We start from the raw sequence: 53,502 nt of genomic DNA on the forward strand, positions 1-53,502 counted from the left end.
CCCCCCCCCCCCCCCCAGCTGATGGATTATTGACCGCCGGGAGCTGTAATAACAGCAACCACAACAAATACCTCATAAACTAAAAAACCACAGGCACACTCCGCTTGGGATGGCCTTGAGCACTAGCAGAGAGGTTGGGTCCAGAGCTCTGGGCACCTGACACACCCTTAAAGCTGTGAAGTCCATCCTCAGGGCCCCTTGACTCAATTATGGCTCTCCCTTGAGTCCTCCAGGGCCCCCATGCTTCCTGCTCCCCTGGATGGGACCCTACTTCAGCTTGGCCACCCAAGGGGCCCGTGCGACAGACGCGTGATGGCTCATTGTAATACGTGTGGCCAGTGAGCCATTTGGGGCAGGATTCTTTGTTGTTAAACTGGCCAGTGAATCTTGGCAAAGACGTTAGGGGCTGAGAGTAACCTCGCTAGTGTCCTATTTTTGGGTCCTGTCATAGGCCAGCATGTGAGATTCTCTGGGGGCAGGAGAGGGTGGGCATTTAATGCTTACCAGATTTTGCCGAGTTAGGAGGAAGGAGAGTGTGGTGGTCGAACCATGGGCTCCAAAATCCTCCAGAACCGGATTTGAGTCCTAGCTCTATTACTCCTGCACAGATGACCTCATGTCAGCGAGACTCAGTTTCCCCACCCGGGAAACGGGGATGGACATAATGCCCACCTCATAGGGATCTTGTGAGGCTTCAGTAAAGAACACATGAAGAAGCAGCTTTCACGGTGCTTGCCTGGCACGGAGCAGGGCTCTGCAATTTCGTTCATTGTGTTCACTGTGTAATATTAATTGTCCCTGACTGCAAGGACAGAGCCCTTAATCGTAGGGTATGTGGACTGACGAGACAAAATGAGACTCCCCATCAGCTAGGCTTTGAGGCCACTGGAGAGATGGCAGAAAGAAACTTCTCGGCCAAGTTCTTTGCATTTTTGACCTCCTGGGGATCTAAGGTGTTAGGGGTGGCCTGAGTTGGGTCTTTCTGAGCTTCTACTGGTTTACTCTGGGGGGTTGAGGCGCAATGGGGAGGAAGGAAAGGCAGACCTGGAGGCAAGCTAAAGACCTTTGAAATGGAAGCATGGGAGGAGGAAAATGCACAAAGAAGGAAAAAGAAGGAAGAAGAAGAGGAGGAGGAGGAGAAGAAGCTGCAATCCAGTGCAGCTCTTGTAGCTGCCCCCTTAAGATAAGATGGGGGGGGGGAGTCTTTCCTCTTGCTCTCTTCTGGTAGTGGGACGTATCTCCACAGAAATTTTGAGCGGTCTTCCCGCTGAGACACCTGTTCTTTTGAGGCTTCCTCCAGTCTCCGGGACAAGTCTCCATGCTCCCTGGCTCACAAGCAGGGTGCTAAGAGGTCTCCCTGAAATGGGCTTCCCTATCTATGGTGGGGACGTGGGGGGTGGCAGGCTTGCATTTTTCTCTGGCCTCCTGGAGTGGGAGAAAGGCCTGGGTGACAATTTCTCTAGAACAGGTGTCTGCGACAGGAGTCCCCTAGAGCGTGCTTAGCCATCTGCTCAATGGTTGTGGTGGTCAGACACCCGTAGGTGAGGGTGTGGGGTGTAGAAAAGTGACCCTCTGTCCCTCATGTGTCTTCCTCCTGTCGCCCATGGGCACTTGGAGGCGGGGCTTTGCGGAAGTCACTGAAGATGTCACTCACCTAAGGTGCCCCCAAAGCCATGCGGCACTTTCTGCCAAGGGCTCTCCGAGCCAGGCTAAATGACCAGCAGGATTGTTTCCCTCGACCCAGGATAGCGCGAGGGGGCTCACATCTGCTCCCTGGAGCATACGCAAGCAGAAGTTCTAGAGCTAACTGGGCTGGGGGAAGGGAGCAAAGAATCCCAAGGGCTGCTTACCGAGTTCTGTGTTTCATCTTCCGTGGCTCCAAACCTACCCTGCTTCTGCATTCTTCCTCAGCTAGAGCTGGCGCCCGTAGGACTTGTATTCGTGTCCTATTGCTGTGTAACAAGTGTCTTACACAACGCAAATGTGCCACCTCGCAGTGTCCGCGAGTCCGGAGCCCCGGCACCGTGTACGTCAGGGGCTCGCGAGGCAGCACTTAGAGGATCAGCCGTGGCTGAGGACCCATCCGAGGACGGAGCTTTTCTTCCAGACGAGCTGGTGGGTGGCAGAATTCAGGCTTTCGAGGTGGTAGGGTTGAGGTCCCCACTTTCTGGCTGGCTGTCAGCCAAGGCTTGTTCTCAGCGGCCAGAGGCCACCTGCCAGGCCCTGCCACGTGGTCCTCACTCCCCACGACGTAGCGGTTTGGCCCTTCAAGCCCAACAGGAGAGTGTCTGCCGTGGCTTCGCATCTCTCTGACTTCTCTGTCTGACCTCTGGACACGCTTTTAAAAAGAGCTTGCCTGATTAGGCCAGGCCCACCCAGACTCCAGGAGAGGGGATTTACAGGGCACGCACGCTTAGAGTTCTGCCTACCACAGACTCCACGAAAAGCATTTCAGCCTGCCAGATTATTTGCTACAAAACGAGGCTAGCTGCTTTCTGTTAGCCTTCCCCACTCTGGGAAGCCGGCAAAGATGTCAAGCAGGGCCTTCTGAGTCCTTGAACCTGAACCAGGCTGTGGTTAAAAAATTGCAACAGCCTTGGAAGACAGGCCTTATTCCCTTGTCGCTTCTTTTTTTTTCCCCCCTAGAGCCCGTGTTCAGCCCTCAAGTCAGACAGGCTGAGAAGCAATAGGCAGCTGCGAGGCCTAAGCATCTAGGGTTGGCCCAGAGCAAGCAAGCGTTTAAACGATGACTGATAATGAAACTTTAGATCCCTGCTGGGCCGGGCTTCCTGATGCCCGTTATGACATGACTTTATGCTCCTTGGAAGTGGTTCTGAAGGCCTCTCATTTACTGGATAAAAGCGTACGTTCTTTCCTCTTTCCCTACTCGGCTTGCCAACTTCTTCACGGATTTTGTGCAGAGGGGATTTTTACTGAAAGTGTGTCTCATATTGTCCCCATGTGTTTAAAAAAGGGGACCACTTTCCCTACCGATTTCCTATTTGTCGCCGCAGCACCCCCTACTCCCTGCTCCTGTGTTCGTCCATCTGGAAAAACACGCAGCGAGCGCCTTCCATGCGCCTGGCCTCGTTCTAGGTGGTGGTGACATCTGGGTGGGCAAGATGTGGTCCCTGTCTTCAAGGTGATATCAACTGTGACGGAGGCAAAGGACCAAGAGCATGGGGCGCAGGTGGTGACCTTTGAGCTGGGTCTGGAGGAACGGGTAGGATTGTAAGGATGTGGGGATGAGGGAGTTGACGTTCTAGGCCAAGCAGACAGAGCACCGAACGTGAGAGCACCTGGTGCGTCTGGGGAATGACGGGTAATTCTGGGCGTGAGGGCATGAGTGGGGGGTGGACTTCTGGTACAACGGAGAGGGGCAGGGAACACCAGATTGCGGAGGGCCTCGAGAGTCAAGGACTTGGCTCTCATCCTACCGGCAGCAGGAAGTTGATGAACTAGTTGAAGCTGGGGAGGCTCACGATCAAGACCAAACATTGTGACTTTTTTGAGATACCAATGAGGTGACAGCAGTTTTTGCTAAGTATCATTCATACACAAAAGTATAGACCAGAGGACTTGGGCCAAAGGCCATTTTTAAAGAGGCCTGGTCTAACGAAGGAACCAATTCACTTTAGATTTAGATTAGCCATCATGAGAGAAGCGAAAGAAATACAACGATGCCTCTGTGAGGAGGTACTTGGGAAGCAAAGCTCTGGTTCATAAGGTCAGCCCAAGGCCAACAGGAGAGGAGTTTTGCCAGGGGTGGAGGGCTGTAAGTAGGAGAAGGCAGGGTATCTGTTCCTGAAGCTTCCTCCGTGAGGTTCCGGGCCTAGCCCAGCTGAGTGGGGCTCCACACCCAGGGTTCTCGTGGCTGGGACACCTACGAGTAGATTCTCTACACCAAGGACAGGAGGGGCCCGAGTGTGCTTGGTTCTGCATAGATGAACAGCCTAGGAGTGGGGCCCACCTCGCCAGGAGGGAAGGAAGGCCCTGCAAAGCTGGGAAAACAAGGGGGTCGCTCCCCCAGGACAAGCGCTCCTACAGCATGCCTCTACTTCTAAGAAATTTCTGACCGCAAAGATGGCTCTTACGTTACTTCCCCTTCTTTTATTGAATTTAAGCATTCGTGCACCAAACATTTATTGAGGGCCTGCTGTGTGCTAGGTACCATTCTAGGGGTTAGGAGATCCAGTGATGGACAGAATATGCAAGGCCCCTGACCTTATGGAATTTACATTCCAGTAGAGAAGACAGACAAGAAACAAGTAAATTACTGTAGAATATGATTTTAGGTAGTACTGAGTGCTGTAAGGATGTTCATAAAGGGTCATGTGATGGAGAGAGACCAGAGGCTCTAACCAGGATGGTCATGGAGGTCTTTCCTGGGAGGGAACATCTGAGCTGACTTGAAAGCTACAAAAGAGTCAACGGTGCAACTAGCTGGGGAAAGAGCCCTCCGGGCAAAGGGAACCGCAAGTGCCAAGGTCCTGAGATCAAAAGGGGCTGGGTGTGTTGGGTCATGGTGAGAAGGCCACTGAGGCTGCAGCAGAGAGAGGAAGGAGGAGGGTAACAGGATTGGCGGTCAGGGGGGCACGAGCATGGGGCCAGATCACATAAGGCTTGGGGGGTGCGTAAGGAGCTGGGACTTTGAGCGTGATGGCAAGTCACTGGGGGGTTTCGAGCAGGGGGCTGGTGGGACAGACGTGGCCACCGTGTGGAGAATAAGGAGGCAAACAAGGAAGCGAGGAGACCGGTTAGGTCATTGTAGTGATGCAGCAACAAGATAATGGTGGCTCAGACGGGGCCAGAGAGGGTTGGATTCCAGAAATACATGCAAGGAGGACTCGCAGGATTTACTGTCGGATTCGATGTGGCATACGATGGAAAGAGAGGAATCAAGAGCTCCTAAATTTCAGTCTGAGCATTTGGTTAGTGGCATTTTTTGGAGCGGGGGAGGGGGGGAACTGGGGTGGGGGAAGGAGTGGGTATGGGGGAAGCAAGAGTTCCACGCACCAGTAGTTGGAGGTGTTGGCGAGGCAGTTGGTTATAGGGCCATGGGGTACAGAGGAGACATCCAGTCTAGAGACAGACACCTTGGAGTCCAGTGTAGAGATGGTACTTCAAGTCTGAACGAGATCATTTAGGATGTGGTAGCCCCTAGCCACGTGTGCCCTTCGAGCGCTCAAAATTGTCACCTGTGTGAAATGCAAACCGAATTTCAAAGACTTAGCGTGGAAAAAAAAAAAAAAAGAACGTAAAATATTTTGGTTCTGTTGAGTTAAATAAAATATGATAATGTTTGGGCTCTCCTGAGGTCAAAGTAACCCCACCAGTTTTCTTTTGGCTTTTTTTAAATACGGCTACTAGGAATTTTGCAACAACGCACGTGGCTTGCAGTGGAGGTTCACGTTCATGTTTCTACTGAATGGCACTGATTTAGGAAACGGTCATAGATAAAGAGGGCCAAGGACAGAGACTTTAGGGGCTACAACATTTCAGATCTAGGGAGAGGAGGAAGGTCAAGCAAAGGAGCTTGAGGAAGAATCAGCCAATGAGGTTGGAGGAAAATTAGGGGAGTATGACGGTCAATAAGGCAAAGTGATAAAATTATGCAAAAAGGAGGGCGTGTCAGATGTTGCTGGGAAGTCAGGGGACTTGCAGTGTCATTTAATAAGAGCCATTTTGGTGGAGTGCTTTGGAAGGAGTTCAGGTCGGAAGCCTCAATTCAGAGAGAGAGCCCAGGAGACTAAGAAGTGAAGACATAAGGATAGTAAGTATAGATGACATAACCCTTTAAAGTTTTGGGGTGATAAGAAATGGGGTGATAACGGGAAGAGAATTTCAAATCAAGGGGAGCCATGTGTGTTTCGCTGTGTTGGGTGGGTGGGGGGGTGGGTGGTTGGTTGGTTGGTTGGTTGAGACAGGGAGACAGCTCAGCTGATGGTGGTGCTGTCTTCAGGGTCCTTGGGATTCGCTTAGGAGGATGAGGCAAGTGTGCTAGGAAGGACCGGAGACAGTCTACACTCGAGAGTTAGTCAAATCGAGTGATTCTATTAATTGCTCTAAGGGATTCAGATGCCACCAAGGTGTCCTCTTTCATTGTTCTCCCTCTTGGCTTCTGTATTTTCCTCTTTGGTTGTTGCTTCACTGTCTTCTACCCCTGCCAGTGGTGGGTTAAGGACAATATTAGCCTACTGTGGCCTGGTATTTTGGAAAACAGGCTCCTTTTCTACGGACTTCTCCAAAGCTCAGAGAGGGAAATAAACTCTCTTAGTGTCGGGGTGGGGGTGCTGCTATGTTTATTATGCTGGCCCAGGAACTCACCCATGATGTGAATTGCTCCTAGCCCAAGGAATTCTCCTGTCCTCCCTCGGGATTTCTGAGGGACTTCTGACTTTCTCCATCCCTTTGCTCCTCCCAAATCTCCAGGTGGAACTTGTGTGTGTGTGTGTGCGCGCGTGAGAATTAGGGAGCATTGTATGGGCTTGGGATTAAGTCATCTTCAGGCAGAATTGTGATATTGGCTCATAGAGTTTGAGTGACTTGAACATAGTGTCAATACTTTTCAGCCAAGGCCAGCCAGGACACACCTGTCATCGAGCGAGTTGGGTTTATTACTCATCACAGTAAGAAAGAACTCACACCATGGGAAATCATAGGACTTCACAGTGAGAGGGTCTGAAGCCATCTCGACACCAGGGCCCTGTCAGCCCTCACTGTGGTTTGGAAGCGTTTGCTTTCCAAGGCCTCAGTCACTCTTGCTGGTGACCTCTCAAGTCCGCCTTAACCTCAGAGCCTACGGGCATCCCTCTTTACTTCCGGAGATGTATCAGGGGTGTATGGCTGGAGGGCAGGACAGGACTGGCCTGGAATCCATGCACAAAAGAGCAATGGCAGTTTGACTATGTCTGGGAGCTGAGCAGATCTGGGGTGGGAAATGGGGCTCCAGAACCTACTTAACCCCCACTTGATGGTCCTTCAACTGGTCGGATCAAGACCCTAGGGGGAGCTCTTATGAGGCCCAGCTCTGCCCGCCTCTCTACAGCTTCCCAGCTGTGTATGAATATAGCATCCTTTCTCTGGGTTAGGGTGCTGGTCGGAGCCCCCTTCCCAACCCACACAAACTCACATAAAAAATGTCAGCATTGATTTTTAAAGATCTGGCTATCCACAGACATGTTTCCCTAGACCTGTCAGCCCTAGCTTTTGCTAGAAGGCTAGACTGAATGGAAAATTTACAGTTGATGCTCAATTGATTATCTGTACTGATGGAGAAAAGCATAAGGACGGATGATTCTCCCATGACATGGAATCAGAGTCATGAGAGAATTAGCCTTTTAATTGTCACTTGGATTGCTTCCCATTTTTGGCTATTTAAAACAATGCAATGATAAACATTTTTGCATGTATATTTCTGTGTATTTACCTGTTCTAGACATTTCATATAAATGAAGTCATGAGCTTTTTCTTAAGGAAGGGTAATTCGCTCTCATGGCAATTCTCTTTGTCTGGTTTTCCTTGAATGGTTTAAGAATCTAACGGAAGGATAAAGGGTAAGGTAAAACGAGCATGTTAGGCCCTGGATATCAAATGATGATCTTTTGCTTTTTCACTCAATATTTTACTTTAGTGATCCTACTATGGCTGAATCACTAAGTGAAGTTTCTGGAAGTCTGGAAGTTCTAGACACCAGTGATGAGGGTAAGTAGCCCAGTGGAATCTTGCCATCTAGAACTAGATTCGTTTACTGTGTTTAACCCCTAGGAAAAAAAGGAAGCCACAAGCAAACGAGTTCATATCAAATTTCTAATAACACTAGACTCAGTCTGCACTTACTTTGCAGGGTTTTTTTGCCTCTTTTTTGAGGGGTCCAACTCTGATATCACAAGGTTTGTCTGAGGCCCTGCAGTCTTCTTTGGGGATGGTTACCAGTTTCTACTTACTAAGGCAGGAGAAATATTTCTGCTTAATTAGAAAAAAAAAATTTGGAGCAGACCATGACCTGAGAGGTTCAACTGAGGTTTTACTGTAGAGAGTAATCCAGATTTTTTTGTAATTTGAGGAATGAAGGGGGAATATAAACCAAAGATTCCACCACAGGCTTCTGTTAAGTGGGACTCAATTTACAAAAGTTCTTTTTGCAAAACTTACTCAGATGTGTGTCCATTCCCTAAATTGTGGGGCCACCTAGGAGCGATATGTAACCGCGAGTGAGTATCAGTTCAGGAAGGCAAAGGTCACTAGATAGTGATAAGCCTCATCGACATCCCTCCACTGCAAAGGAACCATCAGACATAAAATAAGACATTGAATTTAAAGATAGGACTAAATGCAACAGCTCACTGGGTTGTTCTCCAATTTTTGTTGAAGTAGCGTATGATGTGGAAGACTTGATCCGGAAGAACAGAATGGAACCTTCTTGTGGCTTCCTAGAGGCCCGCTTTTACTGCTGATGTGGGGCTGATGTGGGGTGGGGGATGCTGAACCTGGTGCACGGATCCTTGAAGGCAGGGCTTGGGGCTTCGTTTTGGTGTCACCATTGTTTTGTATTGGGTCTCAGAGAGAGAGTCCTTAGATCCCGCAAATATTCATTCAATGAACGGATAAAAAAATGAATGATAGGCCTCTTCACCAAGGCACCAGATTCCGTTCATTCACCCTACTAAACCAACTGACCTATCTTTTTGGATATGAGCTAGACAGATGCCTACAAAGGAAGGTGGCAATGCGGTGCATCTTGATGAAGAGTGAAGGTAAGGAAATGCCTTTTCTCTGCTCGCAAGATTTTGTTGTTTTAAAAGATCAGACGGTTGGGTACATTTTTAGAGCTAGTCGTTGCTAGCCAGAGAATAGCGTGGCTGTTTGGAGGTTGATGGAGAGAAAGGCTAGTTAGAAATGTTTTCTTTCTAAGCAGCGATGCAAGAGAACAAGGTCACTGTCATGCGATGCATTTTTAAAGCCCCATTAAGTTCAGCCCAGGTGGGCTGCCTGTGTGCACGGTGGATAAGCAAATATACAACCCAGAAGTGATGATTTCTTCATTGGAGTTAACGGTGTTTTCCTCTCTGGGGGGAAAATACTGCTTTCTGTGGGCTGTTTTCTGGCATGTGACACACGGCCCTCATTGGATGAGGATGTTGAGAGCTCCTGTCTGGGAATAAATAAATCAGTGGCTTTGTTATAGGAGAAGTCCAGAAGCTGGTGGCCGGGAGCTCACTGCCCACCACTGCGGTACCTGGCGGGGGCACTTGTTACCCAGTGTGGAGGTGACCTACATAAACATGGCTGGATACAAATGTGGGTGGCGACCTCTACCAGCTGCCTAGGTCTATCTAGCCTTTGGCACTTCAGCTTCTTTTGAAAACCAGCCTGGGCAGGGCTCAGCTGCTGGTAATTTAAAGGTACCCCTTTACAAAAGAGAGCTTGAAAGGCCATTTCATACACTTGAATATAGGGCAACTCTCTCAGATTTCAGTGGGGTTGCAGAATACATAGCTTGTGGACTGTTCCCAGACTCGTATCTATTTCTCAGGGCCTATCTCCACACATGGGGTCTGATGTGGTTGGGGCTCGGGAGGTCTCCTAAGCCAAAACAGGCCAAAGACTTGGACTCTTGCAGTTGATATTGGATATGTGGCAATGGGTTGCTCGGTAAGGCCGTGTGCCGCTTCCTAGTCACTGCCCGAGGTCAGTGAGCCACCAACCCACCATGGTGGTTACCATCTCCTGGTGCACCCCCAGCTCTACCAACAGAGCTCTACCTGCCCCCCCATGCCCACATACTCAGAGCTAGCCCACAGGGACGAATGGAAACATTATTTTCCTTCTAGTGCCCGTAGTTGAAAGAGACACATGTTACTTAAGGTATTTTGGATCCTCATGGGAAAATAGGTTGTTGTTTTTGGCCAGCAAAAATGGAAAACTGGGGAGCGGGGGCACAGAAATTGAAATACATGCATCATTAAATGTTAGCCCCTGTTATGGTTCTAAAGTCTCTAGTCATTTTGCTGGTTTAGGGACATAAAAAGGTGTCAGTGCCTAATTTTGTCTGCCCATACGATGATTATGCTTGGTACATTCAGCTTTAGAGCCCGGATGTTTATTAGAAGTGTTTTTATCCAATTATTAAGTGTTTATAGATAGTGTTACAAGTGCGGCTGCTAGCCGCTGACTCTCTCATCTCTGCCTTTTTGCTGGTTTGTGAGAAGCAGGTTTGCCCTCCTCCCTTCTAGTCGGGGATTTTGAAGCAAGAGGGGCAATGATTGCTATGTTTCTAAACACTCTGAGCATAAAGTTGTTCCTCTTTTAGAAGACCAGAAGGAGACCACCCATCAAGAATCAATAAATCTGGGTGCCTGGGTGGCTCAGTTGGTTAAGCGACTGCCTTCGGCTCAGGTCATGATCCTGGAGTCCCGGGATCGAGCCCCGCATCGGGCTCCCTGCTCTGCAGGGAGTCTGCTCCTCCCTCTGACCCTCCCCCCTCTCATGTGCTCTCTCTCTCATTCTCTCTCTCTCAAATAAATAAATAAAAAAAAAAATCTTAAAAAAAAAAAAAAAGAATCAATAAATCTTATCTGTTCTGGGTGAAAACTGGCAGGGACTTTTACACCAGAGAAATAGGCAAATACTACAGATAAGGCATTTCCCCCAAGAGATCCAGTTGATAAATTTTTTCCAGCAAAGAACTGATCATAGCAATTAGTATAGTAGAGTAATGCTCGATCATTTTCAAGCCACCCCCAAGCATCGTTCTAAATAATTTATCATTATAGAAATTAGTTGAACTTTTCCTGAGAAAAAATTATGGAAGGAAACTTGAAAAAAATATGTTTCCTGCTGTATCTTCGTGTTTTATTCTTTCTATCCGTAGGTAGAATCGCCAAGTTGGTCCCCATCATGACCCTATTTAGGTACATCCTAGTAGATGAGAAATGGCCCAAGCCATCCCAAACAGGAATTACTTAAGCAGTGATTATCAAGCATACAGTCCTCTGTCTTCTTGCATTGCCCCACCCCACGCTGGCTTCTGCTTCTAATCATTATACTGTACAGATCACTATTGATTGATAGATATGGGGCTGCTTCCCCTTATCTATAGATAAATAGAACTGATAGACCAATTCTACAGATAGAATTGAATCTGGTCTTAATAAACAAGTAATTATTGGGGCACCTGGCTGACTCCGTGGGTAGAGCCTGCAACTCATTGATCTCAGGGTCGTGAGTTCAAGCCTCACGTTGGGTGTAGAGTTTATTTAAAAACATTTTTTTAAAAAAGGAAACAAGTAATTATTGATTCCCTAGTACTAGCTCACAGTTATTAGCACTTGCACCATGCCAGACCCTATGCTAAGCTCTTTACTTACACTTTTTACAACTTATATCAACCCTGACAAGGGCCAGTGTTTAAATTATAGGATGCTTAAGGATAATTCTGCTTGGTGACCTTAATTTAAGGGAAGTGACAGCTGTGTTGGTATTCTGCATCCCTCAATGGACTCAGTTGTCCCTTGGGAGCTACTGCATGCCTTTCACAGCGTCGGTTGCTGTAGGGGATGCAAAAGAGGGCCTGCCTACAGCCTTGATGTGGGGGACAGTAGCTAAGACACAGAACTGTATCTTACTCCTTTCTCGTTGATACCCAAAACATGGTAAGTGCTTGGTCTTAAATATTTGTTGGTTGGATGGATGGATGGATGGATGGATGGATGGATGGATGGATAGATGGATGGATAGGCAGACTAGAGGGCATTCGGGTGTAAAACTTGGAAGGCCAACAGTCAAGTTTTAGGCATACAGAGAGAAGGGTTGATTGTGACTGGTGGGACACTGGACTGAATGCCAGTGTCCCTTCAATTCTTGAAGTTTAGAAACCTTTCTCATAGGCCATAGGATTCCAGAGCTAGAAGGAACCCTAGTTCAGCATTTCCCATAGTGTGTTTTGCCAGACATTCTGCTTACATGCATTTGGGAGACAACATTGCTGCCCAGTATCTTAAAGCTTCACTGTTCACATAGGCATGTTGAAGTTCCAGAAAAGTCTTGTTGGAAAGCAGATCCCTAAACTTTGCCTAATCCAGTGTTTCTCAGAATGACTGGCCCGCAGACCCCTTTCTCATGCAATAGACCAATGGTAGCCCTCTGAACACACTTTGGGAGATGCTGACTGGTGTGATCCCTTCATTTTCCTGCTGAGTTCCAGAGAGGTTGAGTGACTTACCCAAAGTCACAGAGCTAATTGATAGCAGCGCCAAGTCGAGGATTCCAGACTCTTCTGACTCTTGGGTGGTACTCTCCGTTACACCACTAAGCCTTTCTAATGGCAGCCCCATTGGCAACTCCCTTGCCTGGGCCCTTCCCTGCCAGGGCAACATTGCTATGCTGGCAAGAGGCCTTCCAGAGACCAGACTGTTGGGAATTTGGATGAGACACCTATGCTGGTAAATTATGGCGTGTGAAAGCAGTAAGAGCTGATTCTCTGAAGAATGCAGCACGCACTCCCCTCTCCTCGCCCCTCTTCTGCTGAGCCCCAGTAAAGATACATGTGCTTGCTAGGAAACTAAAAAAAGCCCTAACAAAGCCTTAGGAGCATTTAAAGCTCCAATGCCTTGCTTCTGCCCTGGTGGTTAATGTAGATAGCGCAAACTTGCAATTATGTGCAGGTGCAGCGGGCAGTAGCCCCCTAGATAATCCAAACCAACCGGCAAAAATGGAAGAACACACAGTGCACATAGTGCACGCCCGCACTCAAGCACGCACACACGCACTCACGCACGCAGACACACGTACGCACGCACTCAAGCACGCACACACGCACTCACGCACGCAGACACACGTACGCACGCACTCAAGCACGCACACACGCACTCACGCACGCAGACACGTACGCACGCACTCAAGCACGCACACATGCATGCACTCACGCGCGCACACACATCCACGCACACACTCACACGCGCACACCCAGGTGCACGCACACACACATGCACACACGCACACACACACGCACACACGCACTCCTTGCAAAACCCTTTGGTATCTGATTCTGTCATGCCTTTTGCCCAGGCAGCTTCTTTGCCTGGTGGCCCTTTCTTCCCAATTCCCAGCCCTCTCCCTCGCTCCTAAATTCCCTCCTCGAGGACAGCTTCCCTGACTGCACCACCCCGATAGCACTCGCCCCGCGGGTCGGCATCCTTTCAGCACACAAGCTGGCCAGTCCCAGCTCCCACCTGCAACTCCAGGGGTCCTGAGGGGCTTTCTCACATGTGGAAGCTCGCCTCCCCACCTGGGTGGCGGTGACCCCAGACACCAGTGTGAAGTCAGGGGGGCACCCTGTGCTTACGTGGGCTCAATAATTGCTGCAGACGAATGAACTTCTTGGGTCAGGACCGAGGTGTGTGTTCATGGTTGCAGTGGCCAGGCAAGTGGATGCCTGGTGAGGTGGGCCTGAAGAGAGGCCTGCCCGAAGACCACAAGCTGGAGCCCGAGCTTCTGCTCTCCCCAGAACTCGGACACTTTGTCCTACGGAGTTATGAAGAAGGGAGCAGGCCACATGCATGGTGGTGTGGTGTCGTGGGCCCCGGGGTGGGGGTGGGGGGGTGGCGAGGGCCAAGTCTGCAGGGCACCTGGGATCACAGTCCTTGTTCCTGTCACAGAGGCCCCGTTTCCTCCCCATCTCCCCTTCCACTGTCACACTCTGCCTCGCTCTCCTTCCTTAACTTCCAGGAAGGAAGAAATCCAAATTCAAAGCCTTCAAGAACTTTTTTGGCAAGAGGAAGAAAAAAGAGCCGGAAGATGCCCAGGGAGCGAGGAGGCTAAAGCCAAGCTTGTCCAGCGACAGTATTAACATCCCTTCTCTGAAGCCAGTTCGGGAAGGTCAGCATACTAAGGCCAGGTAAGGCCCGGTGGGCGGCCGTGGCCGGCGGGCCCTTCTCCGCGCTCACCCCGATGCTTATTGTTGGGGTGCGGAGCTCGGTAGGTTGGCCGCTGCACGTCCCTGACCCCGAGAGCACTGGGTACAGACAGACCAGGGCGGCCCTCCCCTGTCACAGCTGTGTGACCCATGCGGCCCACCCCTAGTGAGGCGCTGGAGGCCTCTGTTCCATAGCATAAAGACAGCCTGCCTCATGCGGGCAGCCGGGCCTGGTTAGCCTGCCCGGCCCTCAGACTATAGACCTGTGCTTACCCAGCGGGGGAGGCTCCATCTCCTAATGTGTGATTAAAATCTCAGACGCCGAAGCCAGGTTGAGCTGGGTGGAGGCCACGGCGCGAAATCACTTGTGTTAATGTAAAAACAAACAAAGAAAAGGAGCTGGCAACATCCCAGGAGACGGGGCAGGGAGGGGGGCGGAGGGAGATGCTGTAACTGGTCCCAGAATGGGGTAGACTGGTTCTCAGCCACCCCGTTCCAGTTTTCATCTGTGACGCCCCCACTTCCATATCTGACCATCCAGTACCCCCGGCTGTTCCCTGGCTCCGTCAGCTCCCCCTCTACGCAGTTCCACTTGGGCCTGTTCCCCTGGCCCGAACATTCCAGACTTATCTGCACCGCCCACAGAGCTCATCTGTGCCGCGACCCCCTCCCTCGAGGCTTGGCTTGCTGAAAATGGGACAGTCAGCAAACACGACAGTTAGCACCTCGGTCTCCTTCAGGAGGCCCTTCATGAGTGCGTTGAGTGTGAGGAATTTCAGATAGCTTTGCTGGGGGTTGCGGGGGATGGTTTTGGACAGAGGGGTTTGTTTCATACCTCACAAATCACGCCATGATATAGACCACAGCCCAATAGCTCCCAGTAGCCTACGCTAGCCCTGCTATAAACCAGAGGGGGGGGAGGGGAGAGGGGAGTTTGGGTCTACTCTGCCTCGTCTCTACAAATCAGCGAGAGCCATCTCTCCTAAAGTTCTGCATTTCCCCCTTCCGACTTGTCCGTCCGCCTCCAAGATGGTCCACTGGTTCTGATGTGTTCTGCACACCAAGAAGGCAAGTGCGCACAGGGCTTGCGGGGTGGGGGGAGGACAGGAGGGAGTGGGGGCAGAAGAAGAAGTGGGTGGTACGAAGGCATCTGCCTCCTCTCCTCTTGCTGGCCCACAGGCTACCTTGGTGTGGGTGCCATTTCAATCCCCATAACACCCGATTGTCCTCGGAGCGTGTGGTTATCAGATCTATCCATGTGCATGTCCCACAGTCAGATAGGCTCACAATGATGGGGTGGGGGCTGGTCCTACAGTGCCCGAGCTGCTACTCTGGGTACCATTTAAAGATTGTTTTTTAGGGGGGGGTGCCTGGGTGCCTCAGTCGGTTGAGTGTTACACTCTTGATTTCAACTCAAGTCATGATCTCAGGGTTGTGAGATCGAGCCCCTCAATGGGCTCTGCATTGGGTGTGAAGCCTGCTTAAGATTCTCTCTCCCTCTGCTCCCCCCCTCCCCCCGTTCGCTCTCACTCTCTTTCTCAAAAAAAAAAAAAAAAGAAAGATTGTTTTTTAGGTGTGCCTGGCTGGCTCAGTAAAGCATGCAATTTTTGATCTCAGGGTCATGAGTTCAAGTGCCACATTGGGCATGGAGCCCTACTTAGGGGAAAAAAAAGTATTTTTTAAAGTGCCAACCTACATGTATTATAGTAAATGTTTTGTAATAAAGGTAATAAGTGCAAAAAAAGTACCTGAAATTTTAAACAATTATTTTATCTAATTTAAAATTTCCACCCCTCCCTAAAAGAAATTCTGTACCCATTAGCAGTCAATCCCCATTCCCTCCCCACTCTAGCCCAAAGTGATCACTTGTCTACTTTCTGTCTCTATCAATTTGCTTATTCTGGATACTTCCTATAAATGGTATCATATGGTATGTGGCCTTTTGTGACTGGCTTGTTTCCCTTAGCATGTTTTTGTTTTCCAGGGTCATCCATGTGGTAGCATGAATCCAATACTTAATTCCTTCATCCTACTGAGTAGTATTCCAGTGTATGAATACACCACATTTTATCTGTTCATCAGATGACAGATATTTGGGTGTTTCCATCTTTTGGCTATTATGGAGAATGCTGCTGCGAACAGTTGTGTACAAGTTTTTAGATGAATGTATGTTTTTATTTCTCTTGGGTATATGCCTAGGAGTATACTGGGTCATATGGTAATTTAATGTTCATGTTTTTGAGAAACCACCAGACCAGACTGTTTTCCAAAATGCCTGCCTGCACCATTTTACATTCCCACGAGCAGCGCGTGGGGGTTCCAATTTCTCCGCAATCTTGTCAACACTTGTTACTCTCTGAGTTTTTGTTTCTAGCCATTCTAGTGGGTCTGAAGTGGTATCTATCTCATTATGGTTTGGATTTATATTTCTTGACTGGCTAGTGAAAGGCTGAGCATCTTTTCATGTGCTTGTTGGCTCTCTGTATATCTTCTTTGGAGAAATATCTATTGAGATCCTTTGCCCATTTAAAAAATTGGGTTCTTTATCTTTTTATTATTAAATTGTAAGAGTTTCTCATGTATTCCAGATATGAATCCCTTATCAAATATATAATCTGCAGGGGCACCTGGGTGGCTCAGTCGGTTAAGCGTCTGCCTTTGGCTCTGGTCATGATCCCAGGGTCCTGGTATCAAGCCCCACATCAAGCTCCCTGCTCAGGGGGTCATCTGCTCCTCCCTTTCCCTTTGCCCCTCCCCCCTCCACTCGTGTTCTCTCTCGCTCGCTCTGCTCTCTTCCTCTCAAATAAATAATCTTTTTTTTTTTTAAAGATTTTATTTATTTATTTGACAGAGAGAGACACAGTGAGAGAAGGAACACAAGCAGGGGGAGTGGGAGAGGGAGAAGCAGACTCCCTGCTGAGCAGGGAGCCCGATGCGGGGCTCGATCCCAGGACCCTGGGACCATGACCTGAGCCGAAGGCAGACGCTTAATGACTGAGCCACCCAGGTGCCCTTCAAATAAATAATCTTTAAAAAAAAGACATACAATCTGCAGATATTCCCCCCCCCTTTATGTGGGTTGTCCTTTCACTTTCTTGCTAGTATCCTTCGAAGCTTAATTCTGATCAAATCCATTTATTTTTTTCTTCAGTTGCTTAAGTTTTTGGAGTCATATTCTAAGAATCCATTGCCGAATCCAGGTCATGAAAATATACCCCCCAGTGTTTTCTTCTAAGAGTTTTAGCTCTTATAGTTAGGTGTTTGATCCATTTTGAGTTCATGTTTATATATGGTATGAGATAGGGTCTAACTTCTCCCTTCTGTATGTATCTTTCCAGTTGTCTCTGCATCATTTGTTGAAAAAACTATTCTTTCCCCATTGAACGGTTTTGGCACCCTTTTTGCACATTGATTAACCATAGATGGATGAGTTGATTTCTGGACTCTCAATTCTGTTCCATTGATCTATATGTCTATCCTCATGGCAGTACTATACTGTCTTGATTACGGTAGCTTTGTAGTAAGTTTTGAAATTGGCAAGTGTGAGTTCTCCAACTTTGTTCTTCTTTTTCAAGATTGTTTTATCAGTTTGTGGCCCCTTACATTTCACGATGAATTTAAAGATTATCTTGTCCACTTCTGCTAAAGAAAAGAAAAAAGGCAACTGGAATTTCAATAGTGATCACATTAAATCTGTAGATCAATTTGCGGACTATTGCCATCTTGACAAGATTAAGGCTTCCAAGGCCTGGAGCATAGGTTGCTTTTTCATTTGCTTAGGTTTTCTTCTTTAACTTCTTTCATCAGTGTTTTAGAGTGCTCAGAGTATAATTTTTACACATTTTTCATTAAATTTATTCCTACATGCTTTATTCTTATTGATGTTATTGTAAATGTTGAAAATTGGAAGTGTTTTTGTCATTTCATTTCTGGGTTGTTCATTGCAAGTATATAGAAATACAATCAATTGTTACGTATTGGTCTTTTAACCTGTAGCCTTGCTGAACTCATGTATTAGTTCTAGTAGTTTTTATTGGATTCCTTAGGAGTTTTATACACAAGATTGTGTCATCTATGATTGGAGATAATTTCACATTTTCCTGTCCATTATGGATGCCTTTTATTTAATTTTCTTACCTAATTGCCTTGGCTAGAACCCCCAGGACAAGGTTGAATCGAAGTGGCAACAGCAGACATCCTTGTCTTGTCCCTGATCTGAGGGAGAAAACATTCAGTCTTTCATCATTAAGTGTGACATTAGCTGAGAGTTTTTCACAGGTGTCCTCTGTCAAGGTTGAGAGTATTTATCATGAGTGTATTTATTATGTATTTGGATTTTACAAATGCTTTTTCTGTATTTATTGAAATGACCCCACAGTTTTTGTTTTTATTCTGTTGATATGGCGTATTATGTTAATTGATTTTCATATATTAAGATAACCTCACATTTCTTGCAAGTTCTACTTGGTAATAGTGTGTAATTCTTTATGTCGCTGGATTCAGATTACTAGTATTTTATTGAAGATTCTTACATCTATTTCATAAGAGATATTAGTCTGTAGTCTTCTTTTCTTGTGATGTCTTTGGTTGAAATTTTTCACAGGTAAAATATATTCCCAACATTCCAAAAGGAGTCTTTTGTGCTGTTAGCCCTTCATTTGTTTCTAACTTTTCCCTGATTTGCCTTAACGCTTAATTGTTGTCAACCTGGTTTTATTCCCAATCAGAAGGTATTTCCATCTGGATTAACAAGCTGGGGGTGGGTGCATAAGATGGCTTTGAAAATCAGACAGATGTATCCCAGAGCCCTTGTGTGAAAGAGGAAAAAATCTAGTGAATGAGGGTCTCCAGTATCTGGGCAGATGTTTGGTATTTTAAATCAAAACAAAAACACTAGAGAGAAATTTGGGTGTGAAAGGTCTTTTATAACTCTTACCTTAATAATAGACTTAGGATCTTCCCTCCCATTCCACAGCATTGCTGCTATTATACACTTTAAATGAATGAATTGTATGGTATGTAAACCATATCTCAAAACTATTATATAAAATAGATATGTGTTGATAATTTAAAAAATCAAAATTATACAGAAGTACATAAAGTAGGAAATTAAGGTTCCTTCCCCCTGCCCCCAATGCCATTCCCCAGAGGGAGCTGCCACTAATTATTTGGTGGATATCCTTCTTGATTTTTTTCTATGAACATAAACTATATGTGTATGTAATATAGGTATATATAAATATATATAATTTATTTATTTAAGAGAGAGAGAGAGCACGAGTGGCGGGGGGGGGGTGCAGAAGGAGAAGCAGACACCCCACTGAGCAGGGAGCTGGATGTGGGACTCGATTTCAGGATCCGGGCATCATGACCCAAGTCGAAGGCAGACGTTTCACTGACTGAGCCACCCAGGTGCCCTTGGGCATATATATTAAATGAGACCATACTATTCTTTATTTTTTCACTTCATTTCTCATGGAAAACCTTCTCTGTCAGCACCTGTGTATCCTTGCCCCCTTTCTGAGGTGTCTGTGATATGTCATGCTATGGATATACACGTGTCTTCAGTTCCTACAGCCCTTGGGCTGCTCTTACAAGACCTTTTCCTTCCTGTTCAGGGCCAAGAGCAGCATGGGCAGCAAAGCCCTGTCCCATGACAGCATCTTCATGTTGAATCCTGAGCCTGAAATATCAGCAAGTAGAATCTGCCCCTCTCCAGAGCCCCAGAGAGGCAGACCTCTACAGGTAATAGTGAACTCAAGCATCAGTGCCTAATTAGACTCCTCCTCTTTCATTCTTCCCCCCCTCCACCCCCACCCCAATCTGCCAAAAAGCAAGGAGGGGGGAATATGGCCTTGCTCCCCAGCTGATTGTAAAGAAGGGAGAGTGTAGAAATACACGATGCGCTGACCTAGTGCCCAGCACACAGTGTTGGTTAACATTACCATATTCACTCGACACACCCCAAGAATGCGTTAAGTCTTAGGGCGGTGACATTCCACTGTTGGTTAATGTGCAGGCATTCCAACCGCCATGTTCTTTCGTTCTTCTACAGAGATCTCAAGTTTCCAGAACTCTGCCTAGATCTGGGACTAGTAATGTGCATGGAGCTGTTTCTGGACTTATGTTTGGAGCTGTGCCCCAACATGTGCCCAGAAGTGGAATGTGGACTGGGGGCTCCAAGATTACTGAGGTAATAGAGGGGAATTGGGCCAAGTATGGCAGCTGAGTCAGACAGACAGACCTATGCTTGAATTCTTGCTCTGCTACTTACTGGCTCTGTGATCTTGGGCTGATTGCTTGACCTCTCTGAGCCTTCCTTTCCTCATATACAGTGGGTATAATATTAACCTCTACCTCAAACAGTTGCTTGTGAGGATAGAATACTCAGAGAGGTTAAAGAAATTGCTCAGTCTCACCCAGATAATAAATGGTAGACCTGGAAACCTGACCCAGATGCGTTGACCTCAAAACCCATGGTCTTTCCAACATCCCAGGCTTTAAGATATTCAGTTTCTTTGTGCCTGCCTCAACAGGGAGAAGGGTATACCTTTAGTCTATGCACGTGCATAGAGCAGTCTTTTACCTCCAGATAACCCTAACCATTGCTCAGTTAGACTCTTCTGGAGCTCTGATCTAGAAATGTTCCAGGGGCGAGCCGGAAATATTGTCAGGGAAATCACCCTAAGCAGCTACCTTCCTCCTTCTCTCAGCTTGTGGGCGGGATGATACCCAAGGATCCCTGGGTAACTGAGAAGGCCACACAATGTGGAGACCCTTTTCCACCGAGGAGCTGATGATTTTGCATTTGGCAAAAGGTCACTGGGGCTTACTGGTGACACGTCTGTTTAAGACCCCAAATCTCTCACTCTGGTTTCTGTACCATGTGTGAAAGTTCTGCTGGCTACATTAACCGTTGAGGGTAGACAAGCAAACACTGAGTTTGTCAGCAGCGGGTCCGATCTTATGGTTATAAAGCAGGCCCTAGGTCAGCGGACTCTTGCCCTCTTGCACCACAGCAGGAAAAGTCACTTCTAATCCTCAGTTTTGAACACCAACACCGGCTTTTGCTTGTCTCCACAGCGACACTCCCTTGCCACCCAGTGGCAAAAACCCAGATGTACACGACCAAGTGCTACAGGGTGATTTCTCACATGCAGAAAGGGGAAACCTGGGTGGGAGCGATGGGGTGTCTGGGTGATGGACATGGGGAGGGTATGGGCTATGGTGAGCACTGTGAATTGTGTAAGACTGATGAATCACAAACCTGTACCTCTGAAACAAATAATACATTATATGTTAATAAAAAATAAAGCACTATTAAAAAAAAAAAAAGAAAGGAAGGAAGGGGAAACCTGGGTCCTGGAAGTCTCCCTCTCTCCCTCTTCTCTTAGTCCCAGCAACAGAGAGACTCTCAGAGCAGACATGCCATTGCTCTAGAAGGATGATTTGACGGGGGGAGGGGGTTGAAAATTAAAGGTAAAGATTCTAGGGGCATTTCCTCTTGCAATGAAGGGGGTGGATAGGGAAAGCCATGATAGCCCAAGACAAGTTTTCTTAAATGGCTGGTTTGGGCCCACTCCTCACATCTTTGGCCTGCTCCCGTGGGTCCCTCTTCTGAGAAACAGGGCTGAAGACAGGGTGGGGTGTTAACCGAACCCGAGCCATCAACCACCAGATCGATCTTTGCATGGGAGACTTCCCTTAAGTGCCAAGGTCACAACCCTCAATGACAGAGTGGTTGATAGCATCAAGTCGAGGGTCCTGACCCCCCCCCCCCTCCCCGGGCTACATAGATGCTGAGCAAGTAGGGAAATGGCCAATGGCTGGGTTCCTTGAAGGGGCAGGATCCGTAATGGATCATGTGACATTCCGAGCAACTGGGAGATTGTGGGAGAGGAACCTCCGGTGTATCGTTCTTTTAGAAATACCAAGACTGAACTGGTGTTTTATTCCCTGCCAGATTTTCACCTGCTGTCTTATCTGAAGTGTTAGGAATGTGGGCGCCTAGATTACTCTCCAAGACATTTCATGTCCTTTTTGTTTGAGGACAAATAGATAAGAGGTACTGGCAGATTGTGAACATCTTCTTGTGGAAACAAATTGAATTCAGTAATTTAAGAAACTGCAAAGGCTGCAAAGCAGTTTTCTTACTGCTCACAGACCTGACTCTCCCTCTGCGGCCCTTCTTAAGGAAGGAGGCACACCCTCTCTTCTGGTTGTTGCCTTTAAACTCCCTGAGCTTGAGTATGGGACATCCCCTCTTCCTGGCTCTTACAGTTAGGAGACAGGAGTGCGCAGTGGTTAAGAACATGGGCTCTAAAGGCAAGCAGACCTTTCAAATGCTTGTTTGGCCACCGTGAGAATGAGGGCCAGTCACGTCATCTCTCAGACCTGGTTTTCCCCATCGGGAAAGAGCAGGTGCTTCAAAGAATTGTTGCACGTTTAGAATGAAAGGCATCTATGAAGAACACTCCCTGCCTGGCAGGGAGAAAGATCTCAAATCAATAACTTAACTACCTAACCCTTCACCTGAAGGAACTAGAAAAAGAAGAGCAAACTAAACCCAAAGCTAGCAAAAGGAAGGAAATGATACAGATTAAAGCAGAGTAAAGCCCTCAGTAAAAGTTAGTTGTCATTATTGTTATTAGAATCGGGCTTGGGGCTGGTGAAGCAACGAGACTTCTTCTCAAGAGCCCCCAATGGGGCCTGCTAGTAATAAGGGGGCACCTTAGACACTAGCCAGGAGTTCTCCAGGGGCAGAACCTTGGACAAATCCTCCTCAGGGCCCCTTGTCTTTGGCTTTGAGAGTTTGAAGGCCATCTGTCCTGAACAGGAGACAGAGTTAAGATCTGATCCAGACAATTCCTGAAATGATAGGAGCAAGGATTATAGTTTGGATGCCAAGCCTAGATCTTAACCCCAAAACTCAACCTCCACAAGAACCAGACTTCCAAAGACAGGGCCAAAATCAAAACAAAGATCAGACTCAAAGAAGATTTATAGTTAGCATCAGTAGAGAGAGAACACCAGAATTCTGGTTTTGATCAAACAAGCAGTTCGAAGTTTCTGTCTTTGGGGATTGGCAAAAGTGTGCCACGACCCAGAGCGTGGCCCAAGGCTATTGGTCTTTGGTTTGCATAGGTACCGGAAGTGAAGAGAGGGAGGAAGGAAATCTTTTCTTGGCTTGTTTTTTCACTTTGGGGTCTTAGTCTTTCAACCATTAAGCAACAAGAGAACGCCAGTAATTTGGAGGAAAGCACACAAGTTTTAACTTTTTTCCTACTCTCCTCCTTGGCAGCTCCCCTCACTGCACCCACGCCACTCCAGCAGCAGCCCCTCTCTTCTCCAGTCTGACACAATCTCTGCTGACCTTGAAGAAATCTCTGTGGACGAGGAGTCCCCACAGAAGAAAACTTTACCACTCAAGGTCGTGACACTGAAGAAGGTGAGTGTTAGCCCCATCCGAAGTGGTAGGTTTGGTTGGGGGACACAGGTCAGAGGCATAATCTCTTGCACTCTCTTCTGCTGTAGCTTAGCACTAGGGGGCCGTTTGGGGAAGAAGCAGCCATTTTTGACTTTTGATTTGCCTGGTGGTTTACATTTTCTGTCCAATTCTACAAATAATTAGCACTTTAGTTTATAAGCAATGGAAGATGGTATTTCAGAAAACAATAAGAGTTTGCCGATGTTTTCAGTTATTTGGGGAAGAAAACAATGGAGATTTTTATGGAAGTAAAGCCTCTATGTTTTCGAAAGCCAAAATCTCAAAGGTTAGGGCATGTAGTATTGTTTGGTAGACACACACCCGTATGAAAAATCATTTGACACATGAGAGGGCATGCATGTGCATTTCGGACATCTAGGTTTGTCAACCAAATAATATCCATCAACAACTGAAAAATTAGTAGATTGTGCCCATATCAATACTTCCATTCTCAACCTAATGTGTGGTTAATTTAATTGGTTGTTGTTGAACTTGAAAGGACTTTTAAAGGTTTTATTTATCTATCTATCTATCTATCTATCTATCTATCTATCTATCTATCTATCTATCTACTTATTTATGAGAGAGAGAGCAGAGGGGCAGAGGGGGAGGGAGCAGGACAAGCAGACTCTATGCTGAGCGCAACCCAGGGCTCAATCCCACCTGAGCTGAAACCTGAAGTCAGATGCTCAACCAGCTGAGCGCCCCCCCCAGGCACCCCAAACTTGAAAGGACTTTTAAAGTGAAGTAGAGTTTAGAACAATTAACCTTGGGAACTAAAAAGTAAACAGAAAGGTAATTGATAATGAAGATAATTGGCGAGTCAGCACAAAACTGTTTTGATGTTAAAAGATCCTATGGAGGGAAGCAGCCTTCAGTTAGATGAGTCAACAACAACAAAAAAAGCAATCAAGTTAGGAACAAACTTAAAGCACAGGCAGGTGGTAGATGGATATGGATGCTCACTGATTTATGGATTTAGACTATATGTATTTTCTGCAGAATACCACTAAATCAGACAAATTAGTCTGAATTGGTAGAAGGATTGAATTGATAACATTTTTACTGTGATAAAATAACACATAACGAAATTTATCATGTTACAGTGTACAATTCAGTGGCATTAAGTACACTCACAATGCAATGCAACCATCACCACTATCTAGTTCCCGAATAGTTTTGGTTCCCCCGAACAGAAGCCCCATATTTATCAGGCAGTCACTCATCATTCCTCCCTCCTCTCAGCCCCTGGCAACCACCAATCTGCTTTCTGCCTCTGGATTTGCCCATTCTGGATACTTCATATAAACTTAATCATACAGTATATGGCCTCTTGCATATAGCTTCTTTCACTTAGTACAGTTTTTTTGAGGTTCATCCATGTTGTAGTATTTCAATCCTTTTTGTGGCTGAACAATACTCCATTGTATGGATATACTATGTTTTGTTTAGCTATTCATCCACTGATGGACATTTGGGTCCTATCTACCTATTGGCTATTGTGCATAATGCTGCTCTGAACATTCATATACAGTTTCTGTTTGAACACTTGTTTTCAAGTCTTTTGCATGCATACCTAAGAGCGGAATTGCTGGAGTATATGGTAATTCCATATTTAACTTTTTGAGGAACCACCAAACTGTTTTCCCCAGCAGCTACCCCACTTTACATTCCCCCCTGCTTAGGTATAAGTGTTCTGATTATCTCCAAATGCTAGTCAACACTTGTTATATTCCATTTTTTTTAAAAAAATAGTCATTCTAGTGGCTGTGAAGTGGTATCTCATTGTGGTCTTGATTTGCATTTCCCTAGTGGCTAACGCTGTTAAGCATCTTTTCATATGCTTATTGGCCATTTGTTTATCTTTGGAGAAAGGTCTATTCAAGTCCTTTGCCCATTTTTAATTGTGTTGTTTGGTTTTTTGTTGTTGAATTATGAGTTCTTTACATATTCTGGATACTAGACCCTTTTCAGATATATGATTTGCAAATACTTTGCCCATTCTGTGAGTTGTCTTTTAATTCTTTCAAAAGAATAACATTTAAAAAAATATTTTAATTTTGATGAAATCCAATTTATTGATATTTTTTTCTTTTGGTACTTGTACTTTTGGTGTCGTATCAAAGAGACCATTGCCCACTCTAAGATCATGAAAATTTACCCCTATGTTTTCTTCTAAAAGTTTTAGCTCTTATATTTAGGTCTTTGATCCATTTTGAGTTCTTTTGTATATATGGTGTGAGAGAGGGTTTAACTTCATTCTCTTGCACGTGGCTATCCAGTTGTCCCAGCACCATTTGTTGAAAAGACTATTGTTTCCTCCGTTTAATGTTCTCGGCACACTTGTTGCAAATCAGTTAACCACAGATGAATGGATTTATTTTTGGACTTTCAATTTTATTCCATTGATCTGTATGTCTCTGCTTATGTCAGTACCAACTGTCTTGATTACTGTAGCTTTGTAGTAAGTTTCAAAATCAGGAAGTGAGAATCCTCCTATTCTGTTCCTTTTTTTCTTTAAGATCGTTTAGGCTTTTTGGGGTCCCTTGCAATTCCATATCAGTTTTACAATAAGTTTTTCCATATCGTCTAAAGAGCACATTGGGAGCGGTGCCTGGGTGACTCAGTGGGTTAAGCGTCTGACTTCGGCTCAGGTCATGATCTCGGGGTCCTGGGATTGAGCCCCACATCGGGTTCCCTGCTCAGTGGGGAGTCTGCTTCTCCCTCTGCCCCTCCCCCAGCTCATGTGCACTCTCTCTCTCTCAAATAAGTAAATAAAATCTTTAAAATTTAAAAAAAAAAAAGCACATTGGGATTTTGATAGGGATTGCATTGAATTTTTAGATCACTTTGGGGAGTATCACCATCTTAACATTAAGTCTTCCAATTCCATGAACACGGGATGTCTTCATTTATTTAGGTCTTTAATTTCTTTCAGTGATGTTTTGTAGTTTATAGTGTACAAGTCTCACACCGCTTTGGTTAAACTTATTTCTAAGTATTTTTTTTCTTTTTGATGTCATTGTGAATGGAAGAGTTTTCCTAATTACCTTTTTAGATTGCTCATGCCCAGTGTATAGAAGTTCAACTGATTTTTGTTTGTTGATCCTGTATCTTTTAATTTTGATTAATTCACTTATTAGCTCTCCTAGATTTATGGGGATTCTTTAGAATTTCATTTTTTGTTAATCTTTTAATTTCTTTTCTTCATATTATGTCTTTTTCATTGACTTCTCTGTATAAATTCACTTGGTATTTTCTTTTGCTTTTATGAGAACACAAAATCTATCTGGGAATTTTTTCCCCAAACATTGTAATTTTCAGTTCTAGGAATTTCTATCTGGTTCCTTTTTTATAGTTTCCATTGCTCTTTGAAATTCCCCACCTGACTATCCATTATAATTATATTGACTACAACTATATATACATATACACACACACATATATAATTTTCTATATATGAGATCATGTCATTTGTATATAGAGATAGTTTTACTTCTTCCTTTCCAGTTTGCATGCTTTTTGTTTCTTTTCCTTGCCTAATTGCCTAGCACTTCCAGTAGAATGTTGAATAAAAGTGCAAAGAGCGAACATCCCTGTCTTATTCTTGATCTTAGGGGGAAAGATTTCAGTCTTTCACCATTGAGTATGATGTTAGCTATGGATTTTTCACAAATGCTTTCTATCCCTAGTTTGTTAGGTGTTTTTAGCATGAAAAGGTATTGGATTTTGTCATATGCTTTTCTGCATCAATTGGGATGATCATGTTATTTTTTTCCTTCATTTTATTAATATGGTATATTATATTGAGTGATTTTCATATGCAAACCTCCTTGCAATCCTGGGGTAAAACCAAACTCGTCATGCTATACAATTGCCTTAATATGTTGTTGGATTTGGTTCGCTAGCATTTTTGCATGTGTTTTTATGAGGGATATAGGTCTACAGTGTCCTTTTCTCATGATATCTTTATCTGGCTTTGGAATCATGGCAATGCTGGACTCGCAAAATCAGGGTGTTCCCTCTTCCATTGTTTTTGAAGTATTTGTTAAGGATCGGTGTGGATTATTCCTTAAAAGTTTGGTAGAATTCATCAGTGAGGCCATCTGGTCCTGATCTTTTTTGTTGTTTTTGTTGGGAAGTTTTGATTACTGATTCAATCTCTTTACTTGTTATAGGTGAATTCAGATTTTCTATTTCTTCTTGGGTCAATTTTGATAATTTCGGTGTGTCTAGGAATGTATCCCTTTCCTCTAGGTTATCTAATTTGTTGATATACAAATGTATAGTATTGTCTTATAATTCTTTTTATTTCTTTAAGGTCAGTAGTGATTGTCCCCTTTCACTTCTGATTTTAGTAATTTGTGTCTTCTCTCTTTTTGCCATAGTAAATCCAGCTAAAGATTGGTCAATTTTGTTTTACTTTTCAAGGAACCCACTTTTGGTTTCATTGATTTTCTCTGTTGTTTCTCTATTCCCTATTTTGTTATCTCTGCCTTAATCTTTATTATTTCCTTCCTTTTGCTAGCTTTGGGTTTAGTCTTCTCCTTCTGGTTCTTTACAGTGGAGAGTTAGGTTATTAATTTGTGATCTTTCTTCTTTGTTAACGTAAGCGTGTATATCTATACATTTCCAAGGACTGCCTTTACTGTATCACATACATTTTTTTATGTTGTGTTTTAGTTTTTATTCATGTCAAAGTATTTTCTAACTTTCCTTTTGATTTCTTCTTTGATCCATTGTTTGCTTATGGCTGTGTTGTTTAATTTCCACCTATTTGTGAATTTTCCAGCTTTCCTTCTGTTACTGATTGCTGGTTTCAATCCATTGTAGTTAGAGAAGATGCTTTGTATGATTTCCATCTTTTAAAATTTATTAAGACTTATTTTGTGGCCTCACATATGGTCTATCCAGAAGAATGTTCCATGTGTACTTCAGAAGAATATGTGTTATGCTCTTGCTGTACAGAATGTTCTATATATATATATACACACCTGTTAGGTTTACTTGGTTTATAGTATTGTTTCAAGTCCTCTATTTCCTTATTGATCTTCTGTCTAGTTGCTTATTTACTTTGCAAATGGGGTGTTGAAGTCTGTAACTACTATTGTAGGACTATTTCTCCTTTCAATTCTGTCCATTTTTCTTCATGTATTTGGGGGGGACTGTCTGGGGTGTATATGCTTATGATTGTTCTTTCTTTCTGATGGATTGACCCTTTTATCAATGTATTAGGTCCATATTGATCTTCTATAACAATTTTGAGTTAAAGTCTATTTTATCTGATATTGGTGTAGCCACCTGGCTCTTTTGGTTACTATTTCCTTTGAATATCTTTTATCATCCTTTCGCTTTCAACTTATTTGTGTCTTTGGATTTAAAGTGAGTCTTTTGTATACAGCATATAAAGAGATCATATTTCTTAAATCCATCTTGCCAAATTTTTGCCTTTTGATTCGAGAATTTATTTACACTCGTAGTTTACATTCATAGTAATCACTAATAAGGAAGCACTTACTGCTGCCATTTTGCTCTTTTTTTCCCTGCCTATCTTATATCTTTTTTTGTTCCTCAGTTTCTCCACTGCTACCTTCTTTTGGATTTAATTGTTTTGTCTTAGTGTACCCATTTTCTTTTTTTTTTTAAGATTTTACTTATTTATTTGAGAGAGAGGCAAAGAGAGCACAGCGGGGGGAGGGGCAGAAGGAGAGGGAGAAGCAGGCTCCCCACCGAGCAGGGAGCCCAATGCGGGACTCGATCCCAGGACCCTGAGATCATGACCTGAGCCGAAGGCAGACGCTTCACCGACTGAGCCACCCAGGCGCCCCAGTGTACCCATTTTCATTCCCTTCTTATTTCCTTCTCTCTATATTTTTAAATTCTTTTCTTAGTATTTACCTTGGGGGGGTTACAATTTTAAAAATTAGGTAACATTTGAAGACATAGCGTTTTTTCTTTCTGTTAATTTGAGTAGGCTAACTATGTATTTTATAGGTCAATAAATAGAAATAAATTATTTATAGTCAACATTTCCAAGCATCAGTCTAAACATTTGCCCTGCTTGAATGTAACAAACTTTCTATTAGTAAGTTCAAGTATTCAGTCAGGTTACTTGCAGTAGGTTAAATGTTGGGCTGCCCGGCAGAAAGTATCATCTTGGGCGGTGGGGTCAAACCCCGCCCACCCCCTGGCGTGAGCGTTTCTTAGCTGTCTCTGCCATGCTTCCTGGTTCATTAGTTCACTGTGGTGAACACGAAGAGGGCAGCAACGGCGGCATCCCGAGAAGCAGCTGTAATCACCATCCCAACCAGATGTGCCGGCCTGGATGCTGTTCTAAGCTTCCCATAAATTATGACCCTCAAGTAGTTTATCCCCAGAGGCTTTCCCACAAAGCCAGCTCCAACTGCCTTCTCGCTGAGGATCAACTAGGGAGCTAGGCGGAAAACCATATCATCCAAGTAGGGAAGTCAGAATGAAAGATAGCTGAGTCTCTGGGTGGAGGCGGGGGCTGTCTTTCCTAGCGGGCTGTTTTATTTTTCTCTCTAAGCTGCTGCCCCCTGCTGGTGGCAGAAGGAAACACGTTCTCTTTCAAGGACCCCAAGACCCGTAATAACTAAAATGGCAAAAAGTAGCGATAAAGGGAGAATTTTTTTTGAAGATTTTATTTATTTATTTGACACAGAGAGACACAGCGAGAGAGGGAACACAAGCAGGGGGAGTGGGAGAGGTAGAAGCAGGCTTCCCGCCGAGCAGGGAGCCGGATGTGGGGCTCGATGCGGGGCTCGATGCGGGGCTCGATCCCAGAACTCTAGGATCATGACCCGAACCAAAGGCAGACACTTAACGACTGAGCCACCCAGGCGCCCCGAGAGAAAATTTTAAAAAGACACAGAAGACCTTTTACCCTAGGCTCGCTTTTTCCTTCAAACTCCTGGGGGCAGAATAGGAAGGATTGCTGGAGGCCTTGCTGTCTCCGCCTATTCCTTCCACATTTCCCTGAGCGAAGAGTTGAGTTGCTTTTCCCGTTTGAGTTTTGGTTTAGCAAAACTTGCTGTTTCTTCCCCGAGTGATCTTCATCTGGGGGCCTCCCAGCCCTCTGTCCCAGTTCAGGGGCTTCTGTTCTTTGAGCACAGGCCAGAATGGCAATGAGGATGAACAGGTATCTCCGCAGAGTCTATGTGACGTGAGCCACTGTGACTCTCCGCTCGACCTCAGCTCTAACCGCAACAGAGAGACGCAAGCCCAGGGCTCCCTCAGCAGGCAGTCTGCCTTAGCAGGGCCTGACTCACCCACCCCACGGACCATCTTTAGCCCACCCTTGGACCAGAGGATCCTCCTACTTAGCACTCCCCTGACTGACCCTCCCACTTTCCCAACCCGGCCCATCCTCATCTGTATTCCCTTATGAGTCGGTAGAATATTTTTCTTCAATATTGCTCTTCATGGGGAAAAAGAATTGTGTGGAAAAGAAGCCATGCATATGCAGCCCAGTCGGTTTTCACTCTTGAGAAAGGGGTGTATCAGCTACTTAGGTGCTTAAAATTTGAGCTGATGAAACACCTGGCCTTTTGTCCCACTGCAGGATAAATGTCGTTATTGAACATGGTGGGGGTTAAGCAGTTGCCAGTTATTCCATCGTATTGGCTACTGGAGAGCTCACTTAGATGGCTGCAAGGCTGCCTCCTTGTCATGTCTCTCTTGCTTTACTCCTGATGGCCTACTCCATAATTCACCATTATTATTTACAAATCAGTCTCTGAAGCCCCGTGGGATTATTTTTAGCTCTCCGATACAGCAAAGGAGAGCATAATGCCCCCATCGCCACTGTTTCATAGAAATTTGTAGCTTACGAAGTGATTTTGCACGTAGAGGTGCATTTGATTGTCTCAGGAACTCTGTAAGATAGATGGAGAAGATAGCATTATTCCTGTTTTAGGTGGAAAAAATAAAACAAACAGGTCCAGAGAGCTGAAATGACTTGGCCAAGGCTACAGAGCCAATCAGAGACAGAGCTGGGATTCAAACCCAAGAGTCCTGCCTAAAGTCACACGGCTCTTCACCGAACCATGTGGACCCCAGCAGCTCTCTCAGTTTGTACAACCAATACCCACGACAGCAACAGCTGCTCACACTTCCTGAGACTTTCTTCTGTGAAAGGCACTTCCCCTGGATTGTTGAATTCCACCCTTACAACAGCACACTGAATTGTATATTATTATTATCCCTTTTAGAGACGATGTTTTAGAGACACAGAGATATGTTTTAGAGACATAGAAACTGAGGCTCAAAGAGGCCAGGTAACTTGTCCCAGGTCAAACGGCTAATAAATGGCATGACTAGGACCTCAAATTCAGGCCTATTCAATTCCAAAGTTCATGTCCTTCCTTCTCCATACTAGTTAAGAACTTGAAGAGATGGCCAGAGGAAGGGGGGGGGGCTGCAGGGAATATGTGAAAGTCCACCTCCCAGAACTTTCTGGTTGGCAAAATGGCGGCCACAACAGCTCTTATGAAACGGAGATTCCGAGTGAAACAGCAGTTGTACGGGAATTCTCAGGAATGGGCACAGAAGCCCAATGACACACCCGGGAAATGAAAATCCTAATGGCCAATATCGGGTCTCCTACCCTGTGTCCGTGCATCTTGGTAGAGAAGCGTCCGCTGAGGACCACCATTCCCATCAAGAGCTGCTCCTCTTTCTGGAGAGCTTTCTATGGCGACTTGCGTTTGGAGCCTTTGGCTGAATGGCTCACACGGAACGCAGCTCTCCAACGTCCCAGTGTCAAAACCTCCCCGGCAGGCTCAGAGGGAGCTTTGCCCCAGGGTGACAGCTTTTGGGGCCCAACGCTTGATGAAATCTGGGCCGGTCATGCCCTTATTTAAGACGTTAACAGTGGGGGTCCTCCTTTGTTCCAAGAATCACCGAAAGTGCTCTCTAGCCTCCCTCAAGTGTTTCTTATCAAGACTTAAAAGAAAAGGGGGAGACCCTAGCATCATAAAACAGACAAAGAAACCATCAGAAAGATGACCAAAAGGGTGGATTATTGACTGAACTATTTTGCACTGGGTCTAGAAACTTGACAGAAGGGAAAGAGGGGAGCTAAAATGTGTTTTAATTTTCCAAAGAGCAGCCCTTATCTGAATTAACACAAAGGGGTATCCAGCACCACTACCAACCAGTGCTGAAGGATCCCTTCCTCTGGCCCAAGGCCTGACCCAGGTTCCTTCCCCAGGAAGATTCTGGGTTAGTAGGCACCAGGCCTGGCACCGCTCCTGGATGTTGAGGCAAAAGGAGCTCATTTAACTCTAGCTGTTAATCAGAAGCTGTCTGTGCTAACTCCCCTCTAAAACAAAGGAGAAGGAATGAAAACATCTTGTCCTTCCTTAATAATATGCACACTGGGTAGCGAGAGGGTGTGTTGGCTCTCAGAGTGCAGGAAGGGAGGGAAGGGGTTGCATGAGGGGAAGGAAAAGTAGAGAAAGGAGCCCCATTTCCTTCACTTGATTTTCTTTCAGAAACCTGCCAGGAAGGGATTAGGCTTGCCTTCCCTGGGTAGCTCATAAAATCCTCTGGTTGGCTCCTGCGGTAACTTTTCTAGGTTTCTCTTAACCAACATGGCTGAAGGAAAAGGTAGGGCCCAAAGAAGGGGCCCCACCTCCCAGAGGGAATCCAGATATTACTGGTTCCTGCTCTGAGGCAACTGGTGGGGTTATTTCGGGTTTTGCTGTGCTTCTGTTTGAAAATGAGAGCCTTTCTTGTCACACCAGAGAGTTAGGAATGATTCACAACCAGGAAGACTCACTTGGAGAGCCTGTTGAGCCTATCGTCAGGCCCCTCCCCTGATAGTCTTATTCATCAGGTCTTGGTGTGTCCTTTAAAATATATTTTTTTCAACACTCCAGGTGATTCGGATGTTGGGGGCGTGGGGGAATCCCAGACCATACTTTCAGAAACACTGCCCAGAGTTCCAGAGGGTTTATTTGAATCATTTATTTAATGAACTGTTTATTTAATTCACTTCTGAGTTTAAGGGAAATTGTAAAATACACACACACTATATGCCCATACGACATACTCTAACCTCAACAACAGAGATCCCCTTAGGACTGTTTCATGTGGCGATAATGCTTGATGGCTTTGCTCTCTTATTTTTAGCCCCCTTTCGAAGATAGCTGTGGGTCTGTGTTGAGATCTGATACCCAGAGATTCCTTACCGAGAGTCCATCAAGCACGGGGAGACTAGTGGCTATTGTTAAGTTTGATGGACTCTTGCCTTAGACTGTGGCTGGGAGCAGCTAAGCTCTCTCCTGCCCACGCTCAGTCTGCCATTTGCCAGAATTTTGCTGAGCCTGATTTCTTTGTTTTGCTATAGAGCGACTTTCACTGAACAGCACTTTTGTCTATAGCGTTTACACTACAAGGTTTAGGATGCCAATCAAAGTGAACAATTTTTTAAATTCATTGTGCCTTTGCTTGTTGTCTAGGCATCACAAGTTTGTTTTCATAGAAAGCCAGTTGCATGGGGCCCCTTTAGGGTTTCTGGATCCACAGACCTCCTTGACTCTTTCCATTTACCTTTGGGTGGAGCTAGTGAGGTTTCAGAAAGAGTAACTAAGATGATACAGAGAACCGAGGAGCTTTCTCTGGCAATTTCTCAGAAAGGCAACATCTGGTGGAAACTTTTAACATAATCAATTCACCAGTTCTGCAAACATTTATTAAGCAACTACTATGTACCAGCTCGGTTTTAGGTGTTAGGGATGCTGTAGTAAATAAAACAAATGAAAACACTTCTTCATGGAGTTTATAGTTGCCGTGGGGGATATGGACAATAAGCAAGATCAATAAGCAAAATACACAAGATATTAGTGGTAAAAAGTGCCAAGGAGGAAGAAAACAACACAGGGAAGGGGATGATGATGTGTCAGGGTGGAGGGATGAAATTGTGACTGGGTTAGCCAGGGAAGGTGTCAGCGAGAAGGTGGCTTGTGTATGGAGACCTGAAGGAAGTGAGAGAGGCAGCCAGATGAACATGGGGGAAGAGCATGCCCGGCAGAAGGAACAGCAAGTGCAGATGCCCCAAGGGAAGGGCACGCACGCAATGTCTGAGGTACAGCAAACCAGCAGTGTGCCTGGAGCAGAACGCGGGGAGACAGATCATGTGAGGTTAGCGGGAGTATAGACGTTGTCACCTAGTCCCCAAATACCAGAACCGTAAGACCTCCCTGCAGCATGAGCACGTTTCAGAAGAACAAAATAAGAGACCTTACTCTGTACACTGAGTATTAAATGAACAATTCCTACAGATAACCCAAGCAAATATACAGTGCCCGGAAGAGGTGTTCTATAAATTCACGGATGAGAGTTGCATCAAGAAGTTAGAACAGGCGTGGGGGCCACTCCTAATTTTACGTGACTGACCCCACCAAAGATAACTAGCATTCCTTCCCCTTTTTCCTAGAATCACAAACAGAACAGTCACCTGGATGTCTCATTGGCCTGACCCATTAGCACCAGGCATTGGAATCACAGGCCCTAAAAGGACCATATTTGGAACCAAGATAGTAGCTAAGATTATCACCGGACAGTGGTGGGGAGGTATGGAGAGATGTGAAAGCTGCAGGTACGGACGCGGCCCCTGGTGCTGTGGAAAGCTAGTTTGGAAAGAGCTAGTGCGTGAACAGAGAGGGAGATTGTCCACCTGCTAAACTGTATCCTTCGCCATTGGTGTCCAGGAGAGAGGTGGCTCATCACCTGGCCTTCAAAGGGGCTCTCCTGACACAAATATTGGGAGCTTCCGAGGAGTGGGAGGTGCTCTGGCGTGTGTCTTTGAGGTGTAGAGAATGCTATGTCAAGATGCCCAGAGGAGACCGGTTTGAAGCTCCCACAGAGGAACTGAGCTGGGAGCCCCGGGACCAGATAGTTGGGAGAGGTGGAGGCCAGGCATAATGAGGACAAGGTGACAGGCTCCATCCCCACCTCCTTGGGGGTGGGGCACCCAGTTCCCCAGAGTCCTCCCATCAGCCTGGCTACCTTGAACAGTAAATGGAAATAAAGTTAGTGTGCCGTTTATACAAATGCAGCTTTTTTTTAAAAAAAATTCAATTAGCCAACACATAGTACATCATTAGTTGCAGATGTAGAGTTCAGTAATTCCTTGGTTGCATATCACACCCAGGGCTCGTCACATGCAAACGCAGCTTACAGACAAGCCCTCTTCCAGCCTGATTTTCTCCCCTCCACCCGGCCCTCCTGTGGAGAAACCCCACAGCCCTGACAGGCTTTTCTGACCGAGACTGTGCCTCTCACCCCAGTGGACCCCTCCTGTTAATTAAAAGGGGGTAAGGGACAAGAGAAAATGCAAATCCTCTATCCTTGTAAACTCCATTAAATGGTTGGGTTCCTGTCCTGAGGGCAAAGGGGAGCCCCTGAATCCTTTCTAAGCAGGGGAGCAACCTGAATTTCCTCTTTCTCGTTTTCACCTACAAGGAACCCAGCGGAAGTATGCACCTTGCCTCTAAGGAGCCTATTGACCAGAAGGGTCAGTATTGCTGGAGGACAAGGGACAGTAGTTCATGAAGGACTTCTTCTTCACTTAATTTTTTAAAACATTCTTATTTATTTATTTGTCAGAGAGCGAGAGAGCACAAGCAGGGAGAGCGGCAGGCAGAGGGAGAAGCAGACTCCCTGCTGAGTGAAGAGCCCGATGCGGGGCTCGATCCCAAGGACCCCGGGATCATGACCTGAGCCGAAGGCAGACGCTTAACCGACTGAGCCACCCAGGCGTCCCAAGGATTGCTTCTTTAGGAGTGCTTCAGCTAGAGAAGCTTCCAGCTTTCAGGACCAGTGACAGCATAGGGAGTTGACCCATTCCTTTTCTCCCCCTCTCTTCAGAGCTCCTTTGAGCCCTCACCTGGACCCATCCGCTCACAGTCCTTGACCACTTTTGCCATGATTGCCTTTCCCGGCAGCACTCACCTGCCCATGAGTTTCAACACCCCAGCCACCACCAAGGACTGTTTGGATTCCTCAGCTGCTCGGCACAAGATGGCTTTAAACCCCCGGAAACAAAAGAAGAAAAAAACCCCTCAAATCACTGTAAGTCCTTCAAGAGGCCTGGGAATAAACTCCCATATAATAAGAGATGAGTTCCAACCTTCACAAACTGCTCCTAGGGGAGTGGTATGGTTTGAGGGATCTATGCCCTAAGTAAGGATGGTAAAGTCAAGGGCACTGTCCCAAGCTTGACACCAACCACCACCACCCCCACCCCACCCCCTGCCAAGAGAGGTGAGCAAACTTGCATCTAGTGGGTGGGATATCCTATCCACGTGGAATTTACACAAAAGGGACTGAAGAAAGCAGAAACAGTGACCTAAACCCCAGGAACTGCTTCTTGGCTTGGCATCTAGGAATTCACTCAGCCCTCTTTGTAGAGGATATTCAACCGTGGCCCAGATCAGGTTTCTTTTAATTATTAATCAGGTAAGACCCGTGAGCTACAAATTGTAGCACTGTTCAACTCCTTTGGAGGCCAGGCTTCCAGCAACTCCAAGCATTCAGAACTCAGCTATTAATACCCCCAGAGATCTCTCAGTGTCTCATAGATAGCCCAAAGTTGTGTCACGTGATTTTCTAGCAGACAGAGCTACATTGAGGCAGGCCAGTTATGTTAAAAACATGGCCACCAGACTGGGAGATCTGGCAACAAAGAGACGTGACCATTGATAGCAGAGAAAGATGGCAGAAATGATCTGGGACCATTTAGTAGAGGGATCCAGAACCTTGCCCACCTCAGTAAATCCCTCAGGGCCACACCCTATCTCGGTCCAGTGTAATAGATCGTGTTCATTATTTATCCAAGCCATCAAGAAAAGTTTACCTGTATTTCCTGATATCTGTTTAAGAAGATAGGGAAGTAATGCCTTTGGGAAAGATTTTTACTAAAAGGTAAAAGATGTTGGTGTTTAATTTTAATTTACTAAAAGATGTTGGTGTTTCAAAAGATGTGTCAGTTAGCTGGAAGATTTCACTTTGGTCAAACACCCAATTCCTCAGTGCCGCTGGGCTATAAGTAAAGGGTTGTAGTCAGAGCTGGAAGACACTAAAAGATTTTATTACATGGGAGTTTATTCCCAGGCCTCTTGAAGGACTTACAACCATTTTATAGGAAAGGACATTAAAGCACAAATAGTTGCCTAAGGTCACACACCCTGATGGTAGCAGAGCTGGGGCCAGAACCCGGTCTTGACTTCCAACCCCATACTCTTTTCACCCCACCATGTTGCATCGAGCTCAGACACCTCAGTTTAGCTTTAAAAAGACAACAAGGGGCGCCTTGGTGGCTCAGTCGGTTAGGCGTCCGACTCTTGATTTTGGCTCACGTTCAGATCTCGGGGTCATGAAATTGAGCCCCGCATCGGGCTCTGTGCTCAGCAGGGCGTTTGCTTGGGGTTCTCTCCCTCTCCATCTGCCCCTCCCCTACTCTGTGTGCTCTCTTTCTCTCTCTATAAAAAAACAAAAAAGAAAGAACAAAATACGAGTTGAAAGAACAGTCAGCAGGACAGCAGGTCCAGGAGGGGGCCCTCTGGTGGCCCTGAGAGGATCGCCTTGGTCGGTTGTCAAGCAGAAGGTGACCCATTACTATGCACTAAACCCTATATATGCATTATCACCTGGATGCCTCACCACGAACCTGGGAGATGGGGAATGTTGGCTAAGGGAAAGGTAGTATGAGCCTCTGACTCTCTTCCTTCTGCATAGCCTAATTAAGAAAAGGCCTGGGCAGGGCGCCTGGGTGGCTCAGTCGGTGAAGCGTCTGCCTTCGGCTCAGGTCATGATCTCAGGGTCCTGGGATCGAGCCCCGCATCGGGCTCCCTGCTCCGTGGGTAGCCTGCTTCTCCCTCGCCCTCTGCCCCTCCCCTGGCTCATGCTGTCTCTCTCTCTGTAGCTCTCTGTCTCAAATGAATAAATAATAATCTTTAAAAAAAAAAAAAAAGAAGAAGAAGAAGAAAAGGCCTGGGCATCACTCTCTCAGAAGGTCAGGACCTCTTCTTCCATGTGACTCTCTCGACACATGGGTGAATATTGAAAGGGTCCAGGACCATGTTTGACACAAAGGCTGCTGGCACTTGCTCCTTGCTTTGGAGTTTCTTAGGTACCCCCTCACCCCTGATTTAGAGGTGTGGGCATAGAGCTGTAGAGATCGATGTGGGCATAGAGATGTAGAGAACAACCTGGCCAAGCTCACACGGTGAGTAAATGCTGGAGCAGAGATTTGAACCCAGGCCGGTCTCACCTCATTCACTCAAAAATGAATTCCTTTGCGCTGAGTGTGTTTGCACGGGCACTTTGAGTGGGAGTGGAACGAGTAGGACATTTGTCTTCAGACGCATGTCACAGAGGCTCACACAGAGCAGCTTCCGGCCGCTGTTCGGTGCAGCGTCACTCAGACGTTTCCAGAGCTGCCCCGTAATCATCCGTAAACCTTGTTTATAGTAAACCAATTTCAACCCTTTCAGCGTGAAGGCCGAACCCTTCATCATCCTCTCTCTTCTTTCCCAGCAAAACCCCAATCTTCTTTCTTCTTTGGAGCCGGAAAGACCTAATTCATGCTTTCACTAAATTCTCTGAAAAGGGAATTTTACCAACAGGTAAAATAATGATCGCTTCCAGTGGGTAAAATGATCAGCAAGGGGATGAATGCCATTGGAAATCATTTCTGTGGTTAATGGTATTGTTATGTTCCCAGCAGAGCCCTTTGAAGATAAAGGACTTTTTTTTTTTTTTTTCCTGATGTCATCTCCTTCGGCAACCACTCAGGGGTGGGTGGGAAGAAGCACTTTCCGTCTGAAGCTCTTTTTTTCCGTCTTTCAGGAGAAAGCAAAGCAAGAGGAGCCCACCCTTCTAGTGGTTTCTGGAGAAGAGAAGAGTACAACCAAACCAAAAGAAGCTGACAAAAAGAAGCTGAAAAAAGACAGTGCAGGTTGGCACATCCTCACCCTCATTCAGAAACATGTATGATGGGCTTAATTGCTGTGTGAGAGGAGCTATAGAATATGATTTACCTAGGCTGCTGTTTGTCCCTGGTACCCTCTGAGAGCTTTCAGTTTAAGATGCATATCAAAGGGGTCCAGCTTCCTCCATCTAAACTGCCCGACTCATACCATTGCCACGTGTGTGGGATCAAGGTAAAAGATTATGCCTGGATCGCTATTTTGTCGAAATGAATTTCCAACCAGAGAGGTGTGTAGCTCTTGCTTGTTTGTAAGCTTGTTTAATCCTCTCTAAGGCTAAGGTATATCTGAGGGTGGCCAATGAGTCCCCCTTCAGTGTCCCCTGAACACCAGAACCAGACAATAATAACAGAATTAGCTCACAACTAGTTTTTTAAGGTTGCTCTTCTCTTCCAGTAGAGAGAAAAAGGTCTTATGATAACAGTGAGACCAGTTCCCCTATCCACAGGCGAAGTGGGCTTGGGCAGCTGTAGACACATGTCCTTGGCAGCCAACACCTACCAAATCCCCCAAACCACAAATACCACTGGGGTGAAAATCTGGGTGTGTGTATGTGTGTGTGTGTGTGTGCATGGGGATGTTGGTTCCAGCTGATGGCAACCTAATTTCAAGCAATACTTGATAAAACAAAATTCCAGTTCCACAGTTAAGTTGAGCAGTTATTTCATATTTTTTTTGCCACAAAGGATTTCACATGTGGGTTCAAAAAAAGGATATCCCTAAACACATTTTTCCATGGAAACTCACAAAACCACAAAACTGTCCTGAAACACACACACACACACACACACACACACAGAATAAAACGAAATGAAATTTAAATTTTTCTTTTTAATCTTCTTCTCTTATTGTTTTTAATAGCTGTCCCTTTTACACACAGAGGATAGAACAGATCTGGTGTCCGTGGGGGCAGATACTTGGGTTTTTCATAAATGGGAGTGGTTTGGAGTACAGCCAGCTACGCCCATTGCCCTGTCGCTGGATAGGAAACCACTAGATGGAGGTCGGGGATGCACTGGATGATGAGGCAGAGAAGGCAGCGGTCCTTCCCCCCTGGGGGGTGGGGAGTGGTGATCAAACTGAGTCCCTCAGCAAAAGTACTAGAGAAGAGAGGGGCACTCTGTGTCACCGCTGCCTTGCATTTGACCTGAAGGCTGTATGGACTTATGTCATTGTTAAGGCTTTCCAAGAATTGCTTTGCTTGTATATTACATCAGATTCGTTTAATACAAGAGAGTAAAAAGCAAAAGAAAAAGGGGCCACAATCTTACCTCCCAGATAACCCCCCCGTTGACACCTTTCTAAAAAGTAAAACAATGCCCGCACACGATGTGAAAATTAAATAGAATCAAGTAAAAAATATAAATACTAATTAGAAAGTAAAATTCCCCTTTGTCCGGCCCCAGTCAGTTTCCTAAAGGGTAATCGTTGTTACAGGTTCAAAAACGGCCTTTTTTTTTTTTTTTTAAGATTTTTATTTATTTATTTGACACAGAGAGCGACAGCGAGAGAGGGAACACAAGCAGGGGGAGTGAGAGAGGGAGAAGCAGGCTTCCCACCGAGCAGGGAGCCCGATGCGGGGCTCGATCCCAGGACCCTGGGATCATGACCTGAGCCGGAGGCAGACGCTTAACGACTGAGCCACCAATCGCCCCTCAAAACGGCCTTTTAACGTGTCTCACGGCTAACGGTGGACCAGACTACTGATTTGCTGTCAATGAGCCGACCTTGTAATCGGTTCGTAAAATTGGGATTACACTTGGATTTAAACATTTCCAACTGCAGAGGCTAATAGTGACCAAGTCGCCAGCTCTCTTCTGAATAGTTGCTTCGTTATACCGAGGAAGTCAGTAGTGAATAGGTACCCACGGGGCTCCGGGGCAGAATCCTCTTATTTTAGGAAGTTCGAGGCATGCATATTTTTTTCTTTTCCTTATTTCTGTTGGGTACAGGTGTCTCAAGCCTGAAGCAGAGCAAGAGAACTGAAATTTCTGATAAGACAGCAGACCAGGCTGCAGGAGCGGACGCTGCGGGGAGTCAGAGCTCCCCATTGTCAGCGGCGCACGGAAGACATCTCCCCAAAAAAGGATCAAGTGCTTGGGGATTGAGTGAGTGTGCGCCCACAGGAGGAAGCCTTAAGCAGTCCATTCGAGGGCTTGGCCTAGCTGAGAGGGCTGGGTCCCCGCCTGCCGAGAAGCCTGCCACAGAGTGTCTTCTCTGGAACCTGTCTCTGGAGCGCCAAGTCAGGGAGCCGCCCACCACTCCGCAGGCAGAACGCGCTGCCCCTCAGGAGCTGCTTCCAGATCAAGATGGCAAGGGAAAGAGAAAGGCTGGGGCAGATGTGGACGCTGGAAAAGGCCCGGCGTCCCAAGCTGTACCCGAAGACACGGCACAGTCCGTGGTCGGTGGCCCGTCGCCGTGCCATGAAGATGGGGCCTCCGGAGGCCAGCGGCCAGAAGCCAGAGCTGCTCGTTCATCTGCGGCGGAAGGCCCTTCTCCAACCCCGGACGATGTCCTCTTCTCAGGGGCCATGGGGGCTCAAGTGTTCACGGATCCTTCTCAGATGCAGTCTGAAGGGGAAGACGCGTTCAGCTTTGACGTGCAAGCGAGCAACTTGAAAATGGCGTCAGTGCAAGATACCCCCGCTGTCTGCAGAGAGAAGTCTCCCGGAAACGTCCTCCCGGCCTTCGCCGCGAGCATTTCAGGTCCGGCAAGTGCTTTGGCCGAGGGAGGCAGGTGTGCGGAGAGGCTGCCTTCCAGAAGCCTCGCCTGGGCGGCTGAAGAAGCGTCCTCGGAGCCAGAGGGTGCTTCCGAGGAGGAGAGCGGTTCGGGGCAGCAGCTGCTTCCCAGGCCTTCTTTCCAGTCCCTGGGGAAGCCTGCCGATGAGCGACAAGTCTTCACCGAGTCGCAAAGCTCGGCCGCGCGAGCGAGCGGCCCTGAGCTGCAGCTGGCTGCGAGCTACTCTCCGCGGGCCTTCCGGAAGCCGGCGGCGGGAGCAGCGTCCTCGGATCCCCCGAGTGCGTCGGCGGAGGAGAGCGGGGCGCAGCGGCTGCTGGCTCCCACACACCCCTCCCAGGCCTTGGGGAAGCCTGACGGTGACCAAGAGGCCACAGGCTCAAAAAGTTCTGGGGGCTCGGGCAGTTCTGACGAGCGGCTGACGCCCACCTGTGCCGCGCAGGCCTTGCAGGGGCCCGAGGACAAAGGCCGCACAGACCCCCACGGGCACGTGGAGAAGAAGCACAACAGTGCGGGCGCCTGGAGCAGCTCCGAGGAGGACGTGCCTCCCAGGCCCCCTTCCCAGGCCTCCGGGCAGCCCGCAGACCAACAGCACGGCGCCTCGGCTGCGAAGCACCTCCCCGAGGAGTGGGGGGTGTCCGTGGGGCGGCTCGCTCTGGCCTTTTCGAGGCCGATTCTTCAGCAGCAAGCGTCCTCGGGGTCGGCGAGGCCCCCGGGCCCTCCCCGGAGCAGCCCCGCGGAGCCAGCGCCCGCCCGGCAGCCCGTCCAGTCCTGGCGGAGCCCTCAGGCCGAGCAGCAGGGCCCCGCGGGCCCCGCGGGCCCCGCCGTGCGGTGGGCCATTGCTCTGGAGCCGCCGCCGCCGCCCAGAATCTCGTCTAAGCGCCTTCTGAGGCCTCGGCCTGAGCAAGCCGTCTGCAAAGGTCCAGAAATGGCTGCCGCCGTCGGGGTGACTTCCGTGGACCTGCTGCTGCTGCTGCCGCCGCTGCCGCCGCCGCCCCCGAGACCGCATTCTCGGCCGCCGCTGGACCCCATCGCCGAGCAGGCGACCCGGGAGGACCCCGAGTCCCCGGCTGTGGAGGGGAGCATTTCGGTGGAGCTGCCGCCGCCCCGCCAGGCGGTCGTGAGACCCGTCATTGAGCAGCAAGGGTGCCTGGGTGCCGAAGGCGCTGTGGTCGAAAAGAACGTCCCTGGGCAGCCGCCGCCGCTGCCCGGATATCATGCTCAGCTCCCGACGCGCCCTCTGGTCCCGCCACCGGCCTCTGCCAGTCCCGAAAGCCCGGCAGCTTCTGCGGAGCCTCTGCCTCTCAAAGTGCTTGCCCAGGCCTCGATGAAGCCCGGAGTGGAACCGAATGTGTCCTCGGGTCTGGAGGGCGCCGCCGCGGAGAAGGTCATTTCAGTGGAGCTGCCGCTCCCCCCAGATTCTGCTGCGTCCTTGACAAATCCTAAGGCCCCGCAAGCATCCGAGACGGCTGTCGGGGAGGGCCCGTCCGTGGAGCCACCGCCCAGAGGCCCCTCCCAGCCCTCGGTGAGGCCGAAAGTCCAGCCGCAGCCCCGCCCGCTGGCCGCGGTGGGCGCTTCGGCTGCCACCGCCCGGCCCGCCCTGGGTCCCGCCCTGGGTCCCGCCCTGGGTCCCGCCCTGGGTCCCGCCCTGGGTCCCGCCCTCGGCCCCGCCCTGGGTCCCGCCCCCGGCCCCGCCCTGGGTCCCGCCCTCGGCCCCGCCCTGGCGCCGGGCCCGGCGTCCCCCAGAAGCGTCTACCAGTCCTGGCTGAGCTCCTCAGGCGAGCGCGAGGGCTCTGTGAGTGCCCAGAGCGCTGCTCTGGAGTGGGGCATTTCTCTGGAGCCGCTGCCCCCGCCGCCCCCGCCGCCCCCGCCGCCCCCGCCGCCCCCGCTGCCTCCCAGAAAGCCTTCTCAGAACCCGAGGAGGCAGGGAGGGGAGCGAGCAGCCTCCCGGCGGTCGGCGAGCGCTCCTCCAGGATGGGACGCTCCTCCAGCCCCGGGCGCTCCCGCCGCCGCCGCCGCCGCCGCCGCCGCGCGGAAGCCTCCCAGATGCGCTTTCCAGTCCCGGGGGAACACAAAAGCCAAGCAGCCCGTCTCCGAGGCTCTAGAGGGCGCCGAGGCCCTGAGGATCATGACTATGGAGCAGCGGCACTCTCTCCGAAGGTCTTCTCAGGCCCTGAGCGCAGCAGTGGTCAAGCCCCCGGCCTCCGCAGCTCCAGAAAGGGCTGCCACCCAGGGGGGTGCTTCTGCAGAGCCGCTGCCTTCCAGGCAGCCTTCCCAGTCCCCTGGGAGATGCAAAGGGCAGCAAGTGTCGTCCAGCTGTGAGAGCGCTCCTGCCGAGGTGGCCGTGTCTGGGAAGCCAGTGCCTTCCACGTATCCTACCCAGGTGTCATCCAGGTCCAAGGTTCAGGAGATGTCCTCCCGTCTAGAGAATACCGCTGCCGAAGGAGGCTGGGCTAAGAAACCGCCGGTGCCCAGGCATCCTTCCCAGTCGTTTGTGAAGTTTATGGCAGAACAAGTCTTTTCCGAGAGCCCTGCCGGTCCTCCATCTGCGAATCAACTTTCCAAAGCTCTGTTGAGGTCTAAAGTCCAGTACCCAGCTTTCTCGAGCCCAAAGGATGCCAGTACCGAGGGAGGCATCTCGTCGAAGCTGCTGCCGACAGCACGCCCTTTACAGCCCCCGGGGGGCCCTGAAGGCCCCAGAGCAGTTCTCCCACATTCAGAGAGTGCCCCCGCGAAGCCCAAGCGGAGCAGTTCCAAGGAGCCGCTGCCCCCGGGACACCTGTCCCCGGCACCGGCGAGCTTCACAAAGCTCGCGTCCCGGCAAGTCTCCTCTCTGCTCTCTCGGGGCTCTCCTGAAATACAGAAGCGCTCTGAAGAATGGCTGCCTTCCAGAGGCCTTCCCCAGGCCAAGGAGCGGGCCGAATTGCAGCCCCAGCTTTTCTCCCCAGGCCCTGCCAGTGCCCCTGCAGGTTGGAGCAGGTCTGAGGAGTGCTGGCCTCCGCAGCCTGGACACACTCCCCAGGCACCGGCCGAGCCCGAATGTCCGCCCCAGGTCCGGCCGGGTTCCATGATGGCTGCCGCTGAGGGCCCTCTCTCTGAGAGCCGCCCCGCCAGCCGGGCCCCACCAAGAGGCCCGGCTTCTCTAAGCAAGACCAAGAAACATCGCCAAGGCCCTGAAGACCTCATTAAGAATAGCCTGCCTCCCGCTACCAAACCCATGAAGCTCAGCATGGCTCCTACCAGGCAGGCATCCACTGGTGGGGGCACTTACTCCAAGGGGGAAGGTCTCGAGAGCGGCCATCAAAGTAACATCCATGCAGACGAATCCACCAGTGGGTCTGGTGTTGAAACCCTTTTTGGAGTTCGCCTGAGAAAAGTCCCTTCCTTGAAGCACAAGAGTGAGAAACAAGATGACCTTACTGAGCTTTCTTCGCTCTCCTTGGGCCCGGTTTCATCTTCCACATGTAAAGAACATCGAATCAGAAGAAGCGTTTCCCAGGGGCTCCTGGGCAGCGCAGAGAACCCCGCCACAGCATCTGACGTGGCGGAGAAGCAATGGAGCAGGCCCAAATCCGAAAGCATGGCCAAGAAGCAACCTGTTTACAAGGTCCCAGGTGAGACTTCCTCTTTCCAGAGGGCAAGGAGGTACCAGGTGGAGGGAAGAACTAGAAATCAAAGTCTTGAATGGGGCAGGAAGTCTGCTCCAGCCTTGCCTGCTGAGTTGTTGCTTTGATAGGGCTGGCTTGTGGATTTTAGGAGCAGGATGATGCCCCATTCTGGCTTAATGGATCTGGAGATGGTTAATTTTGAGGCTTCCCTGTCCCAGGGACATCCATCCATCCACATTCTGTGATGGACACACGACCATCTGCCTATTCCTTCTGCACACCTTCCCTTTGGATGGAATTTTATACCTTTCTCAAAATACTTCGACACATATGCTCCCCACCCTCCTCCCACGACATCATGTGGGTTTTAAAAGCCAGCTCATTAGTAGAGCACTACGTTCAGACTCGCAGCTTGAAATCTTAATTTACTGTAAATGCTTATACTTCCAAAGCTGCTTCCCACACCTGAAATGTCTAAGAATCCAGAGCTAGGTGATCTTTTGAGCACCGATCTCTCTCAAAGCCTTTGTACCTTCACCCTGACCAACCCTGGTCTTCACGCCTAGAACCACACCTGTGTAACCACGCACTTGCACGAGGGAATATGTAATGTCGATATAAGATACTCCTTGGACTTCAAGGAATGCCATCAGTAGCCTGAGCCTCTGGCTTCCTGGGAGTTTTCCCAGCCCACCTGGTCACCCTGGTCCTACCCTGATTTGGGGATACGAAGAGGGATGGACGAGGGAGGCCGAGGGACCAGTAAGAGGATGGTACGCAAATTCTGATCTACTCAAGGAGCTCTTGCCTTGCCAGGTTGTGGGGATGGCATCAAAGAAGGGGGCCCTTTTCGATGGGATCTCTGTTCATTTTCATCTGGCAATTAACAAGGATGCCATCTGGTACATTAGTGTGGGTAGGCCCCAGCCTGGCTCCAGACCCTGCCTGCCTCACTTCAGTTCTAACCACTCTCCTTCCTTTCTCAGGAAAGGCTCTTGGTCGACAGTCAGATTACGCCGCCTCAGAGCCAGCTTGGATAACCATGGTAAAGCAGAGGCAGATGAGCTCCCAGGCCCACATTCCTAAGAAAGAGGCAAAAACCAAGAACAAAGCTGGAGCCAAGCCCGAGGCCAAAGAGCCTAGACGTTGGGGAGAACCTGCGGCAGCCCACAAAACCCTCCAGAAGGTCACTAGAGTTGGTTGACTAAGCTTGCGTCGGGAACTCTGCCAAGACTGCAGCTCCCCACCTCTTTGGGTGCACTAATCAAGGCAGGGGGACTCTTTGGGGGAAGAGTCGTGCCTGGTACTCAGACAATAACGTGCCCGGCTTTATGCTCTGAAAGGGTTTGTGGAAAGTAATGAGTAGGAGAAGATTCCGTAAATCAAACCCTGTCCTGAATATTCTAGAGCAGGATTCCATGAAATTGGTTGAGCAGTGAGGAATAAGTTATAGAAAAAACCCCCAAAGGTAACCACTGGGGTGAGAATTGAGTAACTATCCTTACAGGCGTTTTATGCCTACAAATATATGTATGTATTGAAGAAGATATAAAGGGAATCAAACTATACATACTATTTTTCATTTGACATCTCATCTCTGGGCACCTGTTCATATCATCCATAACGATTGACCTTATAAAGGTAATGCTTGATATTTGGGGCTTTGCATATTGGTTGGCTTTGGTGTGGCCCCTGCCTACAGGTGAGAAGCCAAGTTACGTGATGAACTAGACTAACGGTCCCACCTGTGGATCAGGGATGACGGGATGGTGTCTTGCTTTCAACGTCCCATTTGCGATGTCTTCGGAGGTGCTGGAATGAGAGCCCCTCTTGTCAAAACCACAGAACACTGACCTAAGAAAGCATATCACATTTACATACCAGGAGATATGTCTAAGTGCCTGTATTGTTGGCTGCTTACTGTAACTGTCGAGGGGTCACATTAGGATCTGCTTAACTCGAAAGATTTTTGCATTTTCATCATTAGTATTTTTATGGGAGCAGGAGATACAGGGGCAAAGCGCACCTTGTTAAAGCTTTTGTCAGGGGCAAATGCACCAGGGTATATAAACTCAGTAATTTAGACCAGTTGTGGCGAGGTGCATTTGAAAAGCTTAAACTACAATTCTGGAAGGACCTGTAGCTACGTCTCTTTCTGGTGGAAGGAGTACAAGTCAGAGGTCAACAGTTTTGCTAAGTGAGATCCTGTGGAACTCACTTCAATTCCTTGATAAGATTTGTTTGTAACCCCCACATTCTGGTAGCTTGTTTTTAAGTGTTGGTAGTGCATTAGGGAAAAGGTTGTTCTCAGGTTAAATAATTATGTTAACCTGTTTACGCTATTTGTATGATTTGATGGCCCTTTCTTCCAGATCTCAAAGGTGATAAACTTGAACCAGCTGAGGTTTTGTGAACCTAAATTCTGAGCCAAGTTCCTCTCAGTGCTATTTCCTTCCCTCTCTCTCTCTCTTTCCTTTTGACTAATGTGGAACTCTAATAGCCAGGACAGGGCTTGCCCCTTGTGGTTTTCTGAATAAGTAATTCACTCTTCTCCACGTCAGGACTTAACAAGCTTTTTGTTTTCATTTTTGTATTAAAGGGAGCAGGCCTTGCAAGTGAAAACCAACCCAGAAAGACTTTTACTTCCGATGTCAATAAACCAGAGAAGATGGCACAGAAGCTACCTAAGTCTACCAAAGCAGGTAAAAACAGCCCCCCCCCCCAAAAGTCCTGGCAGCATATTGGGAAACTTCTGCTGTTTCCATCTCAGGCAACACATGTCTTTCCCCACCCCCTCCTCCGCCCCACATCAGCCTCATGCTTCACGTGGCTCTTCCATTAGGTACAGATATTAGCTTGTTTCAGGAAAATCCAGTTGTGAGGACCACTCTGAGTCCAGTGTGTGACTTCCCAAGGGCCTCCCAGTTTTCTGCCTTGTCGAGGAAGCTGTTATAGGCACAGAGTTGTGATCACTCACTAAAATGTCCCGGTGACTGCGAGTCCAGAGGAGAGCACTGAGCTCCTTTCCAGCTCATAGCAAAGCAGTACTTTCTCACCTTCTACAGTCCCAGGGACACTTTAAAAAATCCACTGTACAGGTCCAGTGGTGTCGAATTGTTTCTTTTCGCTATTTCAAAGGCTTGCTTCTCCACCTTCTGAGCAGGGCGTGGGAGGTGGGGAGATGTTGAAAGCCGAGCGAACACCGGGCTGTGATAGAATAGAATGTGGTCTCAACAGTAGAGGTATGTGCCAGAGAGATTTTCTTTTCAGCAGGAGCAGGGGGAGGGGAGGGTGGGTTTGCACTGAATCATCTTTGTCCTCTCCCTTTGTCCCCTTCATGAAGAAATTAGACTAGGAACTTAGGAAGCCACGGTCTGGCCACGAAATCGTGGCACCTGACCTGCTGATAGCTATTAATAATCTCACGGGTACTCTACTCCTGTCAGATGGTTCTCAGCTCTGTGCCTTAGAATTACCTGGCGAGCTTTTGAAACATTTACAAAAATACAGATGGCCCTGCTCCATTGCTAAAGATTCTAATTCTGTTAGTTCAGGAAATAGTGTGGGCATTGGTGTTTTTATTTAAAGATCTATTTATTTTGGAGATGGAGGGGAGGGGCAGAGGGAGGGAGAGAGAATCTTAAGCAGGCTCTGAGCGTGGAGCCTGATATGGGGCTCGATTGTACGACCCTGAGATCAGGACCTGAGCTGAAGTCAAGCATCAGATGCTTCACCAACTGAGCCATGCAGGTGCCCCTGGGCACTGGTATTTTTAAAAAGAGCTCTAGCTGGGTGGCTGGGTATCTCAGTTGGTTGGGCGTCTGCCTTCGGCTTGGGTCATGGTTCCAGGGTTCTGGGATCGAGCCCCACTTCGGGCTCCCTGCTTCTCCCTCTGCCTGCTGCTCCCCCTGCTTGTGCTCTTTCTCTCTGTCAAATAAATAAATAAAATCTTTAAAAAAAAAAAAAAAAAAGCTCTAGCTGTGTACCAGCAGTCAGGCTTCTACCTCAAATCTGTGTCTCCTGAATTGCAATTCTAATTGACCAAATAAATGTCTGATTGCTTAAATAAAAAGAGAGAGAGAGAGCCCTAGGTGATTCTAATGCATACCCCGCACACTGGTTGAGGTAAAGTCACTGAGTCCATCAGCCATAAAGCAGGATGAAGGAAGGAGTAGAACTAAGGGATAGGGAGGTCGTCTGCTTGGTCAGAGTAGTGGGTACAGTGTTCTTTAGCACAGACTTGTACTGGGTGGATCTCCTGAATCCTTATTAGTCATTTCACGTGACACAGATCGGCAAAACAGAAATAACATTACCTGATTTGAAATGTAAAAAACTGAATAGATAACATATTGTATGGTTTCCTCCCTGGTCTCAAGTCAAAAATGTGAGACAGTCTAATAATAACCACCCAAAGCTTGGCCGGTATCTTCTCTTGGGCCTTCCCATGCCCAGGCCCCCGTGGCCATAGCTGTGTAGATTTTATCCCTTCGAGAGACCACCCGTAGCAGGCCCATGCTTGGGACTTTTAAAAGCCCGAGGAAACCTGAAAGGAGGAGAACTTTTACTGTATCCCATAAACATCCCTGAGTGTCTCTGGGGCTTCTTACTGCTTGTGTGTTATTTGCTGTGGTTCTCGTAGGATTTGAAGATCGGAAGACAGCTCAAGTGCCCACCGTGGCCAAAGAAACCAGGCAGTCTTCAACTGTCCCAGCTGTGCTCCATGAGCCGGCAGAACTGGAAGAGCCGGTTTGGTTCTCCCTGGCCAAGAAGAAAGCCAAAGCTTGGAGCCATATAGCCGAAATCATGCAATAAATAGCTCCTGGGTGGGGCATCAGCATTGCAAATGATCATTGCTGATAGCTGCGTTAATGCCATGTAGCGATTTATTTACTGTAACCACTTTTTATTAAGCAAAAGTGCCTTAAAGGCGGAATTAAAGCTACTAATTATTTGAATGTAACAAATGCCACGAATGCCTAACTTCCGTACAATCACTACCAACATCTGAAAACCCAGCATCTCCTCTCTAAAGACAATGTGGAATGTTTGCACTGCTATAGAACTGGGAAATCCTTAACTGCCTATGAGGTGGTGGTCATTTCCCTTGTTCAAATAAATTCATTCGGATGGGAATGGCCAGGTGACTTGGCCCAGGGGTTGGCTTTCAGGTTTCATGAGCCTGGTTAAATGCTTCAGTTCTTTGGTTGCTGCTGCAAGCTTCACAAAGGCCCTGAGAAGAGGTGATGGAAGTGAAAATTCTGGGTCTCCAAGAAAAGCTTCGCACAGCCAGTCCTCCAGTTAGCCCTTGCCCTTTGAGACACCGCCCTTGTATCCCTGCCCCCCATGCCTGCAACATACAAAGCTCTCTCTCTGCGCATGCCCCACATCGCCAGTCTGACAGCAGCGAGCACCTCCCTAGGAGGCAGAACATTTCTTGGGGATCATCGGGCTCCCCTAGATGGCTAGTTCATCAGTGTTTGAGCTCTTGTCCCAATGGCGCTGGGACTCTCTAGTTGCTGAGAAATGTACTGAATGCCATATATATCCTGCTCTTTAAGCACTTAAGACCCTGGGCTCCTGGAGAGCGCTTTTCCCTGGCTCTCGCTTTAAGGCAGAAACCTCCCTGTAGGCCAGTTTCTAGTCTCTTCCCCTCAGCAGCCTCTGTTTCCCAAAATTTTGGCCCAAGGCAAGACCACAACCCCAAAGCCATAGAACAATTAACTTTTTGCAAACTGGAAGCCTTAGGCGATCAAACCAGCATAGCTTCTCCCTGCCCTCATTCCTGGAGGCACACACCTCAAAAGTCACTAGACTGGATAGCTCCCCGCACACCCCGTCCCCAATGAGCCACTCCCCCAAGTCCTTTCCTTCTATGCCATCTCCCAAACACACCAAACACCAAGGGAGAGCTCCCCTTGGATGTCTGGACAGTACCTAGCTCATTTTCTTAGGAGACCCAGAAGTATCTTCTCGCCGTCCCTCTCACTGTGTCTGCCTCTGTCACCACGGAGCTGCTTTGTTAACACAGGAATGTAAGCCTCAACATCTAACCGTGCCTTTAAATTCTGAGTGGGGTGCTGCCTCGTGCAAAAAAAAAATTCATAGAGGCGGTGAGGTGCCAGAGCTAATTTAAGTCCTTGGTGCTTGGTCTTGATGATGATGGTATAACGTGACATTCTACAATCATACGCTGGATTTTGCATTTTCTTTATGAAACATCTATTTTTCCTGATACTGTATTCTTTACCATTCTGATAATGCTAGGTTCTTGATTGATTGAGTTTGATTTCCTTTGTACTTCCATAGTGAACAGTTTATTTAGGTAGCTGCCCTTGACCCAGGTGACCCTGGTAATTAGTCCCTACCCCCTTTCTTTAGGGTGGACCACTGTTAGTTTTTTCTCACTCTGAGAGCTCTCCATTAATAATTTCTTTTCCACAGTTAACAAAACTCTGTTTTTAAGTAAAGAGATTAAGTTTTTTTAATGCCTAGATGCACATTCTGACAAGTTTTCGGCTTCTTTTAGCATTCTCGATTTTTATTATATGTATGCAACGCAAATAAATTCAATAAAGCTTGTTCTGCAGTCTGTCTTTGTCACATGGGGAGGGAAGTCTAAGAAGATATTGATAACTCGGACCTGAGGGTTGTCAGAGAAGCAAGAAGTTAAGAGATGAATACCCACCATTTGCATCAACATGGATGGAACTTGGGGGGATTATGCTGAGTGAAATGCGTCAAGCCGAGAAAGACAATTATCATATGGTTTCGCTCATATGTGGAACATAAAGAATAGCGCGGAGGACCACAGGGGAAGGGAGGGAAAACTGAAGGCGAAGAAATCAGTGAGGGAGACAAACCATGAGAGACTCTGGACTCAGGGAACCAAACTGAGGGTTTCAGAGGGGAGGGGGGTGGAGGGATGGAGTAACCAGGTGATGGGCACTAAGGAGGGCACGTGTGGTGGTGAGCACTGGGTGTCATACGCAACTAATGAATCACTGAACACTACATCAAAAACTAGTGATGTACTATATGCTGGCTAATTGAACATAATAATAAAAAAGATAATTAAAAAAAAGAGATTGTGCAGAGGACAAAGGGCCTACACACAGGTGCACCTGACCAAGCTGACGGCCTGCAGGTGGGTATTTGTATGGGGAAGAAGTGGTATCGAAGAGAAGTGTTGTGTATAAACACTTGGCGAGCAAAGAAAGGGACCAGTGGGAGGGGAGGGCACTGCAGTTGGGGGATGAGTAGAGGGGGGTGAGGTGGTTGGTGGTTGGATTCCAGCCTGGGCTAGGGACTAGATCCAAGTCTTCCAGCAAGGTGGGCTATTAGAACAAGTACTTTCAGAAGCAAGGGACCCCACTATGCACAGGTAACAAAGTGTAACATGGGGCGAAGAGGGGAAAGGGGTGATAGACCAGATATTGAACCTGGACTTCCTGTAACATTTGTAACATTTGCAGGGGTCAGAAAAAGAGTTCAGTTGGGGATCCACATACCATCTAGCTATATATTTGAAATGTTTAAATCAGCATGTTTTATTGAATGATTTATCTCCTTCCACAACACATGTGACTTCATAATGACCTGAAAGGATTTAGAATTCTCAGACTCCTCTAAGTCCTGCTCCGATGATGTAGGAAGAGCTGCCCCCCACCCCCCCACCCCGTCTCCTAGACCAGGCCCCATCCCCTGTTTCAGGCACACGACCCCCTCCCCCTGAGGCCT

The 53,502-nt window shown here is 47.6% G+C and overlaps 1 protein-coding gene across 1 annotated transcript; it reads left to right on the forward strand.

Annotated features, from left to right (window-relative positions):
• The first annotated feature begins 7,643 nt into the window (after positions 1 to 7,643).
• KIAA1210 (KIAA1210 ortholog) lies at positions 7,644 to 52,344 on the forward strand. Its single transcript, XM_081809311.1, has 11 exons — positions 7,644 to 7,708; positions 13,733 to 13,897; positions 19,534 to 19,660; positions 19,971 to 20,108; positions 23,217 to 23,363; positions 36,297 to 36,500; positions 39,279 to 39,387; positions 41,371 to 45,768; positions 46,749 to 46,948; positions 48,362 to 48,464; positions 50,405 to 52,344. The coding sequence occupies exons 1-11, from the start codon at positions 7,644 to 7,646 to the stop codon at positions 50,575 to 50,577; spliced, it is 5,829 nt and encodes a 1,942-aa protein (XP_081665437.1). The 3' UTR covers positions 50,578 to 52,344.
• The last annotated feature ends 1,158 nt before the right edge of the window (positions 52,345 to 53,502 follow it).

The sequence above is a fragment of the Leptonychotes weddellii genome, chromosome X (genome assembly GCF_054177405.1).
Source record: "Leptonychotes weddellii isolate Sample4059 chromosome X, ASM5417740v2, whole genome shotgun sequence".
Classification (NCBI taxonomy): domain Eukaryota; kingdom Metazoa; phylum Chordata; class Mammalia; order Carnivora; family Phocidae; genus Leptonychotes; species Leptonychotes weddellii.

What these genes read in the sequence shown, in the direction of transcription:
- KIAA1210 (XM_081809311.1), top strand. Translation starts at nt 7,644, where the DNA reads ATGGCTGAATCACTAAGTGAAGTTTCTGGAAGTCTGGAAGTTCTAGAC. An exon ending in ACCTGTTTACAAGGTCCCAG is followed by an intron (nt 45,769 to 46,748) that starts GTGAGACTTCCT and finishes TTCCTTTCTCAG; the next exon opens with GAAAGGCTCTTGGTCGACAG. An exon ending in CCCACAAAACCCTCCAGAAG is followed by an intron (nt 46,949 to 48,361) that starts GTCACTAGAGTT and finishes TTTGTATTAAAG; the next exon opens with GGAGCAGGCCTTGCAAGTGA.